Below are 72,089 nucleotides of genomic sequence, written 5' to 3' on the forward strand. Positions count from 1 at the left end.
CATTATAAAACGGACTGCCCTATGAAATATAAGGATCAAAGAAAAGATTCACCAAAAGGGTACAACAAACAAAGAAGAGCATATATTGCATGGGAAAGTGATAGTGATTCATCAAGCACACAAAGCTCAAGTGATGGTGATGAAGCTGCAAATCTGTGCCTTATGGCTCACACAAAAAATCTGTCCTACCACAAGAAGAAAAACAATGACAAAAAGGATGAGTGCCTTGCCTCCGCAGACAGAAGATGGTTTCTTGACAGCGGCTGCTCGAGGCACATGACCGGTGACATATCGCTCTTTATAGACTTTAAGGCAAAGAAGAAGGGATATGTCACTTATGGAGACAACAACAAAGGAGATATACTCAGCAAAGGTAGTGTAGGTAATCCCTCCACCACTACTATTTCAAATGTCCATCTAGTAGAGGGACTTAAACACAATTTGTTAAGTATAAGTCAACTATGCGACATGGGCTATAAAGTTTCGTTTACAAAAACTTGCTGCATAATTGAACATGCTGAACAAAACATTGTGTTTAAGGGTGTAAGAGTAAACAATATCTATATGCTTGACCTGTTTGATGTACCTCTAACAAGTACTAAATGTCTAGTCACCTTGAATGATGATTCTTGGCTTTGGCATAGACGTTTAGCGCATGTTAACTTCGATTTGCTAAATAAGGTTGTATCTAAGGATCTAGTAGTCGGTCTACCAAAAATAAAATTTTCAAAAGACCACCTATGTGACGCGTGCCAAATGGGAAAGCAAACGAGGGTGTCTTTTAAATCTAAAAATGTAATTTCAACTTCACGACCCCTTGAGCTTCTCCATATGGACCTCTTTGGACCTTCTAGGACAAAGAGCCTAGGTGGAAATTACTATGGCTTTGTAATAGTTGATGACTACTCTAGATTCACTTGGACTATATTCCTTCATAGCAAAGATGAAACTTTTTCTGCTTTTAAAAATTTTGCAAATCTGTCCCAAAACAAAATGAATTCCAAAATAGTTACAATTCGTAGCGATCATGGTGGTGAGTTTCAAAATTATCACTTTGAGAAGTTTTGTGACAAGTATGGTATTGAGCATAACTTTTCAGCCCCTCGCACTCCACAACAAAATGGCGTTGTGGAGCGTAAAAATCGTGTTTTAGAGGAGTTGGCAAGAACAATGCTTAATGAGGGTGGATTACCAAAATACTTTTGGGCTGATGCTGTCAGCACAGCCTGTTATGTTCTAAACAGAATCTTAATTCGCCCTATTTTAAATAAAACTCCTTATGAACTTTTGAAAGGAAGAAAACCAAACTTGTCACATCTTCACGTATTCGGTTGTAAATGTTTTGTTTTGAATAACGGTAAGGAAAACATTGGGAAGTTTGATGCAAAAGCGGATGAAGGTATCTTTCTTGGCTACTCACTGTCAAGTAAAGCATATAGAGTGTATAATAAGCGTTTACTTACTGTTGAAGAATCTGTTCATGTTTCTTTTGATGAGTCTTATCCGAAAAATGTCGGAAAAGGTATTTCTTTTGATGACGCAGGTGTATCTACAGAAGACATACTCAAGGAAGCTGTTGAGGAAACTGATCAGTCCAAAACAGCTGCCCATGAGAAGGAGGAAGATACTAGTCATGAAGAAATTGAGGAAGAAAAGACAGCTGAAGTGAATGATCTTCCAACAACTTGGAGATCCTCAAAAGACCATCCCATTGACAACATCTTGGGAGACATTTCAAAGGGAGTAATGACTCGTTCTAAGATAAGTAATTTTTGTTCTCACTTCGCGTTTGTTTCACAAGTAGAACCTAAGAACGCCAAAGAGGCCTTGATTGATGAATTTTGGCTAATGGCCATGCAAGAAGAGCTTAATCAATTTAAAAGAAATGACGTTTGGGAACTTGTCCCTCGTCCGCGAGATCATCATATCATAGGCACTAAGTGGGTTTTTAGAAACAAGCTTGATGAAAACGGAGTGATTACTAGGAACAAGGCACGTTTAGTAGCACAAGGGTATAACCAAGAGGAGGGCATAGACTATGAGGAAACTTATGCTCCAGTTGCTCGCCTTGAAGCTATACGTCTTTTGCTTGCCTATGCGTGTTCTAAGGATTTTAAGCTTTACCAAATGGACGTAAAGAGTGCCTTTCTTAATGGTGTCATAAATGAAGAAGTATATGTTTCACAACCTCCTGGTTTTGAAAATGCTGAAAATCCAGATCATGTTTACAAATTAAAACGAGCTTTGTATGGTCTTAAACAAGCCCCTCGGGTTTGGTATGAAAGGCTTAGCAAATTCCTAATTGATCATGGATATTCAAGAGGTAAAGTGGACAATACTCTCTTTATTAAACACAAAGGGAAGCACATTCTTTTAGTTCAAGTTTATGTCGACGATATCATATTTGGTTCAACTAACATACACTTGGTCAAAGAATTTTCTAAGGTTATGCAGGGTGAATTTGAGATGAGTCTAATGGGGGAGTTGAACTACTTCTTAGGACTGCAAATAAAGCAACTTGATGAGGGTACAACAGTATGTCAAACAAAATACTGCAGAGAACTACTCAAGCGCTTTGGAACGAATGACTCAAAATCAATCGACACCCCAATGCCTTCCAACGGAAATCTAGATAAGGATGAGCACGGTAAGTGTGTAGATGTCAAAAGGTTCAGAGGTATGATTGGATCTCTCTTGTATCTTTCTGCTTCTAGACCTGACATCATGTTTAGTGTTTGTATGTGTGCACGCTATCAACCAAATCCTAAGGAATCGCACCTAAAAACGGTGAAGCGCATATTTAGATATCTTCTCGGAACACCTAAATATGGGCTTTGGTATTCCAAAGGAAGTGATTGTAGCTTAGTAGGGTACTCCGATTCTGATTTTGCTGGCTGCAAATCAGATAGGAAAAGCACAAGTGGTACATGTCACCTATTTTCAAACTCCTTGGTCAGTTGGCATAGCAAAAAGCAAGTTTCTGTGGCTTTGTCAACTGCAGAGGCAGAATACGTTGCAGCCGGTAGTTGTTACGCTCAGATTTTATGGCTGAAGCAGCAACTACAAGACTTCAACATTCAACTCAAACGTATTCCTATCAAATGTGACAACACTAGTGCCATAAACCTTACTAAAAACCCTGTTTTACACTCACGCACTAAACACATAGAGATTAGACATCATTTCCTTCGTGATCATGTTGAAAAAGAAGACGTTGTCTTTGAGCACGTTGATTCCAAAAATCAGCTTGCTGATATTTTCACTAAACCGTTGGCAACGGAACCTTTCTTCAACATTCGTCGCGAATTAGGGATCTTAGATCTTTCTCAATTGATGTCATAAGCATGTTACCTCTTAATTATATTATGCCTCACCATTGTTGATAAGAGCTGTTTTAGATGTCAATTATCCATCACAAGATTTCTCCAACAGAGGTAATATCAATCCTTTCTACAATTTTCTTATTGCTAAGTGATTGTGTATGTTAGAACAAATGATCTTACTCTAGTTGATATAAAATTTGATTGCATATATTCCTTGTCTATATTGTGTGCACATTAACAATCTGACTTCTGAATCTTTCTTAAGCATAATCATCATGACATAGTGCATAATGCATATCCATACTGCATCAAAAGTCATCAAAATCTGCTTTGGCCTCAGTATGCATCGACACAAAACATGTATGCATCGATACATATATTCAGAATTTCAATTTTTTTCAAAAATGGTTCAGGATGCATCGATGCATCCATCGCACGTATCGATACACAGGCCAAATGTGAATAATAGGCATCGATGCATGACCATTTGCATCGACACATACTGATGCTATTTGAATTAAATGCATTTTTTTTCTCTCTCTTGCATCGACACATCAGCCAATCCTATCTCAAGACTTCATATCATCTGTTCTCAAAAACCCCAAAACCAGTGGCTAACCCTAATCTTTCTCATCTTCACTCTCTCTCTAAAACCCTAAATCACACATCACCATGCCTCCACGCACTATTCCAGCCAGAGCAAAAGGAAAAGGAAAGGGAAAGGAAACAGCCGGTACTTCTCATCAACCACCAGATGTTCCTTCAAATGCCTTAGACCTACTTCATCCTGCTATTGCTGCTGAATTTGAGGAATCCTTCAAGACCAGGTTAGTCATGAAACCCCATATCTTTGATAAAACAGATGCTATTCACCTGCACCTAAATGAGGTGGTTGAACTCCTACATGCACAAAGACTTGGGTCATTTCTGTCCACAAAAGATGACTATCATGAGGATTTCATCCGGGCCTTTTATGTCGGCTTACAAACTGGTAGAGGCTATATGTGTAACACCCCGATTAAAATAAGAGCATTATTTAATTGAGTTAATATTATTTTATTAATTTAATTAAATAAAGTTGGATTATTGGATTATTATTATTATAGATGTTATTTATTTTAATAATAATTAAATAAATAAGTAATTGGAATATGAAGAGTGGAAGGGTAAAAGTGGAAATAGGATAAAAGAGTCCAAAGTGAGAACTTAGGTTGTTTTCACGTGTTTTGCTTCAGAGTCAGAGAAAGGGGGAGAAACGCTGAAGAGAAAGAGAAGGAAGAGGAAAAGGCCAAAGATTACTCGGAGCTTCCTTCAATCTAAAGAGGTAAGGGGTCTGAACCTTATTAAACGATAATATGCGAGCAATTTCATGATATCTGTTGGATTGTTGATGAATTTTGGGGATTTTAGGGAGAATGGGAAAGTTGGGGTTTTGATGGAAAATCCTCCGGTTTGTGAGTTTTGTTGAGTTATATGCACTGTAATCGAAGTATGTTGTGTATATATGACTGTTAAATGTTGATTTTGGGTTATTAGCTGTGGGGTACGGGTTATGGCGAGTAGAGAAGCAAAGCTGCGCTGAATTCTGCAGCAGAGGGTTCTGTTCGCGCGCGATTCGCGGCGCGAAGCCCAGTTCGCGGCGCGAACTGGGCAGAAAAAAGAGGAGTTCTGTAATTCATTGTTCGCGGCGCGAACCCTGCTTCGCGGCGCGTACTGAAGCGAAATAAGTTGTTCGCGACGCGATCCGTCGTTCGCGGCGCGAACTGTGTTGTATTGGAGTAGTTCGCGGCGCGTCCTATGTTGGCGGCGCGAACTGGAGTAATGCAGAAGCTAATATTGGTGGGTTTTGAGTACGTTGAGTTGCGAGACTCTTAGTAAGTCGCTGTAGTTGTATTATAAATAATTAATAGCGATTGTATGATTGTGTATGAGGTGTTTATGATGATGCGATGTTGAATTTACGTGTTAGTTATGAATGTGTTAGGTGACGATGTGATATCGTTATGATGTTGTTGTTGTTTTGTTGAGTTGTATGTCATGCTATTAATGATGATGATAACATGACCATATGATGTTGCTGTTGCTATGTTGATTATGATGCATGTTTGATGTGCATGCATTCATGAAAGGCCGATGCCTAGTGATGAACGGACTGAGTTCCAATGATGTTGTTGACTCCGGGCTTGTTGAGAGGCTTGGTTCCTTGCGGGGAACTCGGATTCTATGGTGATGAATCTGGGAGTGGTGATCCTGTAGTTGGTCACAAAATGGGTATACCGAGTCGTGTTGAGTCATGCATGGGTGTGTGCATTGCATTTGATGTGTTGTTTTGTTGATGTTCATGAGTTGTTGATTATGATGATGATGATGAGCTGTGTTGGCATATGTGAAATATATAATTATGTTTATATTTCTGTCGTTATATTATTATTTAATAATGTAATTCTCACCCCTTCTGCATGTGTTTATGTTCATCTATGATGAGCAATGTGCAGATAAAGAGGAGTAGCTATGGTTGAGGTTCGAAGAATAAGTGTAGAGTTATTCTACAGAGTCGAGTCAAATGCTTTGGTCATGTGACACCAGGGTTATGGGATTCGATAGATAGTTGGTTATTATTTACGTTGTTTATGATGACTAAATGTTGAGACGTTTTGTTGAGATAATGCTGAAATATTATTATGAATTGTTATATGACGAATTATAAAAAAAATTGTGTTGTTGTCCGCTGCGAAGTTTTAAATATTAAATAATATGTTTATGTTGTAATGCAATAAGTGTTATGTTGTAAGAAATGTGAACTCTTCTACATGTTGTACTCTGATAAATTATTTAAATATGTCGTTTGGGTAGGAGGGTGTTACATTAGTGGTATCAGAGCATGGTCAGTCCAGTCGAGTCATAATGTGAGGTTTTCCCTGTTGGTCGATTAGTGTAAATGACACTGTCGATATTTAACGGTTGTGGTTGTGTTGTGCAGAGTATGGCTGGAGAAAATGACCGTGCGATTGCTGAAGCTTTGGCTGCTATGGCGCAGGCTATGCAGGCGCAGCAGAATCCGCCGGTCGACGAGTTTAGGAATTTGGGAAGGTTTCTGAAGAATAACCCTCCTACATTCAAAGGGCGCTATGATCCAGATGGTGCTCAGATTTGGCTGAAGGAAATTGAGAAGATTTTCCGGGTGATGACGTGTACTGAAGCACAGAAGGTGCAGTTTGGTACGCATATGTTATCTGAAGAGGCTGAAAACTGGTGGGATAACACTCGCCAGAGAATTGAAGTACCAGGTGCTGAGATGACTTGGGAAAGGTTTAAGACGGCCTTTCTGGAGAAATATTTTCCTGCTGATGTGCGATGTAAGAAGGAGATGGAATTTCTGGGACTGAAGCAGGGTAACATGTCTGTTGCTGATTACGCTTCGAAATTTGAGGAGCTGGTGCAGTATTGTCCTCATTATAATAATGCTGATGCTGAGGAATCCAAGTGTGTCAAGTTTGAGAACGGGTTGCGTCCCGAGATCAAACAAGGCATTGGTTACCAGGAGATTCGTAGGTTTCCTACACTGGTTAACAAGTGCAGGATATTTGATGAAGATAGCAAGGCTAGGACTGCTCACTACAAGGGTCTTAGTGAGAAGAAGAATAAGGATCGTGGTAGTCCTTATGCATCTCCGAATGGTAAAGGTAAGCAGAAAGTGGTAGATGCGAAGAAGCCAAGTGGGGGAGGATCTCCCATAGCTGGTAAATGTTTCAAGTGTGGCGAGCCAGGCCACCGTGCTGATAGCTGTACCAAGAAAGTGCTGAGATGTTTCCGATGCGGTCAGGCTGGTCATAGAGTTACTGAATGTAAGGATGCTGGTCCGACATGTTTTAATTGTGGCGAGAAAGGCCATATCAGTTCGCAGTGCTCGAAACCGAAGAAGGCGGCTACTGTAGCTCATACTACTGGTAGGGTGTTTGCTCTGAGTGGGACTGAAGCTCCTAAAGAGGATAATCTGATTAAAGGTACTTGCTTGATTAATAATGTTGAATTGCTTGCTATTGTTGACACTGGTGCTACTCATTCGTTTATTTCGTATGAGTGTGCGACCAGGATTGGTGTGATTATGTCGTCCCTAGGCGGAAGTATGGTGATAGATACTCCTGCTAATGGTTCTGTGAAGACTTCTGTTGTCTGTCGAGGTTGTCATTTGACGATCTTTGAGAGAGAGTTCGTGGTTGATTTGGTGTGCTTACCCTTGCACCAAATTGATATTATTCTGGGAATGAATTGGCTAGAATTCTATGGCGTGTTTATCAACTGCTATAGTAAGACGGTGCGGTTTTCTGAAGTTGGTGAGAATGATGAGGCAAGATTTCTATCTGCTAGGCAGGTGGGGGAATTTGTGAAAGATGAAGCTCAGGTATTCGCTTTATTTGCGTCTCTGCAAGCGGACAAGAAAGTGGTGAGTGTAGATTTGCCTGTTGTCTGTGAATTTCAGGATGTGTTTCCGGAGGATGTAAGTGAATTACCTCCAGAACGTGAAGTCGAATTTGCCATTGACTTAGTACCAGGTACGAGTCCAGTGTCGATGTCTCCTTATAGAATGTCGGCAACTGAATTAGTTGAATTGAAGAAGCAACTTGAGGAATTGCTTGAGAAGAAGTTTGTGCGTCCAAGTGTTTCTCCTTGGGGTGCACCAGTATTGTTAGTGAAGAAGAAAGAAGGTACGATGAGGTTGTGTGTCGATTACCGGCAGTTGAATAAGGTGACTATCAAGAATCGGTATCCATTGCCGAGGATTGATGATTTGATGGATCAGTTGGTTGGAGCTCATGTTTTCAGTAAGATTGATTTGCGGTCAGGTTATCATCAGATCCGAGTGAAGCCAGATGATATTGCGAAAACTGCTTTCCGTACGAGGTATGGTCATTATGAATACACTGTGATGCCGTTCGGTGTGTCTAATGCTCCAGGTGTGTTTATGGAATATATGAATCGTATATTTCATCCGTACCTTGATAATTTTGTTGTGGTGTTCATAGATGATATATTGATATATTCTAAGACGGAAGGAGAGCATGCAGGACATCTGAGAATTGTTTTGCAGGTGTTGAGAGAAAAGAAATTATATGCAAAGTTATCTAAATGTGAGTTCTGGTTGAAGGAAGTGAGTTTCCTTGGCCATGTGATTTCGAGCGGTGGGATTTCGGTTGATCCTGCTAAAGTTGTTGCTGTATTACAGTGGGAGACTCCGAAGTCTGCTACTGAGATACGCAGTTTTCTGGGGTTAGCTGGTTATTATCGCAGATTTATTGAGGGCTTCTCTAAGTTGGCATTGCCGTTGACGCAGTTGACTAAGAAGGGTCAGGTGTATGTGTGGGATGCAGCTTGTGAAGCGAGTTTTGTTGAGTTGAAGAGGCGGTTGACCAGTGCTCCAGTGTTGATCTTGCCTAATCCTGGTGAGTCCTTCGTTGTTTATTGTGATGCTTCTTTGATGGGTCTTGGTGGTGTTTTGATGCAGAATGGTAAAGTTGTAGCTTATGCTTCTAGACAGTTGAAAGTTCATGAGAGGAATTATCCTACGCATGATCTAGAACTTGCAGCTGTTGTATTTGTGTTGAAAATGTGGAGGCATTATCTGTATGGTTCCAGATTCGAAGTGTTCAGTGATCACAAGAGTCTGAAGTATCTGTTTGATCAGAAAGAGTTAAATATGAGGCAGAGAAGGTGGTTAGAATTACTTAAGGATTTTGACTTTGAATTGAGTTATCATCCCGGTAAGGCTAATGTAGTTGCAGATGCGCTGAGTAGAAAGTCTCTACATATGTCTATGATGATGGTTCGGGAGCTTGAGTTAATTGAACAGTTCCGTGATATGAGTTTGGGTTGTGAAGTTTCCGCTGATAGTGTAAAGTTGGGTATGCTGAAGTTGACTAGTGGAATTCTGGAAGATATTCGGAATGGTCAGCAAGTTGATGTCGCTCTAGTGGATCATATCACTATGGTTAACCAGGGTAATGGTGGTAATTTTGAGATTGATGAGAATGGCATCCTGCGATTTAAAGGTAGAGTTTGTGTTCCTGAGGTGTCTGAATTGAAAAAGAGTATTCTTGAAGAGGGCCATAGGAGTGGATTGAGTATCCATCCAGGTGCAACTAAAATGTATCAAGATTTGAAGAAGCTGTTTTGGTGGGCTGGTATGAAAAGAGATGTTGCTAAGTTTGTGTATGCCTGTTTGACTTGTCAGAAGTCAAAGATTGAACATCAGAAACCGGCAGGTATGATGCAACCTTTGAAGATTCCTGAATGGAAGTGGGATAGCATTTCCATGGATTTTGTGACGGGATTGCCGAGGACGGTGAAAGGTAACGATTCTATTTGGGTGATTGTGGACCGATTGACTAAGTCGGCGCATTTCTTGCCGATGAAGATTAATCACTCTTTAGAGAAGTTGGCAGAGTTGTATATTGAGGAGATAGTGAGGCTGCATGGTATTCCATCCAGTATTGTGTCTGATAGAGATCCCAGATTTACTTCTAGATTTTGGGAAAGTTTGCAGAAAGCGTTGGGGACTAAGTTGAGGTTGAGTTCAGCTTATCATCCTCAGACTGATGGTCAGACTGAAAGAACTATCCAATCCTTGGAGGATTTGTTGAGAGCTTGTGTGTTGGAGCAGAGTGGTTCTTGGGATAGTTATTTGCCGTTGGTGGAGTTTACTTATAATAATAGTTTTCATGCTAGTATCGGTATGGCTCCATATGAAGCATTGTATGGTGGGAGGTGTAGAACTCCATTGTGTTGGTATGAATCAGGTGAGAGTGTTGTACTCGGACCTGAGATTGTGCAGCAGACGACTGAAAGGGTTAAGATGATTCAGGAGAAAATGAAGATTTCTCAGAGTCGTCAGAAGAGTTATCATGATAACAGGAGAAAGGCACTTGAGTTCCAAGAGGGAGATCATGTGTTCTTGAGAGTTACTCCGACGACAGGGGTGGGTAGAGCTTTAAAGTCCAAAAAGCTTACTCCGAGGTTTGTGGGTCCATATCAGATTTTGAAGAGGGTTGGGGAAGTGGCGTATCGGATAGCTTTACCGCCGTCGCTTTCTAATCTGCATGATGTGTTTCATGTATCTCAGTTGAGAAAATATATTGCGGATCCTGCGCATGTTGTTCAGTTGGATGATATCCAGGTGAGGGATAATTTGACCGTTGAAGTGTTGCCAATTCGGATAGATGACCGAGAAGAGAAGACCCTGAGAGGTAAGAAGATTACTCTAGTGAAAGTGGTTTGGGGAGGTCCAGCTGGTGAGAGCTTGACTTGGGAGCGTGAAGATCAGATGAAGGAATCGTATCCGGCTCTATTTGCTTGAGGTATGTTTTCGAGGACGAAAACTCTTTTAGTGGGGGAGAGTTGTAACACCCCGATTAAAATAAGAGCATTATTTAATTGAGTTAATATTATTTTATTAATTTAATTAAATAAAGTTGGATTATTGGATTATTATTATTATAGATGTTATTTATTTTAATAATAATTAAATAAATAAGTAATTGGAATATGAAGAGTGGAAGGGTAAAAGTGGAAATAGGATAAAAGAGTCCAAAGTGAGAACTTAGGTTGTTTTCACGTGTTTTGCTTCAGAGTCAGAGAAAGGGGGAGAAACGCTGAAGAGAAAGAGAAGGAAGAGGAAAAGGCCAAAGATTACTCGGAGCTTCCTTCAATCTAAAGAGGTAAGGGGTCTGAACCTTATTAAACGATAATATGCGAGCAATTTCATGATATCTGTTGGATTGTTGATGAATTTTGGGGATTTTAGGGAGAATGGGAAAGTTGGGGTTTTGATGGAAAATCCTCCGGTTTGTGAGTTTTGTTGAGTTATATGCACTGTAATCGAAGTATGTTGTGTATATATGACTGTTAAATGTTGATTTTGGGTTATTAGCTGTGGGGTACGGGTTATGGCGAGTAGAGAAGCAAAGCTGCGCTGAATTCTGCAGCAGAGGGTTCTGTTCGCGCGCGATTCGCGGCGCGAAGCCCAGTTCGCGGCGCGAACTGGGCAGAAAAAAGAGGAGTTCTGTAATTCATTGTTCGCGGCGCGAACCCTGCTTCGCGGCGCGTACTGAAGCGAAATAAGTTGTTCGCGACGCGATCCGTCGTTCGCGGCGCGAACTGTGTTGTATTGGAGTAGTTCGCGGCGCGTCCTATGTTGGCGGCGCGAACTGGAGTAATGCAGAAGCTAATATTGGTGGGTTTTGAGTACGTTGAGTTGCGAGACTCTTAGTAAGTCGCTGTAGTTGTATTATAAATAATTAATAGCGATTGTATGATTGTGTATGAGGTGTTTATGATGATGCGATGTTGAATTTACGTGTTAGTTATGAATGTGTTAGGTGACGATGTGATATCGTTATGATGTTGTTGTTGTTTTGTTGAGTTGTATGTCATGCTATTAATGATGATGATAACATGACCATATGATGTTGCTGTTGCTATGTTGATTATGATGCATGTTTGATGTGCATGCATTCATGAAAGGCCGATGCCTAGTGATGAACGGACTGAGTTCCAATGATGTTGTTGACTCCGGGCTTGTTGAGAGGCTTGGTTCCTTGCGGGGAACTCGGATTCTATGGTGATGAATCTGGGAGTGGTGATCCTGTAGTTGGTCACAAAATGGGTATACCGAGTCGTGTTGAGTCATGCATGGGTGTGTGCATTGCATTTGATGTGTTGTTTTGTTGATGTTCATGAGTTGTTGATTATGATGATGATGATGAGCTGTGTTGGCATATGTGAAATATATAATTATGTTTATATTTCTGTCGTTATATTATTATTTAATAATGTAATTCTCACCCCTTCTGCATGTGTTTATGTTCATCTATGATGAGCAATGTGCAGATAAAGAGGAGTAGCTATGGTTGAGGTTCGAAGAATAAGTGTAGAGTTATTCTACAGAGTCGAGTCAAATGCTCTGGTCATGTGACACCGGGGTTATGGGATTCGATAGATAGTTGGTTATTATTTACGTTGTTTATGATGACTAAATGTTGAGACGTTTTGTTGAGATAATGCTGAAATATTATTATGAATTGTTATATGACGAATTATAAAAAAATTTGTGTTGTTGTCCGCTGCGAAGTTTTAAATATTAAATAATATGTTTATGTTGTAATGCAATAAGTGTTATGTTGTAAGAAATGTGAACTCTTCTACATGTTGTACTCTGATAAATTATTTAAATATGTCGTTTGGGTAGGAGGGTGTTACAATATGTTCCGGTGTTCTATCGGTGTCAGAACATATACCTTTGAAGCCTCTGATTGGGAAACGGTATTTCAAATTCCGCATCCGTCGATGACTGTCAAGTCCTGGCATGACCTGCATTTTGATCCTGAATTTGACATGAAGGACTTTACTCCATCTATCCTAAAGATAGATAGACCGTTGAGTGAGGATGAACACGTCACGTCAGGTATGATCAAGCAAACTCCGCGTATTCTTCACTGGATTATCACACATATTCTGCGTCCAACAAACAGTGGACATTCTCGGTTGGATAGGCCTAGCATACATCTTCTCTACATTCTGCAAAATAAGGTTCTCTTAAATTGGGCGAACTACTTTGTAAAACGTCTATTTTTTGTGCGAGACAACTCCAAAAATGTGGCTCTAGGGTATGCTTCTCAAATTATGAAAATTCTTAAGTTTTGGAAAGTTGCAATTCCTATTGTTCCTCTCCTATCTCCATCTGCTGCTCAAGAGTTCGACTCTTCCACTCTATCGCATATGGGATATCGGTGGGACAAAGACCACAAATGCTTCTACTTTTTCGAAAGAAAATCCAAAACCAGAATCTACAACTTTGACGTGCCTTCGGAACGAATCCATGTTGCTGAAGAACAGCCTGATGAAGAAATGCAGGATGCGCCTGAAACAGATGTGCCTCAAGCTGAGGCCAATGCTGGTTGGGGAGATTGGGTGCCACGAAGGTGGTCTCCCACCAACTACGTACCTGAACCTACAGCCCCTCCATTCTCAGGTGGTACTTCATCCTCAACACCAACCGCGGACATCACTCATATGCTTCAACAGATGGAAATTGTCAACAAAGAACGCCATGAAGAAGCACGGTACTGGCATGTTCAACAATCTGAATGGCACAACGAGCATCGTGACTGGCATGATGAGCATACACGGATGTATCAGAATCAACACGCTTGGCACCAAGACTTGGTTAAATGGCATCAGGTTTTCTACAACGAAATGTCCGGCTTTATGGACGACTGCCGTGAAAATCCTGGTATTATGGACAGCTTTAGAAGCATTGAAGTTCAGAACCGATTTAGGCAATACTCCTTCATGGGCCAAAATCCAGACACAATGCCTCCTCCTCCGCCTCCGCTAAGCTACAGAGATCCTGACAGACATGATGAGGAGTCCTGTGGTGGCCACAATCCAAATTAACCCACCATCTTTTCATCTCACTGCATTTCATTTCATATTGCTCAAGTTTTATTTTGTTGCACAATATATGGTTTAGCTTATGTAACTCTTAAACTTGTTCGTATCTTTAAAATGCTTTTCTATTGCTGTTTATCTCTACTGTTTTTACCCTTATTCGTCATTCTTTGTGAATGATTCTTTACCTTGAAGCTTCCTTCTTTGTGAATGATAGCTTTTTATCAATTTTTTGCCATGACCTGCTTCACCATGCTACCATGATAAACCTGTTTCTCTCTCTTTTTGATGTTGACAAAGGGGGAGAAAATGCAGATATGCACAAACTCAGGGGGAGTATCACACATCCTGCCAAGAATTTGCCATCATCAAAAAGGGGGAGTTTGTGAGAGAATTCTTTACTTGAATTAATTTTGAATGATAGCAAATTGTGTGATCATCATACAAATGTTGGTTGTGCATTACATCACTTGATACACTTGTGTTTTTATTGTGTTTCTATCCCATTCTATTGTTGCATAACTTTACATAAAAGACCTACATTGACACATCTCTTAAAATAACACATAAAATCCATTTTATGTCAGTATGCATCAACACATAAGCCTTTGCATCGATACATACTGCATGTGGTATATCACAAAACTTCTTTTGTTCAGTATGCATCGATGCATACGAGTCATGCATCAATACATGAAAGGCAAAAGGCTTCATGTATCGATCCATACGATCCCTGCATCGATACATTATCAATTGAAACAGACTGTGTATCAATGCATACGCATTAGGCATCGATACATGACAAATTGAAACAGCCTGTGTATCAATACATACGCATTAGGCATCGATACATGCTAGTGAAAAAGGAGCATGCATCAATACATACGAATTGTGCATCGATACATGATTAATTCATTTCACCAAATACTCACTTATATTACAGTATGCATCGATGCATACTCTCATGTATCAATGCATAAAGCTGTTTTTGTTTTATAACAGTTCCTGTGGTTGCATATATAAGACAGGTTATGACAGCAGCAAAAAGCACGAATTCATTGAGGAAAAACAATTGAACACAAGATCAAAAAGCAGTGTTGGAGCAATTGTTTGAGAGCACATAGAAACCTGAAAGAGATTTCATCTTCTTCATCTTCTCAATCACTTTTCTTCAAGAACATTTACACATAACCATTCTTGTTCTTTGGATAAAAAGAAGCGTCGAGATAACGTTCAGTGGTACGATCAAGGATCTAGCTGTGGTTTTCAGTGGAACGATCAAGGATCTAGCTGAGTTGAAGATTGAAGGGGGTTTCTAGGAAAAACCTACTGGTTTGTGTCGCATTACGCGAAAAACCGGCGGGAAAACAAGAACAACAGAGCCGCCACCGTGCGTTATTTATCCCAAAAGAGGGAAAGGAAACGCTCAAAGTAAACCTGGAAAAAGCATGGTCTCGCGACCAAAGAGAATGGGATCGGGAGTCGGTTATGCGAAGGGAAGGTATTAGCACCCCTACGCATCCGTCGTACTCAACGGGATCCACGCGCAAAAGGAAGGAAAATGGTTGCTAAAACACTGCTCACAAACATCTATACAGGCTGAAAGAAACACAAGAAAACAGACAAGACTGACTCGGCAGGATATCGCATCCTGGGCCCACTTAGTCTATCAAGCATAGACATCAGAGTCAAAGTAGTTCGGACTGGAGAAACGACACATGCTCGCTAGGATGTCGCATCCTATGCATACGTATCTCCTTTGGACGAAGGAGAATCAGAGCATTCGTAGCTCGGCTAACACGCACACAAACAAACACAGGCAAAGGCAAACGTGGAGCCTGAATGCCAATCACTGGACTTACATCAGCATCCGAACCAAACACACGCACACTGGCAAACGTGGAGCCTGAATGCCAATCACTGGACTTACATCAGCATCCGAACCAAAACTCACGCACACTGGAACCCGAACGCCACTCGATGGACTTACATCGGCTTCCAAGCACACAACAACACAAAACAAAGACACAGGCGCCCGGAGAGATCCGCTCATCTCCTGCCTACGTACCTCATCTGGTATGAGGATCAGGGCGACGTAGTTCCCCTACGAAGGGACACAGGACTAGCCTAACCAGATAACAGAGGGAAACACAACTAGGGAGACTACGACTCGAGCCTAGCTGTTATCATGCAAAGTTGTCCCTAAGTCAAGGTTTCTAGCTAACTTGCACAGGAAGCAAGCCTATCCTATTCAACACAAGCAGTAAATCAAGCATTCACAAGTAGCACACGCTATATGCACACAAAAGGGGCTCAATCAAAGGGTAAGACTGCAAGAGCAAGTCATCTGTACAGGGGTATGGTTAGATCTTAACCTTGCCATTGAGGGGCTAAGGTGAAGCTGATGAAAGGAGAGTGAAGATAAGACTTCACAGCTCTTATCCCTGGTCAGGGAGAGCTTCAGACAAAGGAGTGTGGGTTCAGAAAGGAGGAACCCTTCTACACTCGAGACTCTGACACAACTGTACATTGTACAAGATCTTGGATTTGTGTCCCAATGCATCAACACAGTGGTGTGAGCAGGGGGACGACTCAACAGAATAGCGGGGGATAGATTGCATATCCCTTGGGTTCCGCCAATTGCCTCATAGAGGTCTTTACCTGCTTGGCACAAAAGTAAACAATCACAAACATCGCCTCTTAAGGAGGACTTCAGACAGGTGCCTGGCCAAGTAACAGGCCAGGTCTTCCAGACTACATGGAGACAAGAATGTTATACCTCAGTGCAAATTGCTTATCAAGCAAAGCAAAGCAATATTAGCAACTTAATGTACCTGAAATCAATCAAATATCATCAGTATACCAATCACAGCATTAAACAGCAAATGGTTCACAATTAACTATACACAGACAAACACAATCCAATGCACCAATGTGCAAGCAACTCAAAAGCCAAACATCCTACAAAACAAAACAAGTTAGTGTACAATGTCAAATGACATCCCAATCAAATGTGAATCCACCTCCTTACGGTATTTTGCCCTTTAACCTGAAAATCACATTCAAACATGAGATACAAGACCAATAGGACAAGCCTAGGGTCAAAAAGGAGAAAAAAAGTCAAAACAGCAAGTGAAACATGATCAACATCATCATTAATCACATACAAAGAGAATCCGATTGGTCTCATGTCTAAACCATACACCAAATTAATTTCATGCACAATTTAAGTCAAGCTAGGCAACTATGAGTCATATAAGAGCAAACAGAATGATCTCACTCAAACAAATACCTAAACAGCTCAATAAATTCCACAAAAATTCCAGCCTAAACAGGACATATTCAATGAGCTACATATCAATTTTCATGCCATTTGGACAACAGGAAGTAGGTCAATGAAAATCATAAAGTCAGCAGACATTCAAACAAGTCAACACATGGTAACAAAATAAGCATCAACTTCAATCTCATGCCAAACAGTGAAAACAATTAAGAAATGGATGGGACCAAAGCCAAACTACACCTAAACATGTTATGAATCACTCCATCAAATTTCACATTCATATGATATAGCATGAGCATTTCATGAGACATGGAAGTCAAGTAGTCAAGCAAAGACCAAAAAATGTTAAACAGCAATCAAAAATCTCAATTAAATGGAAAATGAATCAACAATTCATGCAAAAATTCATGGTGAAACTAGACATATACAAGACACAGCATGCAAAATTTGAGATCAATTGTAAAAGCCTAGGCATGTCAAATAAATCCATGAAATTGACCTAACCTAGTGTGACACAAATTGTCACACTCAACTTGCACACATCATATCTACCAAACCAGAGATCCAAAATTCACAAACTATACATCAAAATAACCAGCAAGGAGTCAAGAATTAGCATGTGAAATTTTATTCAATTTGGATAAGGTATGAGTATTTCATGTTAAAAATGGTGAAACATACAAAAAATGCACACATGGCAAAGATCCCTAGACAAAAGCAAAAAATCTCCATGCACAACTTGAGTTATCATACCTATATGTTTCTAGACAAAATTATGAAGCTAACAAAAAAACTCCCACTAATTTTGATTAAAAATGGATTTTATGTGATTTTTAGAAGTTTTGTAATATTTATGAAATAATTATTTAGTGTTATATGAATTAAATGGATTTTAATTAAGCCACGAGTGGCAGTTTTGTAATTAACTACCAGCCAGGCTAAACGCGGTACTGTAGCACGTGAAATTTTTCCAGAATCATCACGTTCATCCCGCGCTCATCATCTTCATCAATGCCAGCTGCGGCTTCGAACTTTTTTCAACGAAAATTAACGAGCCTTATACCGTTGTCTTCGTCTTCCAACGTAGATTAACAATATGCAAACGAAATTGTCTAAATCCTACTGTGTTGGACGAATCGAGCACAAAAAGATTTGACATCAAAAGTTCAAAACGAGATTTCTCTCTCAAATCTTGACGAAACTTAATTCTACAAATTGTACTACATTCTACAATCAACGATCTACACATATCATATCTCAATTTGGCAAACGGTTAGATTCGAATTCCAACCTTGTTCGATGGCAGTTGATGAATTTGTGCTTGTTTCGCTTCAATTCTCGAAAACAGGTGAAGTATGTTGATTAGGAAGATGATTGGTACAGCTTTGGTAGCTCAATAATACTCCAGGTGCTCGAATTCTTGATTTGCCATTGATGAACGATCTTGGACAGTTGGAGTTTTTGATGGTTTTGAGTTCCAATTGATGCAAACAGCTCTTGATTAACACCTGCAAATGAGAACTACACCACGAATTTGCAAGAAAATTGATGAATTATTGATGAATTTGGAAAAAAAAGTGAAAGCTCAAAGTGAAAAAAGTGAGAGAATTAAGAGAGTTTTTTTGTGATTTTCTGTTTGGATCTTGCAGAATGATTAGTGCTTAATGATTACAGTTACAATTAGCCTTATATACCAATCCATTAATCCAAAATTAATCATGATTAAGCATAATGGAAAGATTAGTGTTAAGTGTATTTTTCAAGTGTGTGGCCAAAATGCCCTTCCTCAATGCAGCTCATTTTCTGTCCAAATTTTGTTCAAACAAGTCACAAATGATATTTAGAAAGTGTCACAAAAAGCCCCATGCCAAAATTCCAAGTATTTCTCAAATTGGACCATTTTGCCCTTGGATTTTAATTAGTGCACTTGAAAAATGGCCTTTTTATGTGAAGGCTTTTGGCAAAATGTGATGATGGATTATGAAAGTACACATCAAATCTGGTTTGCTCAAAGAAAAACCATCCAATTTGGCCACTCCATGTGAGAGTTATGCCACTTTGATTTCGGGCATTTTTGGAAAATGACTGAACCATATCTTGCCAACCACAAATGGGAATTTAAAGTTCTTGGACTTTTTGGAATGGTGAGATCAAGATATTCAACTTTCATGTTGGACAAAATTCCATTTGAAGCTTGTATGATGAAGTAATTTTGAGGAGAAAAACTTTCCATTTTGGGCAGCTGAAATTATAGGTCACCTGCCATTTTAGGAAACTTCTTGTCTGACCTCCAAATCTTCAACCTTGGTCTTTGATATGCCAAATGAAACTTATATGGACATGAATTAGGCCTTTCAAACCATCTCCCACCTTCCAATCCATAAAATCAGGCACAGTTGACCACAGTTGACCACAGTTGACTTTCTATGGTTCCAGCTGAAATCCAGCTTGACTGATGAGCTTTGATCATCCAATCTTTGTCCAAATCACTTCACAATGATCCTTAGACCATATGAACTTGATAAATCAATCCTAGGGCTTTGTCTCAATGAAAATGGCACTTGCTTGCTTGATTGACTGATTCTCCTTATCAGTTTGACCCAATTGGTCAGCTGAGCTTGCACTTGGGCAAATGGACAATGCAATGTTATGCAATGGACCATGTTATGTTAATGACCTAATATGAGAATGTATGTATCAAAGGTAGGGTGCAAATTTGAGGTGCTACAGCTGCCCCTATTCAATCAACTGGGAACCCGAACGGATGAGAGCAACGGCTGTCAGACTTTCAGGGTAAACAGGGATTGAATACCAAGAACCGTAGAAATTTGCACACTGCTGGGTATTATTTGTTTTCTTCTTCTTCAGGATACAACCGCATCCAGACATCGACACACGATGACTGGGATCAGAAATCTCAACTAGATGCCAGCGGACAACTAGGAAAAACTCAACGTTTACCAAGACCAACGGAGAGGTAAATCAACTCTACTAGGGATAACCAGGAAAGGATACAACCATATGTCAGCGGACATAGTGGGAAAAACTCGACGTTTACCAAAACCAACGGAGAGGTGGATCAGCTGGGACGACCAGGAAAAACTCGACGTTTACCAAGACCAACAGAGAGGTAGCCAGACATCATCGGATGAATGGGAAGACTCGACCAGACGTCATAGGACGAAAGGGAGAAGCTCGACGTTTATCGACACCAACGGAGAAGGAGACCAGACATCATCGGATGAATGGGAAGACTCGACCAGACGTCATAGGACGAAAGGGAGAAGCTCGACGTTTATCGACACCAACGGAGAAGGAGACCAGACATCATCGGATGAATGGGAAGACTCAACCAGACGTCATAGGACGAAAGGGAGAAGCTCGACGTTTATCGACACCAACGGAGAAGGAGACCAGACATCATCGGATGAATGGGAAGACTCGACCAGACGTCATAGGACGAAAGAGAGAAGCTCGACGTTTATCGACACCAACGGAGAAGGAGACCAGACATCATCGGATGAATGGGAAGACTCGACCAGACGTCATAGGACGAAAGGGAGAAGCTCGACGTTTATCGACACCAACGGAGAAGGAGAAAGCCATTTCACGAGGGAAAGGCACCACAATCAGAAACCGAATAGGACGTCTACTGGGGATTCTGGCTGGGAATCAACCAGACATTAATGAATGACTGGAGAATAGGGTATACAATCAGACGTCATCGGACGAATGAGAAAAACTCGACGTTTATCGAAACCAACGGGGAGGTAAATCCGCATGGGGAAAGGTACAACTAGACATCATAGGATGAATAGGAAAAACTCGACGTTTATCGACACCAACGGAGAGGAGGAAACTCTGAGGGGAATCATATGGTATTACCAAATGACCTGTAGGGAATAAGCAACTATACGTCAACGGACGCATAGGAAAAACTCGACGTTTATCGACACCAACGGAGAGGAGGAAACTTCTGAGGGGAATCAACAGTCATTAATGAATGATCTATGAGGGATAAGCAACTAGACGTCATCGGACGACTAGGAAAAACTCGACGTTTATCGACACCAACGGAGAGGAGGAATCTTCTAGGGACGACCCTGTGGGGAAAGATATCAACTATACGCCAACGGACGCATAGGAAAAACTCGACGTTTATCGACACCAACGGAGAGGAGGAAACTCTTCTGGGGAGAGAGAACACAACCAAATCATCAACGGATAATTGGGAAAAACTCGACGTTTATCGACACCAACGGAGAGGAGGAAACTTCACTAGGGAAGGGACGACGTTATGAACATCGAAAGAGGATGTTTACAGACATCAAAGGCAGACCAGACACTACGCATGACTGGGAAAGCACCGAAAGATGGTGTTTACCGACACCAAAGAAGACCAGACACTACGCATGACTGGAAATCACCGAAAAATGGTGTTTACCGACACCAAAGAAGACCGGACACTACGCATGACTGGAAATCACCGAAAGATGGTGTTTACCGACACCAAAGAAATAACACACGCGGGTGTTACCGGGATACTGACATCTACATGTCTGGGCAAGGCTAAACACTTGCAGGGGATCTCACTGGGGAACAAGGTCACTACAGCGAGCAAACAGGAAGGAACACCACGGATACCGGGTTGTAGGTATGAAACGGGTGACCGACCAAACATGAATTGGTTTGTGTTCCAAAACACTCAACATCCTGAAGAGGGCTAGAAAAGCGATCTTGTTAAAGGATGGACATTCGATTCCACAGGGAATACGAATCTTACTCTGCTGGAGAAAGCAATCAAAAGACTGACCAGAGAGCGCATGAGATATATTATCTATAGCCGTCAAAACGTAGATAATAGACTCGCATGGAAGATTATCCATAACCGGATTGGAGGTTGAATGGATAAACGACCGACATCATCCTGAAGAGAGCAAAGGCAAACTTGTTAAAGGATGGACATTCGATTCCGAACAAAGGAATACGAATCTTACTCAACTGGGGAGGACGACTTCGACCCAAGAGCGCATGAGATATATTATCTATAGCCGTCAAAACGTAGATAACATACTCGCATGGAAGATTATCCATAACCGGGTTGTAGGTTGTTAGATGGATAAACGACCGAAAAGAAAGGCATCGGGGTACCAGACTAGGTATGCAAAAGATGACCAATCAAAAGAGGATAAAGTTGCTAACTCGGAGCAAATACCCAAAAGGAAGGGGAAGACCCACTGGGGACAATACTGCTTGATTAAGGCAAATATCCGAAAGGAAAGGAATATCAATATCGAAAACTGGATAATGATAACCACAAAGAGGGGATTACATCCACCGGTTAGTAGGTAGAAAACCACCAAACAGAATGAACCACAAAGGCTACCTCTGCTAGGGGATGAAAGTGGGATTTTACAACTACCGGCTTGTAGGTAGAAAACCACGACGATAGGACTTACAGCTACCGGTTCGTAGGTAGAAGCCACAAACAGTCTACTGAGAGACAGAGTGAGAAAAAAGGATTTACAACTACCGGGTAGTGGGTAGAAGATCGCGAAATCCGCCAACAATCAGAATGAACCACAAAGGTTACCTCTGCTAGAGGATGAAAGTGGGATTTTACAACTACCGGCTTGTAGGTAGAAAACCACGACGATAGGACTTACAGCTACCGATTTGTAGGTAGAAGCCAACAAATTCCGCTGAGGATAAGATGAATGAGTGTCGGTTAGTGAGCAACTATTCATTTATGCCCCAGGGAAAAACAGGAGACAGCCCAAATAGGCCAATTCAGGATCGATCCGAAAAGGCAGACTGAATCAAGACTCATCCTAATGAGGAAAGAACTCAATAGGGAAAACCCATCCCGAGGGGGAGGGAACGGAAACAACCGTCATCCACGAGGGTATAACTCAATGGGGAGCGCAGAAGGAAATGACAGACACTTTCTGCTTAAGGGGTCAACTCTACATGGAGAGATCAGACACACCCACACCTGCTAGGGGAATTAATCCAGGCTTGCAAGATGCTACCAATCGGGGAGTAACAACGCTGGGGATACCCACTCACTTGCGGAGTCACTTGTTGGGGAAACACCTCTCTCAACCCCGTTGGGGAACCCAATTCTGAAATCGATCCAAGCGATGCTAAACTCTTTCCAACGATCCATTCTTGATCAATTCACCACGGCTTCGGGTTAATGAATGCGTTTGCAATGCTGATGCATGAGCTTTTTTTTTTTAGCGCAATGCCCCATGATCATGGAAATGCTACGCACTAGTGACGCAATATGCTATGCTTATCTAAATGATGAATGCATAAACACACGTCTCCTCCAGAGACAACACCGGGGAGCTCCCATAACTGCGCTGAAGATCTCGTTATCACGTCAATTTCCACCCTGCTGGGGGAAGACAAACCTCGCTGGGGATGACCTCCATCGACCCGAACTGCATGGAGATTACTCTGCTAGAAGAGGCAACCAACCCTTACCTCTACTAGGGATGATTTCACCGGACTCGATCCGCTTGGGGACCTTGCTGGGGGAGAACCATCAACACAAACTCTGCTGGGAAGACAGCTTCAGAATCACAACTCCGCTGGGGATACGGTAACCTTCAGGATTGCTGAGGAGGCACTGATCTCGAATCTGCTAGGGAGATGACACTCTCAAACCCATTGGGGAAATACGGCCTATTGGGCACGGAACACCTGTCGAGTTGTCGAACAGCGGCTTCATCGTCCACCCACAATATCAGCTTTCCACTTTTGAGAACTCCCAGACCCACCTGGACTTTCTGATCCATCCCTCGAAGATCAAATTCCTGGGATTCATACAACTTTCCAGTCTTTAGGCTTTGAAGAGTCTTCTTGATTAACCCTCCAGGATCGTCGTCGTAATCCTTCACCGTCCTTTCATTGTTCGTCTATCCCTTGCCCCTGGTTGGACTCTGTGGGGATCTTTTGTCAAAAGGCTTCATATCACTACTTGCAGCGAATGAAGATATCTAACAGCACCTGCACAAGAGATTGTTAGATAAAAGCGTGCCCCAGGCGTGCCAACACTTCAACATCTAGGTCACTCCAACTTCCGAATAAGATTTCCAGATTTCAATCTTATAAGCATGCATCGGAAGGGACCTCTATGTTTCAAAATGCAAATATTCTTATCAAAATAAACAGATGTTTTCGTAATCAAAGCGGTAATGAAAACAAAAACAAAACTATTTGACTGAATACGCATTTTATTGACTGAAACAAAAAAGTGGCTCAGAATTGAGCAACACACCGGAAGCAAACCCTGGAACGAGGTGATTGCGCATAAAAGGAAAAATCTACCCTAATGGCAATGTGAAACTGTGATCTCGTCGAGTTCCAACTCGGTTACACCCCATATGTCCTCTAGACTTTCCGCACTTTCGGCCTTCTGAACCAGACGCTTCCGATCGATCTCTGTCGGAGATTAGCCGAGTCATCTAAAGCTCAAACGATCATGCTAGACGCAGTTGTTCGTTTCATTCCCTCTTTTGCCTGGACCGTCCTTTCAGGTTTCAGTCCACCGGGATACCCTTTTTTGCCCAAGTCGCCCTTGTGGGGTTTTCGACTTGTCGGGTGTACAGTTCTTTTCTTTTATTATCCCTAACTTTTGCCCGAACCTTTCTCTTTTTCTCTTGGTTCGCCAGGATGCCCTTTTTTGCCTGGACTCTTTTATTCTTTTTGTCCAGCGGGTCTCTTTTTCACGAAGTATCTTCTAACTGCGTCCACATTCACATGGGATGGAAAATCTTCATCATTCGTGGTCGTCAACAACAAAGCTCTGTCAGAGGAGACTTTTTTTTTTACCACGAACGAACCTTCATAACTGTTTATCCACTTGTCCCACGATCGTCTTGAGGAGGAAGGATCCTTTTCAACATCACATCTCTTCCATACTACCCACGAGGTCCCACTTCTCGGTTAACAACACACTTCATTTATTGGGTACAACTACCCCATGACAAGTAACTGTCAGCCCTCTTCCTCAGCCAGGCTCCATGCGTCGTACCGAGTCCTTATCCGCTCAGCCTTTTTCAATTCTATATCCCACCAAGACTCTCCACGACGAAACCTGGGTCTCAAATGGTAGTACAACTCTCATCCCATACCTGAGTGAGAAAGGCGTTGCCCCAGTGGATGCACGCACCGAAGTACGACACTCAGGATATCAACTTCGTACTCGGCCACCATCGTTGGTGCGTTCAAATGTTATCGGGGAAGCACTAGCTTATTCACTTTTAAACTCTCCCCATCAGACATCAGAATCCGTTCGGATTCAGGGTCAGGCCCCTCCTCCGGGATCGGTCACTCTCAATCTTTCAATTTGAGTACCTCGAGATGTCCTCATCAGGGACTTCAGACTTCCTTAGTTGAGAATCATCAATGGGTTATTGGGCGAGATAACCATACAATACCCTCCTCTTGATTGCTTTCTGGGAGGTATACCGAATATCGTATTCAGTCGACACCATTTGCCCTCTCGCAACCCGTCCGTTCAACGCTATCTCCTCAAGCACATACTTGATCAGATCCATTTTGGACATCCACAAGGTGGTATGAACCAGCATACTGTCTCAGTCGGCGAGCAGCCTATGCCAAAGTACATCAAGTTTTCTCGAACAGTGAGTGTATTGTTTCACAGTCGATAAACTTTTTGCTTAGGTAAATTGCATGCTCTTTTCGACAAGATTCGTCATGCTGACCCAAACACCTCATAGACCCCTTGAGGGCTGTCAAGCACCAGATTAACATTTATTCCTTCCACGGGAGGCATTAGAATCGGAGGTTCCTGCAACTTATTCTTTCATCTTTCCCTGCCCCTTGGCAGCCATCATTCCACCTGACCATTTGATTTCTTTTCTCTCTTTTTTTTGTTTGTTTTTGGTTCAGGCGTTTCTTGCACTGTTCTTTTTTTTTTTTTTTTTTTTTTGCAGGATCGACCTCGATTCCTCTTATTTGCTCACAACCAGCCTCGAACAGCACTCCACAAGTGCACTGATTTGGACTCAATAGTCTGGGTTGTCTCAACCTGGTCAAACAACTTGATCAAGTCCACCGGATGCCCCTCTCTTGCTCGGGACTTTGTCATCATGTCCTCGACATGGCGTTTGCTTTCACGATGAATCATATCATGAAACAAAGTCACCGTAGCCCTTTGATCCGCGGCACCGGCCTTCTTCTTCACTAGAGGATAGTCTCCTCTCGATGGTAGCTCGTGCCCCACAACATGGGTATTCCACCCTGGTGTACCTTGATGCAACCAGGTGAAGATATCAACCTGCTCTTTCAACAGGGCTACCATTCTGCTCTCGACTCGCCTCTGACCTCGGCGGTACCCGGAGTAATAATCTTGACTCACTCCTCGTGCGGTTGAATCACCTTCTCCTCTTGTTTCAACAACCTAGCTAATTCCAGCAGATCACAATCTTCTTCGCCTTTTTCTTCGGCATGATAGCTTGGATTGTCGAAGTCATATAGAGGTGTAACCAAATTGTTATCGATGAGATCAGGAGGGTAATCACTTTTGTGGTTGGAACGAGATGAATCAAAAGGAAAGAGAATAAAAACATTGCCATTTTTATTTTAATTTTTTTTAAAACTGCAAAAAGTGAAAAACAGGGAACACCGCTTTTAATCACAAAAACATCCATTTATTACTGATGCAAAATGTTGCACAATGAAACACATGAGATGGCCCTTACAATGGACCATTACGTTTCGGGCAAAACGTATGGCTTTCATGCAAACAACATTAACACAGAAAAACTACTCTTCCGGATGAGCGACAGTGATGCTTCTGGAGGCCTTCCAATTGCCTGGTACGCACGACTTTATCCACAGCTCTAGCTCGCGGTCGCGGTCGATCTCTTCACTCACTGAACAAGCATGATCAGAATTCAGCATTCCTGCACTGACGAAGATGTACGGTGGACGAGGTCCTCTGTTTGGTCTAGACGATTCTTGATCAGGATAACCGATCCCAAACATGTCTGCCTTCACCACTATGTCAATGATCCTTCCCCAACCTCGGGCCTCTTTGTTCTTCACCACCTCTAGAGCTTGCTTATACGAAGAAATGGACAGCGTCTTCTCTTTCCCAATGACAACAGCATTCTCTACCTTGATGGTTTCAATTGCTTGACTGGGTGTTTCAACTTTTCCACTGTCCATTTCTACTTCCTTCATCCTCTGGGTCGGATCTCTCATCAATGCACACCCCTCCGTGGCAACGGCCGCACAACAATTATCAACAACAGGGAAAGCTCCATCCTGCATCAGAGGTTTCGGGACCACAGCCATGGGAACCTTTAACTGATCTTCCTCAGTCATCTTTATTCCTTTCTTGACCTTTTTCACCATCTTCATCTTTACAGGACCCTTCCTGGGTACAGGGTTGACATCCCCATCCATGATCTGTGCCAAGCTGATGATCTTTGAGTCCACCATGTCCTGGACGACATGTTTGGAAGCCCTACAACCCTCAACACTGTGCCCGGGTGCCTCAGAATGGAACTCGCACCTGGCATTCTCATCATAGTGTGCAGGCCTCTTCTGTTGTGCTATGGGAATCAAAATCCTTGGCCGGACTAACCCCAAATCCCTCAATCTCCTGAACAAAAGGGTGTAGGTCACAGGCGGTTCCTCGAACTGACGCTCCTCCTTTTTCTTCTTCATCTGGCTCCTAACTCTCGGCGTCTTCTGTTGAGGTAGTGGTTTATGCTGTGGTATAGGTGGATTACCAACAGGAGCGGTTACAGTGGCAGCATAAGGATGATAACGATCCTTACTGCGTTCTTTCTTTGCTGGCACACCACTTGACTCAACCTCTTTTTTGAGCGGACCACTACCAGAGATTTTCTTTGCTACAGAGTCAGAGGGATTCGTCACTTCGGACAATGGAGCTTTTCCTTGAACTTTCTCCTTGATCATCCAGCCCTCAGTCCTTTCCAATCTCTCGGCCACGACCCTCTGCCCCAAGGCAAGCCCTTGCACAACACTGAACAAATCCCTCACCATCTCTTTCAGTTCGAGGATGTCGGCGTTGGGAGGATCCATCAGTTCGGATTTGTTGCCCCTAGCAGGATGTCTGATCAAACAAGCTATGCGCACCGGTTGACACCTACAAAACAGTAAACAGGTTAGTATGACTCACACATGCAATGTCTGTCCGTACTAGGAATATTCTGTCCTTTGATTCCGGTTTCATCGAGACAGATAAAATTTCATCAACAACATTCTGACATCTGGATGTCTCTCAACCTGAGTCTCTGTTAAAAATAATGGACCCTGAGTACGGGCAGACATGAGTTGAATGCAGATGAATGCGAAATGGGACGATGCAAATGCCTGAATGCAGGTCACTGTGCCACCAAGTCATCTGAAGACCCATTCTCAGAACCAGTCACAGTCAACTGAGTCACCATAAATCCGACTTGGGGAGTTCCGAAATAAACGGAACTGGAGATTACATCACTATCTTCACAGGAACATCCACTGAACGGATGACAATCAGATCCTCTGAACAAGTACTCTCAACTCAACCCGGGGATCCGAAATAAACGGAACCCGCTGATAAACCATGGACAGAATTCCGGCGTCCCAGAAATAAATGTCCATACTTCACCATCATCATCAGTACCAAGAGTCACCAACCAGTCACCAACAAGTCAGCAACTGTACCTGTAATAATTGTTCCCTCCCCACTCACGGGTGTCATCTAGGTCAGGGTAAGGCTGAGAGAAACGCAGGATAAACAACCCTTTCAAGAATATCATCCTGTGCACACCAGATGTATGCACCGATGATACCCCATCAGAGTCTGAACTGCTCGTGATATCAATGTTCCGCTAAGTGGCGTACACCACCCGTTTCCCATGAATCACTCTATTCCTAGGTTTCCTAGATTGCACTCATAGCCTGGGTATTGGGCCTTTTACCTCATAGAACTCCCACCCCAAACAAGGAAACACAGCACACCCAGCAGATGAATATGAATGAATGCAAACATAAATGCAAACAATAAATGCAAACAGTAAATGAATGAATGCAATAAATAACAGCAAATAGCAACCAAAGCCCTAACCAGAGATTCTGGGTTCGATCCCCAGCAGAGTCGCCAGCTGTCGCATTACGCGAAAAACCGGCGGGAAAACAAGAACAACAGAGCCGCCACCGTGCGTTATTTATCCCAAAAGAGGGAAAGGAAACGCTCAGAGTAAACCTGGAAAAAGCATGGTCTCGCGACCAAAGAGAATGGGATCGGGAGTCGGTTATGCGAAGGGAAGGTATTAGCACCCCTACGCATCCGTTGTACTCGACGGGATCCACGCGCAAAAGGAAGGAAAATGGTTGCTAAAACACTGCTCACAAACATCTATACAGGCTGAAAGAAACACAAGAAAACAGACAAGACTGACTCGGCAGGATATCGCATCCTGGGCCCACTTAGTCTATCAAGCATAGACATCAGAGTCAAAGTAGTTCGGACTGGAGAAACGACACATGCTCGCTAGGATGTCGCATCCTATGCATACGTATCTCCTTTGGACGAAGGAGAATCAGAGCATTCGTAGCTCGGCTAACACGCACACAAACAAACACAGGCAAAGGCAAACGTGGAGCCTGAATGCCAATCACTGGACTTACATCAGCATCCGAACCAAACACACGCACACTGGCAAACGTGGAGCCTGAATGCCAATCACTGGACTTACATCAGCATCCGAACCAAAACTCACGCACACTGGAACCCGAACGCCACTCGATGGACTTACATCGGCTTCCAAGCACACAACAACACAAAACAAAGACACAGGCGCCCGGAGAGATCTGCTCATCTCCTGCCTACGTACCTCATCTGGTATGAGGATCAGGGCGACGTAGTTCCCCTACGAAGGGACACAGGACTAGCCTAACCAGATAACAGAGGGAAACACAACTAGGGAGACTACGACTCGAGCCTAGCTGTTATCATGCAAAGTTGTCCCTAAGTCAAGGTTTCTAGCTAACTTGCACAAGAAGCAAGCCTATCCTATTCAATACAAGCAGTAAATCAAGCATTCACAAGTAGCACACGCTATATGCACACAAAAGAGGCTCAATCAAAGGGTAAGACTGCAAGAGCAAGTCATCTGTACAGGGGTATGGTTAGCTCTTAACCTTGCCATTGAGGGGCTAAGGTGAAGCTGATGAAAGGAGAGTGAAGATAAGACTTCACAGCTCTTATCCCTGGTCAGGGAGAGCTTCAGACAAAGGAGTGTGGGTTCAGAAAGGAGGAACCCTTCTACACTCGAGACTCTGACACAACTGTACATTGTACAAGATCTTGGATTTGTGTCCCAATGCATCAACACAGTGGTGTGAGCAGGGGGACGACTCAACAGAATAGCGGGGGATAGATTGCATATCCCTTGGGTTCCGCCAATTGCCTCATAGAGGTCTTTACCTGCTTGGCACAAAAGTAAACAATCACAAACATCGCCTCTTAAGGAGGACTTCAGACAGGTGCCTGGCCAAGTAACAGGCCAGGTCTTCCAGACTACATGGAGACAAGAATGTTATACCTCAGTGCAAATTGCTTATCAAGCAAAGCAAAGCAATATTAGCAACTTAATGTACCTGAAATCAATCAAATATCATCAGTATACCAATCACAGCATTAAACAGCAAATGGTTCACAATTAACTATACACAGACAAACACAATCCAATGCACCAATGTGCAAGCAACTCAAAAGCCAAACATCCTACAAAACAAAACAAGTTAGTGTACAATGTCAAATGACATCCCAATCAAATGTGAATCCACCTCCTTACGGTATTTTGCCCTTTAACCTGAAAATCACATTCAAACATGAGATACAAGACCAATAGGACAAGCCTAGGGTCAAAAAGGAGGAAAAAAGTCAAAACAGCAAGTGAAACATGATCAACATCATCATTAATCACATACAAAGAGAATCCGATTGGTCTCATGTCTAAACCATACACCAAATTAATTTCATGCACAATTTAAGTCAAGCTAGGCAACTATGAGTCATATAAGAGCAAACAGAATGATCTCACTCAAACAAATACCTAAACAGCTCAATAAATTCCACAAAAATTCCAGCCTAAACAGGACATATTCAATGAGCTACATATCAATTTTCATGCCATTTGGACAACAGGAAGTAGGTCAATGAAAATCATAAAGTCAGCAGACATTCAAACAAGTCAACACATGGTAACAAAATGAGCATCAACTTCAATCTCATGCCAAACAGTGAAAACAATTAAGAAATGGATGGGACCAAAGCCAAACTACACCTAAACATGTTATGAATCACTCCATCAAATTTCACATTCATATGATATAGCATGAGCATTTCATGAGACATGGAAGTCAAGTAGTCAAGCAAAGACCAAAAAATGTTAAACAGCAATCAAAAATCTCAATTAAATGGAAAATGAATCAACAATTCATGCAAAAATTCATGGTGAAACTAGACATATACAAGACACAGCATGCAAAATTTGAGATCAATTGTAAAAGCCTAGGCATGTCAAATAAATCCATGAAATTGACCTAACCTAGTGTGACACAAATTGTCACACTCAACTTGCACACATCATATCTACCAAACCAGAGATCCAAAATTCACAAACTATACATCAAAATAACCAGCAAGGAGTCAAGAATTAGCATGTGAAATTTTATTCAATTTGGATAAGGTATGAGTATTTCATGTTAAAAATGGTGAAACATACAAAAAATGCACACATGGCAAAGATCCCTAGACAAAAGCAAAAAATCTCCATGCACAACTTGAGTTATCATACCTATATGTTTCTAGACAAAATTATGAAGCTAACAAAAAAACTCCCACTAATTTTGGATTAAAAATGGATTTTATGTGATTTTTAGAAGTTTTGTAATATTTATGAAATAATTATTTAGTGTTATATGAATTAAATGGATTTTAATTAAGCCACGAGTGGCAGTTTTGTAATTAACTACCAGCCAGGCTAAACGCGGTACTGTAGCACGTGAAATTTTTCCAGAATCATCACGTTCATCCCGCGCTCATCATCTTCATCAATGCCAGCTGCGGCTTCGAACTTTTTTCAACGAAAATTAACGAGCCTTATACCGTTGTCTTCGTCTTCCAACGTAGATTAACAATATGCAAACGAAATTGTCTAAATCCTACTGTGTTGGACGAATCGAGCACAAAAAGATTTGACATCAAAAGTTCAAAACGAGATTTCTCTCTCAAATCTTGACGAAACTTAATTCTACAAATTGTACTACATTCTACAATCAACGATCTACACATATCATATCTCAATTTGGCAAACGGTTAGATTCGAATTCCAACCTTGTTCGATGGCAGTTGATGAATTTGTGCTTGTTTCGCTTCAATTCTCGAAAACAGGTGAAGTATGTTGATTAGGAAGATGATTGGTACAGCTTTGGTAGCTCAATAATACTCCAGGTGCTCGAATTCTTGATTTGCCATTGATGAACGATCTTGGACAGTTGGAGTTTTTGATGGTTTTGAGTTCCAATTGATGCAAACAGCTCTTGATTAACACCTGCAAATGAGAACTACACCACGAATTTGCAAGAAAATTGATGAATTATTGATGAATTTGGAAAAAAAAGTGAAAGCTCAAAGTGAAAAAAGTGAGAGAATTAAGAGAGTTTTTTTGTGATTTTCTGTTTGGATCTTGCAGAATGATTAGTGCTTAATGATTACAGTTACAATTAGCCTTATATACCAATCCATTAATCCAAAATTAATCATGATTAAGCATAATGGAAAGATTAGTGTTAAGTGTATTTTTCAAGTGTGTGGCCAAAATGCCCTTCCTCAATGCAGCTCATTTTCTGTCCAAATTTTGTTCAAACAAGTCACAAATGATATTTAGAAAGTGTCATAAAAAGCCCCATGCCAAAATTCCAAGTATTTCTCAAATTGGACCATTTTGCCCTTGGATTTTAATTAGTGCACTTGAAAAATGGCCTTTTTATGTGAAGGCTTTTGGCAAAATGTGATGATGGATTATGAAAGTACACATCAAATGTGGTTTTCTCAAAGAAAAACCATCCAATTTGGCCACTCCATGTGAGAGTTATGCCACTTTGATTTCGGGCATTTTTGGAAAATGACTGAACCATATCTTGCCAACCACAAATGGGAATTTAAAGTTCTTGGACTTTTTGGAATGGTGAGATCAAGATATTCAACTTTCATGTTGGACAAAATTCCATTTGAAGCTTGTATGATGAAGTAATTTTGAGGAGAAAAACTTTCCATTTTGGGCAGCTGAAATTACAGGTCACATGCCATTTTAGGAAACTTCTTGTCTGACCTCCAAATCTTCAACCTTGGTCTTTGATATGCCAAATGAAACTTATATGGACATGAATGAGGCCTTTCAAACCATCTCCCACCTTCCAATCCATAAAATCAGGCACAGTTGACCATAATTGACTTTCTATGGTTCCAGCTGAAATCCAGCTTGACTGATGAGCTTTGATCATCCAATCTTTGTCCAAATCACTTCACAATGATCCTTAGACCATATGAACTTGATAAATCAATCCTAGGGCTTTGTCTCAATGAAAATGGCACTTACTTGCTTGATTGACTGATTCTCCTGATCAGTTTGACCCAATTGGTCAGCTGAGCTTGCACTTGGGCAAATGGACAATGCAATGTTATGCAATGGACCATGTTATGTTAATGACCTAATATGAGAATGTATGTATCAAAGGTAGGGTGCAAATTTGAGGTGCTACAGTTTGTCCTTCAAGAACTAGAGTGTTCTTGAGGGTTTGGGAGTCACGTTTGCAGAACATATTCAGCCGCAGCGTTGCGTTTGGAGATCGGGGGATTTCGCAAGCAGGTCGTGGAACCGGTGAATTGTTTGCAATTTCGTGCAGGAAAATCTTGATCGTGCTCAGATCAAGTGAAGGTTCATACAAGAAGAGGTTCTTAGAGTTTAGAATTCTGTCTTTGTATCATAACCTTGTATCAACGGATTCGACAATAATTGATAATCAAAGTTCTCAATTTCATTTGAAATTGAGAGGGAGACGTACCCACACGCGAGGACGACGTGGGGAACTTCCTTACCAAATCTCTGCGTATCGTATTCTTACCTTATTCCTCTTTACGTTTTAAAACTGTTTTAGCAATTCCAGTTAGTGTGTTGTGATTCTTCCTTTTGCAAGACAGCAGTGGCAAGAAAACTTTTAAGCAAACTTCATTGCTGTCTATCATTGATCACACACACATCAACTGTTTGACAAAACGGTTAGCTAGATTTTATTCATTGGAAATAGACTTTAATGAAAAGTGCATTCAATTAGCTAAAATTCTGGTGTGGATTATTTCTGTCATTCTTATTCAAATCCAGCATTAAGCTTGTGTGTCCGGTTTTCTAGTAGCGGTTCAGAATAGACGGAAGTCGATTCGGGACTGATTTTTTCCGCCAATTTTAAAAACTCTGATAAAACTTAAATCCGTTAAAATTCAAAGAGGTGATCTATTCACCCCCCTCTCGATCACTAGCCACACCGTCTAACAAAGGTCGTTGATGAATCAATTAGCATTTAAACATTAGAGAAATCATTGGTCAATGATGGATTGGGGAAGAATATGGATGAAGATGAAGAGGGAAGGGAAGGTAGAAACCCAAATTGATCATAGGAGGAATTTCATCTGATCAATATTATCCATTTATTTTGTGAGATGAAATGTACATTTCATCAATCCCCTAAATCCAATGGTATTGATCAAATAAAAGTCAAATCAACCATGATCGAGGCCAAACAGAAAATCAAACATCACAAGACCATACAAATGGCTCAACATAACTTTTAGATAATTATTCAATTAAAAATCAAATTAAAAATGCATTAAAATGCATTTTAAAATGGACAAAATCTCAACTCACTTCAAAACACCAAATAAATGGTCAAGGGATTTATCCTAGGTCAAAAAAGGTCAAAGGACCTTAGACAAAAAACTTCATAATTTTTGGAAAGTCATAAGTAGTAAAAAATATTTAAAAATAAGTTTAAAATCATTTAATTCATGAAAAATATCAAAATTAATCCAAAAAATGATTTTAATTCAAAATATGGAAGAGAAAAATATTTAAAGATTTTTGGTGAAAGTCTCATATTTTTGGATTAAAAATGAAATTAATATGAATTAAACAAAATAACTGGATTAAATGAAAAATCAGAATTAAAAAAGAAAATAGAAAAAATGAGGATCATTAGATCTCCCTCGTTAATTGAGGTGGTAGATCTGATGGGCAAGCGCGCGTGTTCCACCAAAGTCCTTAGTCAATGCGCTGCAGGCTTGGTAATCGAAACAGATGGCTAAGATTAAAACAATTCAAATGGATCGGATGGCCAGGATGCACGTCAGCACATCACCGGAGCCTTAGCTCTGGTTGTCTTCTCCGGTGGATCTCACCGGACTGGTCCACCACCAACCATCACCAAAATAAAAAGTGAGTATACTAATTTGAAGAGAAAAAGCCCACTTAAGTGTATTTTGGCTCATATCTTATAATATGCCCAAAATCACTTAAGCCCATGGTACCTTACCATATTTCGTATTCTACTCAAGTACACCGTACCTTACGATGTTCTATAATTCACTTAAGGGCACCGTACCTTACGGTATTCCTTAGTTACTCTATCTCTCATCAATCCGTCCTTTGTGTGTGACCCTGTAGGTTTTCGTGACGTTGGCAATTATATTAAATCACGCATTTAACATAATAAACAGTGAGCGGTATCTAGCAACACATCACTGCTACCCGAGACACGAAAATGTCATGTGATCTGACAAAATCTTCTGTGATAATACTTATGTGTATAATTACCCTTTTGCCCTTATGTCTATATTGAACACAGGGCATAGACCGTGTCATCCTTGTCCAGTTCAATATTGGGCCCATAGACATTTATCCTGTTATGCAGGATGGGCAAATTCCATCTAGGTCACTCATGTCCCTCAGCATGCTTCGTGGAGTACCCATCAACTGTCTTTATGGTTATCCAGTTACAGACAATGCTGGATCAGCAATAAAGCACTCGACTCTACATCTAGGGTCCATAGTGGTTTCAGGTCGAAGAGTGGTATACACCATTATCACCATGAGAATAACTTATGACACTTTGCATAACTTTCTATATAGTATTCTCATAGCGGGTCAATCCGGTATAAATATTACTCCTAATATTCATACCTATGTTTAAGACTTGATAACTCTTTATCCATGATCCATGAGATGTGATCATCAGTCTACAAACATAATAGTCTTAATGCTTTAATGTTATCCCACTTCACACTAAAGCTCGACTACGGATACTTTAAGAATAGTGTCCTTATGTTTAATGTGTTCTCATGATTAAGTCACACTTAATACATTAAACGGATTAGCTATTCTAGGGACTTTATTAAACAAACGTAATAAAGAAAAAGCCTTTTATTATTCGATACAAGTACCAAAAGTATTGGCCTCTAGGGCTTACACCAACAGTGAGCTTGATGAGGCACATGTGGACACACATACTACCTACAAAAGAGACAAAGCTACACTAGACATATTTTTGGTATTTTGGTTAATATACAAAAGAAAATAAATAATGATATAATCAAATGTGCTTGGTGATCTCTCCCAATGCAAACCCAATGAATGAGGGGTAAGGAGGATGTCAAGGTGTGATCCCAAAGCCAATGCAAATGATGAGATAGTATGAGGGATCTTAGGGTCAAAATTGGGGTCTTACAGAAACACCAATCCAAATAAAATAGATGTTAAACATATCGTCGAGTTTTCACACAACAAAAAACATAACAAACCATAAGCCCAAAGTTATCCATGTTGATCAAATTGTGCTCCGATACCACCAAATGTAAGACCCTTATTTTCCCTATATTGTGAAATATAGTCTTATGTCTTAATTATTTACGTTTACAAAAAAATAGTAATATAGTTTCACTAAGATCTAATTAAGATAATTCAAGCTGATTCAATAATTAAAGTATTTTTTAATGATGGAAATCAAGCAAATACCAGCATATATTATATATTAGATTATGGCATACATAAGTGCTAATTATTCTTCCCGTAGGTTTGCATATTCTACAAACACCAAACATAGATAATTATTTTACAGTACCTATAATTTAAATATCTTATTTAGCTCCAACATAATCATAGCTAATATTCACATGTCAACATAACACTAGTATCCATTTGGGAGATCCCTGTTAGCACCATCATCTCTGAAGTATTCAGACGGATCCTCCTTTGATGCAACTTACACATTCTCTTCAAGTTCATGCTCTCTTACACTTATGTTATTATGATAAGGAACGCGGGGACTACAAACTCTAACGCGAGGAGGATGAATGTTATAAGGTATATGCCTTTTAGGTAGAGCACAAGTATAACTCTCTTCAACATTATCTATACTAAGTTATCTTATCATTCTTTCCATATGTTGTACCAATTTTAAAGTGACAAGGTATATAATTGAAGATCCTCCGATATCATTTGTATTGTAAGGGGTGAAATACTCATACATAAGTTTACATCATCATGATGTCGCAAGGCTACACATAATATTATACAATTACATACCATATTTTTTTAGATAGAATACCATATCCCAAATTATTTAATTCAACATGTAGTAACAAATAAAAATAAAGTAGTAACATAGACTCGTCTAATCATAAAAGCATTTACCAATCAAGAATACAAGATAATCCTATCAATATTTCTAAGACAAAAGTTAGTCATGATAAAAATGATAATCCCTAATTTTTATCATCAACTAATAGAGTAAATAGTCAAACTTTCTTAATAATATATTTTATTTAATTCTACTCCATGGAGACATCTATTCAACATGAGCATAAGGTCGTTTCAACTGCCATATCATGATTGTTTGCAATGAGCAAATATTTAGTTTCCACTTAAACCATTTTGGCATGAGTGTTGCACCTGATTTTACATACTCCTGTATAGTAATGTTTCACTGTGTCGGGTATTATGATTTCCTCGAGACATAGTGGCTATCAAGTGACTATTGGTAGAAGTTCAAAACACGGGTAACCCCCAAAATATATGTAGTCGACCCAACTGAACATATCCTCGGTCTTATATACTTTATCGTACTATAAGAAACAAAAAATTTTCTCTTAAATCAAGTGGTTAATAAAAATTTTATATAGTTAAAACACATATTTATATATAATTTTAAATTTTAAATTTCACGAGTTCCTAATTTCATGAGTTCACAACTAAAATATTCACACATGTGTTATATCTTATTTTTATAAAAAATTGGGGAGTTTTCATATTATTTTTTGTATTTTAAGTTAATAAGTGTTTATGATAAATGATTAAATTAGACATTTATTATGTAGACATTCAATCCATTGGTTTCTCTCATTGTGTTTCCTAGTTTGTGTTTTGTAAAACTTGGGTGTAGAATGGTCTAAAAAGGGGGGACGGAGGTGAATAGACCATTCCAAAAAAAAATCAAGATGTTTTATTCAAAATCAAAGTTTTACAAAAAAAAAGTAGGCCATCATAATTTTTACAAAAAAAAATATGTTTTGATTGATTTTGCAGTTTGCTTTAAATATCAGAAAATACAATGAATATGAGAATACGGAGATGTTAAACAATCCATGCATCAATTAGCCTAATTCAATTTATACGAAATGTTTCAATTGAAATTTATTAAATGAGATATAAATGTAATATTACAAGTTATATAACTATAATTTGCAAAAAGATTGCTTGACTGACTTAATAAATTACATATTTACACTTAGTACACAAATTACTATGAGCGATAAAACTAGCCACATACAACGCTAGAAATCAGATAAACCATAAGATCATGCAAATTTATACATGAGTTTAAAGAGAGACGGAGAAAAATGCACTAGTATTTATACTGGTTCAACGCGTTTGTCCTTACTTTCACCTAACCTAGTCTTCAGTGGAGTGTTGAGATATTAGATATAACTCAAGTTGAGTTGTGTTGCTCAAGCCCAAAGCTAATTAGGGTTTATGGTTTGTTACTTAGTTTTTTATTTTAATTAGTATACAAGTCACTTAGGTGTATATAAATAGACACTTTATAATTCAGTATCATAATTCAATTCAATAATACAATCCTTATTTCCTTATTCTCTCTTTCTCTCCTCACTAATAGTGCCTCGAGTACTAACAAATTGGTATCTAGAGCTCCGATTAGATTCTTGATTAAGTTTTAAATAACCACACGTTAGAGATAGTGTTTTCGAGATCATAGATTGTTGTTGATCAATCGCGGCAAAGATGAATGATAACGGAAATTTACCAAACTCCCTTTCAACTCTTGACGACAAGAATTGGCTTCAATGGAGAAAATAGATGTAATCTTTATTTGGATTTCATGAAACCTTAGAAGTGATTACTAATGATTTTCCTACGGTTGGTGAAGATTTAACTGACGCATGGAGAACCGCTCACAAGAATGTCAAGAAGAAGGATTGCAAGGCGACATTTTACATCCAATTGGCGGTTGATGCGGCTAATTTCGACTGAATCGTTCATGCTGAATCGACGAAGGAGGCATGGGATATTCTTATCAAGTACCATGAAGGAAAATAGAAAGTCAAGGTTTTCAAGTTGCAAACTTTGCGATTACAAAATGAATTGTTGTCAATGGGAGAAGATGAAAAGATTATAGGTTATGCGTCGAATGTGCAGAAACTTGTCCATCTCATGAAGGGTTGTAGTGAAACCCTAACTGATAAGATGATAGTTTATAAGTTAATGTGTATGTTGACCTCTCACTTTAATCACATTATCATATCTATTCAAGAATCCTAAAATCTTGAAACCCTAAAATTGGAAGATTTGGTTGGTTCGTCGGAGGCGCATGAGATTAGGATTGTCGAAAGGAAAGGAGTTCAAGACTCGATACAAGTACTACATGTTCAATCATGGAAGAAGAATGGTGGTTCCAGCAAGTTCAAAGGAAAAATCGACAAGACTGAGAGCAAGAAGTCTTGGTCGAATCCTCACAAGAATATGGTCAATGATAGAGCTTTTGAATCATTGAAAAGAGGAGAAGCAAATTCCTATCAGAAATACAAAGCAGAGAAAAAATGTGTGAAATTCTATAACTGTGAAAAATGGGGTCACTTGGCCTAGAATTGTTGGTACATGAAAGATAAGGGATAGACACAAGGCAAGGATGAAGGAGCGAATCTTGGACGTAAAGATTCAGAAGATTGTGATGATATGGTGGTTATGGCTGCAGTTGTAGATGACCATGTCAAATCCAAGATTTGGTTCCTCGACTCAGGTTGTTCGAATCACATTATTGGTCTAAAAGTATGGTTAGTAAATTTTGACGAGTCGAAGAAGAGCAAGGTCAAACTTACTGATAATAGCTCGTTGAAAGCTGAAGGTACTGGCAACATAGCTATTCAAAGGAATAATGGAGCAAAAGTCTTGATCAAAGATGTACTTTATGTCCCTGGAATGAAGTGAAATCTGCTAAGTGTTGGACAACTGGTCAAAAAGGGGTTCTTAGTGGTTATGAAAGATGGAGCCTTAGAACTTTTTAACATCCTGAATAACTTGGTCTTGAAATCTCCTATGTCGAAGAATAGAACATTTAAGACCATGATTAATTTGACTGAGTTAGAACGTTTGAAAATAGTTTTCGACCACAAAAGTAGTTATTTATGGCATATGAGGTTTGGCCATCTGAATTTTAGGTCGCTCAATCAACTGATCACTCAAGATATGGTAACTGGTATACCAAGTCTTGAGATTCCCGACAAACTCTTTGAAGGTTTTCTAGTCGGAAAGCAATCCAAGAAGTCTTTTGTTTCGACAACGACAACGAGATCCTCTTGGTTACTCAAAGTTGTACATTCAGATGTATGTAGTTCTTTTAAGGAGCATACGATTGGTGGAAACATGTATTTTATTTCGTTTGTCGATGAGTTTAGTCAAAAGCTATGGATCTATGTGATCAAGAGAAAGGACGAATTATTTGAAATCTTTAAGAGATTCAAGATGCTTGTCGAAAACCATAGTGAAAAGAAGATCAAGGTTCTGCGAACAAATGGAGGTGGCGAATAAACATCCAAGATATTTGAAGCACTCTGTGCAGAACATGGTGTTGATCATGAGGTAATTGCTCCTTATACTCCTCAACATAATGAAATAGCATAAAGAAGAAACAAAACCATATTGGACATAACGAGATGCATGCTGAAGCAGAAGAGTTTTCCAAAATCCTTATGGGGTGAAGTTGTTTCAACTGCTGTTTATATACTGAATAGGTGCCCTACCAAAAAGCTGAAGAATAAGGTTCCTGAAGAAGTGTGGAGTGGTAATTGACCATCAGGGAGTCATTTGAAGGTGTTTGGTTATATGTATTACAAGCATGTTCCTGATGCAAGAAGAATGAAGCTTGATGACAAGAGTGAACTTATGATTCTAGTAGGATATCATAAGACAAGAGCATACAGTTTATTCAATCAAATTAATCAGAAGGTTATGATTAGTCAAGATATTATGATTCATGAAAGTTTTCCCTGGGATTGGAATTCTAGTAATGCAATTGACAGACCACTGTTGAGCTATGATTTCGACAAAGCAAGTAATGATGTCGAAGTCGAAGATATTGTCGATATTACAGTTGAAGTTGGAGTTATTATTGTCATGACCGACACATTCGAAGTTGGAGAGGTTATGGCTAGCACAAGTCAGAGACTTCAAAGTACTAAAGCTCGTCCGACAAGAGTTCAAGACTATGAAGTGGTTGGTGATGATGAACTCATAACAGATGGAGAACTAGTTCATTTTTCCTTACTTGCAGGTGCTGAACCAATCGAATATAACGAGGCTTTAAAGAATATGAAGTGGAAGTCTTCTAAGGTCTAAGATTTACAAGCAATCAAAAGAAACAACACATGGGAGTTGGTCGAATTGCGAGCATATACAAAAGCTATCATAGTGAAGTGGGTGTTCAAGTTGAAGCACAACGTTGATGGGTCGATAGCAATACATAAGGCGATATTGGTAGCTCGAGGATTTCTTCAGCGAGCAGGACTCAACTACTCTGAAGTCTTTGATGTCGCAAGATTGGAGACAGTTTGACTAGTGATAGCCTTAATATGTAAGCAAGGTTGGTCGATATTTCACTTAGATGTGAAATCAGAATTTCTGAATGGACCTTTAGATGAACAGGTGTATGCCACACAACCTTATGGGTTTGTGATTTAGGAGGAAGCAAGTAAAGTATACAAGTTGCACAAAGCGCTATATGGTCTCAATCGGGCATTTAGGGCATGGAACAAGAAGATCGAGTGTTACTTAGTCGAATTGGGATCGTCAAATACAAACATGAGTATGGTGTCTATGTTTAGGTTGTAGCACAAGATATAACAATCATCTACTTATATGTCGATGACTTTCTAGTAATTTGAAATAGCTTGAATAACTTGTCAAAGTTCAAAGAGCTGATGAAGAATGAATTTGAAATGTCGGATATGGGAAAGTTGTCATACTTCCTAGGCATGGAGTTTCAAATGTCGGAGCAAGGTACGATGCTACATCAAAGAAAGTATGTCAATGAGATACTTAAGAGATTCAATATGGATGATTTGACTCTTGCATCTTCGCCTATCGAACCAAATTTGAAGTTGGAGAAGCATGGAGAGGAAGACAAATTCGATGCAACTTTGTTCAAACAAATTGTTGGATCTCTAAGATATGTGTGCAACAGTCGACCTGATATATGTTTCTCAGTCGGATTAGTGAGCAGATATATGAGTGAACCAAGGGTTTCAAACATGAAGGTTGCCAGAAGAATCTTGAGATACTTAAAATGATCAACAAACTATGAAATTTTATTTCGACGAGACTCTGAAAGCAAAGAAGCTATGGTTACTTGTTATTCATATGTTGATTGGTGTAGAGATAAGGAAGATCGAAGAAGCACTACTGGTTATTCGACATGTTCTTAACATTGAGAAAGAAGTTAAGAATAGTTCATATCGATAATGATTAGTGTGTTTCGACAACTTGGATTATATGGGGTGTGTTGAGATAGTAGATATAATACAAGTTGAGTTGTGTGGCCCAAACCGATAGCTAATTAGGGTTTAGGGTTTGTTACTTAGTTTGATATTTTATTTAGTATTCAAGTCACTTAGGTGTATATAAATAGACATTTTATAATTCAATATCATTATTCAATTCAATAATACAATCCTTATTCTCTCTTTCTCTCCTCACTAAAAGTGCCTCAAGCACTAACATGGATAACCATTGAAATTAGTTTGTCTTCTACTATATGACAATTTTACAATGTATCTTTTAGTACAACTAGATAATCTTAGATAATGTTATAACTTAAATCAACAAGTAAGCAACTTCAATTTGAATATTCTTCTTCAATTATATACAACTCACGAGGTTGGATTCCATAATTTTTTCACTCGACCATGAATTGGTTCACCTTCGTAGATCCAAAGATTTTCTCCAAGCCTCCGTCTACAACAGCTTTCACTCAATCCTACCGAAAGTCCCTTGTCCGAGCCTTAAATCTCACTAAAGGAACCAAAAACTCCAACTTCATCCGTAACAACCTTCACTTTGTCCTTCCTAAGTTTTCTTTGAAGAGGAAAACCCTCATTTTTCCATTGTTGGACTTTGAAACTCATCTATAGAGTCGCAACTTGATTCTTCGATCTGAAACTCAAACTTCACAAAATATTAACACCCAATAACCCCCCCCCCCCCCCCCCCCCCCTTTAACTATATTCACATTCCCTCAGAGTTGAGAAGCACACAAGCAAGAATGGTAATTTGCTAGAGGTTGAAGATGAATGATTTCATATGCAATCATCTCACACAACAATGCTCAACAACTCACAAAATCAAAGCAAGAACAAGTTATTCTTCAAGATTGATTTGAGAAAGAAAGACTTTGTGTGATTCAAAATAAACTCAAAAATGGTGTCAAAAGTTGTGATATTATGTTGTTAGGCTAGAGAGGAAATTTTTTGATTATATATATATATATATATATATATATATATATATATATATATATATATATATATATATATATATATATATATATATATATATATATATATATATATATATATATATATATATATATATATATATTGTGTGTGTGGAGGTAATGCACTAAAAATAGTAAAGTGACCCTTATAGTTCAAGTCATGAGCAAATATTATGATTTGAGTCAAATTAGAGAATGATTTGAATCAAAACATAAAATCTAGATTTTGCACATTTGATTCTAGTCAAAGAAGTCCTTGATTTGAATTACACAATAATAGAGGAACTCCAAATTCGGAAACCCGTCCATGATTGGGTTTAGACTTTCATGTGATTCGGGTTGAGTTCTCACCTTATTTGAATAAGGGATCTTGTAATTGGAATCACACTTTTATAAGAAAATCTTTATTTACACATTCATGGCCTGACTCAAATCACACATAATTCTAATTCGAAGCACACTTACAAAATGTTTATGATTGAATCAATAATTTGTCTGACTTGAATTATGCATTCATGAGTTTCTTGATTAACATTTTAGACTTATTGACATGAACTATTTTACATAGACTTTTAGATAAATATCTAATTTATACATACAAAATACGTTTTAATGAAAAACATTCAATTCTAAGAGATGCACAATGATCTAATTGAGATGAGACTTATTTACTAAAATGATAAGATAAATGATAACCAATAAAACAAACACCAAAATCATAAACAACAAAACCCTAAGATAGCCTAACAACTTCAATTTGTGCTCAAATCTAAGTTTTATTCTCGAAAATCCTACATGTACCCTTATTCATTAGAAACTTTTGTTTGTGTCTCGGCTTACTAAAGAAATTCATGTTATCTTTAAATTTCATACTAAGAAGTGATATGTCAAATGGGTTTCTAGATTCTAATGATTTATAATATTTTTTTCATCTCAAACTAAAATCTTTATGTCATTCTCATTCTTTTTTATGGTACAGTAAATTTTCTTTTAATGCATAAAATTTAAAATTCTAGAAAATTTCAATGAAGAAATTGAAAATGAGTTTTTGTTTTGTAGCGAACCTTCGATTATAAACTTTGTGCTTATGACTTTCAATTTAAATATATGAGTTTGTGATTTTCAGTTATGGGTTTGATTCTGAAATTAAATGTGATTTGAACGTTTAGATTTATCCACTTATTTTAGGATTTAAAATCTTTAGTCTCCAGTGATTTGGGAATTTCATTTTTTTTTAACTTTTACTCTTTAGTAGTTCATTTCATTGATTGTACAACTAAAGAAAAAGGAATGGGATCCGAATATTATAAAAGAAAATTGAGTTTTAGCAAGTTAGCAATGACAGATATGGATAGCAAAAAATCTACATACCCAAGTTATAAACGTGGATACCAACTTTTATAGTTGCGAATTTTATAGATATCTAAATATTCATAATTATTTGTCTTTATTTTTAATAAAAAATTAGATCAATTATAATTTATCACATAATTTTAAGTTTTTAATAATATTAAAAAAAATTAGTCTATTATATATTATTGAGTTAAGAAATAAACCAGGACTTATATTAAAATATATAAAAATTTAATAATAATATATTTAACAAAATTAATAGACATTTGTGTGTGTATATATTAAAAAACAAAAATATATAAATATATGAGATTAATTACTATGTACTGTCCGTGTAAAATATTTTACACAATCGATTCATCACCATCACCTGTTTGCATTACTTTATACATTTTTAAAATAAAAGTCAAATTTGTTTCAACATCCAACGATTATGATTAAGTGACAGTGTAAAATCATTTTACACTGTCAATGTATTTCAATTAAATCCTAAATATATATTGTGTTAAGGATAGGCCGGATAGATACTAAAGTATTCGTATATATTTTATATCTGTTTATTTTAGTGTGTAATTGTTTATGTTCATTTTGCAAATTTTTATCATATTTGTTATAAGTAAATTTAACGTTTACTTATCCAATTGCCATCATTGATAGGTTTGGTTCATTAATTACTGTTAGATTTACTTAACTTGAGTTCAATTATCAGCAGTTTTATTCGTTTATAAAACTCTTTAATTTGAAAAATGATGGTTAGAATGATTTGACTTAGTTCGGTTCGATTCGATGTTGGTCCGGGTCTATGGTATTATTGAACAGTTCTATATGTAAGTACTTGAGAAACGTTGGTTGGACACATTAACTAAAATGAATGGTTTGATTTATTTAACAAAAATTCTAAGGTTCGGTTGTATGGTTCTTTTAATATTAGTGACTATCATCAAATACTTCAAAATCTGATGAATAATTATGCAATAAAAATCCAGATATATATATGAAACGTGCATGAATGTCATTTTTATTTAGTTGTGAGGATAGTGGATTACCCTTAACTTGGATGATTGCATCCAACAAAAAGTCAAGCATTGATATAGTGGACTATAGAGGGTGGGTCTGGAAATTGAATGCATGTGTGTTTTGGTCAAAAAAATTGAATCTCTTGAAGCACTAATAAACAGCTTTAGCATTAATCATGGATGGTTGACGTACCTCGTGGGTCCATATTCTTCACAAGTGCATCAATTACATAAGCAGGTCACTGCAGTGCCGATAGTATTGGTAGAACATTTAAAGACACTATTTTTTCGGTTCAAAGTTATATAAAATTCAAGAAACTATTTATTCGGTTCAAAATAATACGAAATTAATAGTTATGCCTTTTTATAAGTGTATTCAACGAACTTATACGGGAGGAAAAAGTCACTTTTTAGATTAATTAATAAAAAGCTTTTTACAAATATTTTGAGTGTGTAAAAAAATTTACAAGTTATGTAAAATCTAGAATCGAAGAAAAATTATGGTCATTGATAAATAACAAATTAGAAAATTATATCATGTAAAAATTGTTACAATATATTGATTATTATCGGTCATAATTAATCGTCTCATCACTTTCAATACATTTTGTGTGTGTGTGCGTGTGCGTGTGTGTGGGTCATGCATTATTTGTTGAATTGGAATACGAGAGTTTACCTCTTTTTTTACCACTGTTAGAAGTTGAAAGGCAAGAATGTTGAGAAGCCACTAATTAAAGAATCTACAAGATACACACCTAAAAAGCCTAAATATACTATAAAAGTTAATGATAATGTGAAGAAACATAGAGAATGATGAATATTTAAATATCACAGTGAATGACATAGTGAATGATGACTCTGTATATTTGAATAACGCAAGAAATCATACTATTGAGAATGACATAGAGAATGATGACTTTGTTGTGGCCATTCAGCAAGAGAATAAGGTTAATGCTAATAAGAAGCACTTATCATATGTAAGCTCTTTGGATGAAGAAAAAATAGTAGTAGAAAATGATAATGATTTGAATGAGAATTTGGTGATTGAGGAAGAGATGAATGATGATAAAAAGGAGCAGCATGCTCTTGATTTTAGTGTTATGGAAAATAGCGATAAAAATTCAGTGAGTGATCCATGTTATAGTTTTCATTTGGAGAATAATAATAATCTTTAGGGTGGTGAATATAATCCTCCTGGACCACATCAGGAAGAATTTACTCTGGTCAAGATAAAGGATAAGGGAAGACATAAACTTACTCAGTCTAGAATGGAAATTAACACTCGACCCATGTCAATTAAACACAATATCTCTCAATGAAAGCAATTTATTGGAATGCTAGAGGAGAAGGAAACCTTAATTTAGGTTGGCTATTAAAAACATTTGTGATCAACAAAAGTCTGACTTGCTTTTGATTGCTGAACCAATTAACTTATGTTAATTTCCTTGATATATGTCTTAAACAAATTATAATTAAGAGTTTTGCTTTAAATTTTAGACAAAATCATGATTTAAACCAATGGACTTTATGCAATAGATATGAATCCAACTGTGTTGAGTTTGTTTGAACAACATGTAACTTTTTCCATAGAATCATATCAAACTAAATTCTTTATTGCAACGGTATATGCAATTAAATATCATGTGATTCGAAGAAAGTTACAGAATGAACTTACCAATCTTCAACATACAAATCTTTACCCTTAGTGCATACTAGGTGATTTCAATTCACTTACTGGTTCCGATGAGAAATTTGGTAGATTCCCTTCAAATATAAATTTCACTAATGGGTTTTTTATTTGAACAAATAAAAATGAGCTTATGCATCTTAATAATAATGATAGATATTACACTTGGACCAATGGGATGAAATGTGGTGCTTACTTTTCTGCTTGACTTGACATAGCCATTTGTAATCAGAATTGGTTAGAAAATTGGAACACATTCAATTTCTCCACTTTGATAAAGAATCACTCAGACCATTACCATATTCTTCTCCATTGTGACAAAGGTATGTTTGATTCAGGTAGGCCATTTAAATTTAGGAAGATTTGGACTCTAGATGATACATGCAGATAACTAATTGCTGATAATCAAACTTTGTTTTATCTGCTCAGTTGAAATTTCTTAAACTTATTCTTAAAAAAAAATGAATAAAGCGATATTTAGAAATATTCATCTTAATGTCGCTTAACCTATTGATGAAGTTAACAGGATACAAAGTTTGCTTAATGATGCAGGTTACATTGTCGATCATGGGTTGGAGGAAAAAATATTTAACTTATGTTAGATAAGATATTGCATATGGAGGAACAAGGTAAAGAATAAGTGGTTTAAGTATGGAGATAGGAATATAATGTTTTTCACAATGCAATTAAATTAAGATATGCTAGTAACAAAGTTACTAGACTAAGACAGGACAATATTTTTTAGAGGAGGAAATTGGTTTAGATAATCATGTTATTAACTTCTACAAAAATTTGTTTAGCTCAGAAAATAGTTGTAGTTACACTGATCTGGTTGAGTGAACCATCCCACAACTTATAACTCGTGTGAATAATGAATATCTCACTAGAACGTCTCAGTTAGAGAAAATTAAAAATGTAGTGCATAATATGGATGATAATTCTGCTCTAGGCCCTAATGGCTTTGGGGGGATGTTTTCCAAGCCTATTGGTATATATAGGGACTAGTGTGATCAATTAAGTGAATAAATTTTTTGAACAAGGTTGAACTCTTCCTAATCTCATTTCAATCAATATGACTTTGATACCTAAATAACATGGAGCATATCCTATAGAGAAGTATAGAGATTTTGCACCTGTAAGTTTTCAGTTCAAAATCATCATTAAGATCATTGCAGGCAAGTTGGTCATCTTAGCTTTTAATATTGTTTCAGAACACCAAATAGGTTTCATTAGGGGAATAAATATTTATGAGTGCATTAGGATTACTTCAAAATCCATTAATATGTTGGACAAGAAATCCTTTGGAATTCGTATGACTTTGAAGATAGACATTAGAAAAGACTTTAGATTGATAATATCTTATTAAAGTTCTTATTCAATTTGGTTTTGATAAAAAACAATTTGATTGGATACTTATTATTCCAAACTCGCACAAACTATCAATCATGATAAATAGAAAAACTGAAGAATTTTTTCTTTCTCTAGAGGAGTGAGGTAAAAAGATCATTTGTCTCCCTTATTCTTCTGCATTACTGAAGAGGAACTTGGTAGGTAGTTAACTATGTTACTAGATCAAGGTAAGTTGACATGCATATCAGGTGTTAAGACAAATATTCCTAACCACATTTTTCTGCATATGACCTTATAATTTTTTACAAAGCTACCATGAAAATGTTTAAATTATTAACCATCTCCTTCAAGAATATGGTTAGAATTATGGCCAATGCATCACTCCAACTAAATATAAGATTTATGGCGGAGGTCGTTCTGGATCTAGGTTGAAGCATATCGTAGATATGCTTGGATTCACTATGGGACATACATCATTTAACTATATTTGAGTTTCTATATTCAAAGGCAAGCCTATAACTCACCATATTCATAACATATCAAATATATTATTGCCCAAGCTAGCTACTTGGAAGAGTCATCTTCTTTCTACAATGGGTAGGGTTCGATGGTCAAGTCAATCATACAAGACATGTTTTTATATAGTCTTATAATTTATGAATTTCTAACCAATCTTCTTAGTAAACTAGATTCTTGCATTAAAACTTGTGTACATACAGGAAGAGTAGACAATAGAAACCTGATTACTACATCTTGAAAGGTTATTTGCTCATTTTTTTTCTAAACTATGTCTTGGTCCTAAAGATATTAAGAAAATAAACAAATTTGGTTATTTATCTCTTTGTTGGAAGTTGTTGACTATCGATAATCAATTGTCTTTTATGCTTATTAGTAGATACTCCGGGTACAAAAAAACTAACCACGCATCATATTTCTTCTTCAATATGGCATGACATTAAACATTTATTTTCCTTTCCAGAGGAACATAGTATATCGCATATTGGTAATAGGAAGAACATTGATTTATAGATTGACAATTGATTGGGATACAAAATTAAAGATTTACCCCTAGTATTACCATTGGATATTCAATTTATGAAAACTACTAAGGTCAATTCAATTATCAAAGACATCAATTGGAACATTTCTGATTGTTTATCCATGTTTCCTTCTCAATTGTTAAAAATGTTTTGAAGATTAATTTATCATTAGATAATACAACTGCCGATAAGATCTGCAAATTGCGATCTATCTTTTAAAGTGCCTACAATTATATTAGGAGGGTTCTCATTGTTCTTATTAGACAAAATTCATTTGGCATCCCTACATACCATCTGCTAGGTCATTAATGATTTAGAAACTAATGCATAATATTATTGCAATAGAAGAAAATCTCACTCAAAGAGAAATGCAAATGGTTTTGTGGTACTATCTATGCAATCATAATATGGAAACTGCATACCTCTTACTATTTCTTAGATATAAATACACTTTATTTTTTTTTACATTGAATAAAGCGGTTGTTTAACATAAACATTAAGGGCCCGTTTGGTGCGCTGGATAAGGAGACTACTCTAATATGTTGTTTGGTGCAACTATAGAAAAGGATAATTTAAACCTATTACTAATCATATCCTATTACCCGTTTGTTATTCTAATCCTTATTTTAAGTTGAGTTAGCAAAATGATAGGATAATTAAAACAAAAATACTAGCTTATGCTAACTTTTCTTTTCTTTCTCTCACGCTCCCTCTCATCTCCACCGTTCCATCATCTCCGCCATCACCAACCCAAACCTATTTTTTGGGTAATATTTTTCCGTTCCAATTTCTCTCTAATAACACTTTCTTCTTCATCAATATTGATTTTTCTCAAAACCCTAATTTGTTCCTTATTTATTTTTACTGTTTTCTTCTTTTTGTGTTTCGTTTGTTGTTTTTATTTATGTTCCTACTATTTTGATGCCAATTGTGTAAAAAAGTTTTTTTTCTTCAGATACTCATGGTTTTCTTTTTCTGCTATTCACTATATCTTTTGTTGTTCATTATTTTTCTGGTTTCCACTGTTTTAGATCTATTATATGGTTATATTAGTGTCCTGATACTAATTGTTCAGGTTAATATGGATTCAGAGATGAAGATACGAAAGCACAATTAGACATAGATATGGAAGCACAAATACATAATGAAGATATCACAAATATTTTTCTAGTTGTTTTGTTGCTACTTTTGTATATGATAATTTAAATTTGATAATTTTAATGATATTTTTATTTATAATTATTTACTTATTTTAGTACTACTTATGTGTATGAAAATTTTAGTTTAATATTAATTTTAGTATTATTTTTTATATAATTATATGAAAATATATATTATTATGCCACTGTCAAGTGCGTCCAAATATATGATAGAATAAAATAATATTATTTAATTTCTTATCTTGTGTGCACTAAACACATGACAAAATAAATATATATCATTTCATTATTTTATCTGGGTTCTATGCATCTCTCTATCATATCATGTCTATATCCTTTCCTTTGCACCAAATCGATCCTACTAGATTTAGTTGACAAATCTTATTCAAAGTATAGAAAAAGATTAAGATAAAAAAATATTAATTACTCATATGAAACTTTAACATGAGCAATCTCTCAATAACATAAGAAAAAATTAAGATGGAAACTGTAATTAAGTCTTACAATTTTTATTCATGTGAAAATTATGTTAAAATTGATCTCTATACACACAAATTTTAACATGAGCAAGTTTACTTGAGTAGAAGTAATAACAAGGAACATAACAATTTTTTTTTATATTTGTAAGTATATATATATATATATATATATATATATATATATATATATATATATATATATATATATATATATATATATATATATATATATATATATATATATATATATAATATTTGGCCTACTTCAATAACATTAACATTATATTTTTACTTTTTCGTGACATTTTTTTTTGAAAAACTCATCCATATATAAAATTATGTCAATTGACGTATTTAATTCAAAATTAATTCAAGTATGTTAATTTTTATTGATTCAACTTTTTTTAATACACTTTCTGTTTTTACTTTTTAAGTGTTATTATTAAAATGTACATTATTATCTGAACAGCTGGACTGTGTTTTGTTTTTCACTGAGACATGACAAATAATCGGTACCACACATGTTTTCTAGTTTCTGTTTTTGCAGAAAAAACACGAGCACACTCGTTTACTGTAACAACACAAACTACATAGTACACAGACATATTAACCATATATTTTCCTATGAAAATTCTCAATTAGAGTTAATTGAAAAGAAAACATTTATTTTCATTTTTCCAATTGACTAGCCAACACAATAAAACGCCACCTCGGTGTTCTCCTACTACCAAAGTTTTGTCTTTACCCCTTGTCTTTCATCGTCACAAGCCTATTTTTATTTTCAGGTATGCTATTCATACACCATTTTCTACACCTAATCCATACACCGTATATACTGTTCACCGTATTTATATGGTGAACAGTGTTTTTATTAATTAAAAAATAATAATTATGAACAATAAATGAATAGTAAATGAACAGTGCATGAACAGTACCCCATGAACAGTGCATGGACAGAACCCATAAACAGGAATCGTGAACAGTGTCTTTAAAGTAATAAAATAAAGTTGGTTAATGAAATATAAAAAATTGGTTAATAAAATGACGAAGTTGGTTAATACACGTCCAGATATTAAAGTTGATTACTAGTACGTCAAAGTTTGAGCAGTACGTCAAAGTTGGTTAATAAAAAGTAAAAGATTGGTTAATAAAATTATGAAGTTGGTTAATAAACGTTCAGTTGTCCAAATAAATTTTGAGCAGTCATCAAAATTGGTTAATACAATGTAAAAAGTTGGTTAATAAAATTATAAAATTGGTTAATCATAAAATTTTATATCAATATCATTTAATTTAAAAATTTAAAAAATAATAAAATAATATTTTTTAATATTTAATTTTTAAAAATATATATTATTATAATATTTCACTGTTCACCGTATTGATGAACAGTGAAATACGGGTGTAAGTGTAGGTTATGGTGTAGAAATATCATTTCTCTTTTATTTTATAGTAGCTCTAGCCTTAACCTTAGTTATAGCAATAATCTTATCTCTATTCAGTGATTTTTTTTTAAAATAATCAATTTTATCAAAAATAATTCTAAAATAATATATATTTTAAAATATTTTCTAAAATAACCACATTTAAAAGAGGATGTGTCAGATGAACCTGCGCACCCTTAATAGATGAAGAAGAGGCGTCCAAGGCATTGGCGCCTGCATTGGTAGCCTCATGAGGAGACGCCTGCATTGGTAGTCTCATGAGAAGGCGCCAATGACATTGACACCTGCATTGACCCCTATGAGGAGGCGTCAATGCCCTTGGTGCCTGCATTGACCCTCACGAGGAGGCGCCAATGTCTCTGACGCCTACGTGGTGCCTTAAGAGGAGACGTCAATGCCTCTGGCGCCTGCATGTGTTGACATGTTGGCGCCTAGCCTCTTGGCACATGCATTTTATACCTCCTCTCTATAAATACCTCGCCTTGGATGCAATATTTTTCACACAAAATTTTCCCCTACTACCATATTTTCTCTCATTCAACTCCACTTTCCTTCAAGTTTTTGTGTTTTAACCATGTCTACATACATTCACAAGCGAAATGCCGATGTAGTATTTTCCGCCGTTGCATCTCCCATAAAGATTTGTCTCTGGAATACATATTCGTTTGAATGTCTTAATCGGACGTTGAACTGTTGGTTAGATGGAGAAATTGGAGATGGGAAAGGATTAAAAGAATAGAATGGCTTGTGTCCACGTTCAACCAAAATGGAGAAGTGCGTAAATGGGTGAATATTAAGACCGACCAAGATGTTCGTAGGATGATGCATTACATGTTCAAAATTGTTTTGATGATTGTAATCGCATAGTTCTTGTATTCTAGTTTATTTAATTGTTTGTGTTATTGTTTATGTAATGGTATTTTCGTCACAGACGTATAATATGAAATAAATTTAGTTTTTCATATATTGCAACAGAGGTACATGTGAATTTATCTGGTTGTGCTCGTTCCAACACTATGACAGTTATTACAATTGTGACCTGGCTGAAGGCATGAACTACATAATCTAACCATTTTGTTCGTCGTATCCATTTCGGTTCGAACGTGGTGCTGTTTGGGCGACCCTTTTTCTTCCTTCGCATAACTTCGTTGTGTCAGACGATGTCCCCTTGATATTCTGCCCAGTAATCCTCTTTTTCTACTACGAAAAAACTAATTTTATAAATATTTGATAGGCTGATGACTTTGTAAATGTCAGATAGCAAGTAGATGAATCCATTCGAACCTTTGAACATGCCGTAATGACATGGGAGCAGGGTGTATGAAAGGCTTGAAACTTTCCGCAGTCGCACCAACCTCTATCTAGTTCGACTTTGTATTGTCCCATCGGCATGCCCTCATTGTGATCCATGGACTCGGCAACACTAACCAACCTTTAGTGCGGTCAAACACTGTGATTACATGTGTGTTTGCTTTGACAGCTTCATGTCTAATGAATTTCATTGAAGCATCAATGAACAACTGTCCAGATTGCAACACTGAACTCCATTTGGAACTTATGCTCTCAAATAGCGCCCCTAGCATGAAATATGTTGCCTGCACCAAAGCGGTTCTAGGTAGGTTACGGATGCCTTTAAAGACAGAGTTCATTGATTCCACAATATTTATTGTCATGTGGCCCCAACATTGACCGTTGTCGTATGCCCTAGTTCATTTCTCCAATGGAATATTGTCGATCCACCATACTGCATCCGTGTTTGTCAATCTTATTTCTTCGCAGTAGTGTTTAAAAGAAGGTTCTGATAATGTGTAACTTGCATTAACAACCTTCTTTCGCAACGTCTTGTCTTTGATTTCCCGCATGAAATTCTGAGCAATGTGTCTAATACAGAAGACATGCGTCGAAGGAGGATCTTGTCAGCCATTATCAATGTTATTATATGCATCGATGATTGAAGGGTGTCTATCGGAGATCAAACATAAGTTAGGTTGCGATGCAACGTGCAATCAGAGATTTTTTAGGAAAAAACTTCATCCCTCAGCAGTCCCCCCTTTAACAAGCGCAAAGGCGATTGGAAAAATGTTGTTGTTGCCATCGTGTGCCACTGCCATCAGTAACGTTCCTTTGTATTTCCTGTACAACCATGTACCATCAATTTGTATAATAGGTTTACAGAAAGAAAAACTCATGATGCATGGTTGATACACCCAGAAGTGTAACACTTTACCATTTAATTAATTATATTTTATATTACAATTAACTGTAAATAATAGTTTTCAATTTTTTTATCTAAGGTGGTCAGCAAAGGGGATGAACTACAATAGGTGTCTGAAACACGCTATTATAGTCTATCGCAATCTATTGGACCATATTGGACCTGACGATGTAATACTCTTACGCAACTATATTTTAATCTAAAAATACTTATCAAATTATTTATCATCTAATCGTTTCGTATTGTTTTACAGTTTATCTGGAAACCATATATGGATCTTCATCATGATGTAAACCATGACGATGTTGTAGTTTGGACAACAAAGACACCGATTATACGGTTCACTACTGTGGAAATGCACCAGAGTGACCGGGTCAAACTGCAGTTCGGCATGCAACAACAGATTCCAGAACCTCCCACGTGTTTGGGGAATTGGCATCAAAAAAGAGTTGATGCCCAATGAGATTATTCAGACTGGAGAGACTTTGCAAAAGAGATGTATTGTCAATGGAGGAATCGACGACAACACATCTAAAACGAACTAGTCATCCATGGTCCAAGACCAACTCAACAATATATGACATGGTTTAGGTCGGTAACAACTCAACAATTTGTGTATGAGCCGCGGTATTTGATGGATCCACGCCAACTAGCTTCATCATCGTACGTCCCACAATAATTCCCCGCCCAACACCAATGTCAAACCACCCAAACCTAACAACCAACCTCACAACATCAACCTACCACATACACACAACAATCAAACACCCAACCTCGGAACCCGTTCATGCAATCCACCCAACAACCAAGCACCCGACGTCGTAATCCATCCATGCCACCCACCCAACCACAAACCAAGAATCAAACCCTACCCACCAACAATCATACACTTCAACCACAACCGTCTATAGCCCATATGATTCATATGAGTCACTTCATCGTAGCCCCCCACCAATGACCACTCAAACATCCCATCACCAAAACACATAACCATTGTTTAACTATAGTACACCCCAGAAACCATTGCTTCGTTTCCAAAACGATTCAATGTCCAAATTTGGGCAACTATATCGTCCGCAATCCACCCAACCCCATCGACCTAACTATGATGACATGAGCACCAAACTCCATTACGGAAGCGTCGTTGGCCAGAGCCCCTCCGGATATTGGAAATAAATGATGACACATCTGTCAAATACCGCTGGAACTTCCGCCGGACCTTCACATCAGTCATCATTCGATCAGGTCAACACACAAAGACCCCAAACACCTTAGGAAAATCGTGGGAGACCTCGGAGACAAACTAACGCACCTAGATGTGGAACAGGGGGACGTTTCGATCGGGCCGATCATTAAATTTTTGTCAATCCCATGTAATATTTATTATATAATGAATAAATTATTTTTTTACATTATTTTTTATTATTTGACAAATAAATAAATAAATAACCATTAAAAATTAAAAATATAAAAAACACAAGGGTGTATGCGCCAAATGAATTGACGCATACACCACAAGCATCATGCAGGCGCCAGAGGCATTGGCGCCTCCTCATGAGGGCCAATGTAGGCGCCAAGGATATTGGCGCCTCCTCATGAGGCTACCAATGCAGGCATCAATGCCTTTGGCGCCTCCTCTTGGTCTATTAGGGGTGCGCCAGTTCATCTGGCGCATCCTCTTTTAAATGTGGTTATTTTGAAATTATTTTTGAAAAAGTTGGTTATTTAAAAAAAATCATTCTTTGTTTTATAGACTAAGCTATTTTTTTAAATGAAAATCTCTACTACTAAAATATTTTAGTGTGTAAGATATATTTAGTGTATAAATATTTCATTAGTATTATCATTTTTTAAAGTCAAAAGAGAATTTATTAATTAAATAAAAAGAAATACAAAATATATTGAAAGACAAAATACTATTCATGCTAAATAAATTAAGACTCCTCTAACTTAAAAATTGTGATGTTATTCTTTTAGAAATTGTTTTCTTTATTTTATTTTTTTCTTCCTATTCACACTTTAGTGATATAGATGAAAAATTATAGTGAAATTATGATTGCAAAAAGGGTGATTGAAAAGGTGATGAAGATAATGATTCCTTATTTTGATCATGTGATAGTTGATATAAAAGAATCTAGAACCTTGACAAATATGAAGATAGAAAATCTTATAGGATTTCTAGAAGCACATGAGTCGAGGATTCTTGAAAGAAAGAGAGTCCAAGAGTCAGTTCAAGTTCTGTAGGCTCAAACTTTCAAGAAAAATGGTGGTTTCGAAAGGGACAAAGGCAAGAAGATTCAAGACAGACTCAAGAAGTATATAGATTCAAGCTCTCAGAAGACTAAGCTTGACGGTAAACATGAATCCTTAAAAAAAATGATGAGAGACATCAAACTTCAACCCATAAAAGACTTAAAGCAAGGACAATAAGCAACTCAGTGTTATAATTGTGAAAAATAGGATCTGTCATACCCCGATTTTGGTCCTGAAATTTTTTCATTTTTTTGGCACTTGGCCTAAAGTTCATTTGCATACATTCATGACCAAAGGCAACCATCCATTCCCAAATCCATTTTTTTTATTTATATAAACATTGGTTATTCCTATACATTTTATGTTACATACATCAAACTTCATGGCATACATCATGAGCAATTCAAATGAAAAAGTTTATCTCAGTCCCGCAACAAAACAGCAACACTCAATTCATGAATTCAGTATTCACTCAGGACCTCCAACTGTCCGTCGTCTTTTTCCGACTCCGGCGCCGGTGTTAATCTCCAATACAATCTGTCTCAAACCAGGAGGAAGAAGCAAAATGGGTTTAGCAGGCCTGTTATCATAAAAAAAACAAGAAGGGTTTGACTTTAAAAGAACTTCTTCAGCACACATCTCATCATAATGCAAAAGTTCGAAGAGATGCATTGATGGGTATTAAGGACTTATTCAGTAAACATCCAGAAGAACTGACGTCGCACAAGTACCGTGTTGTAGAAAAACTCCGAGAGCGTATTAGTGATGATGATAAAGTGGTTCGGAAATTATTATATTTTTTAAACTAGTGATTTTTACCTAGTTGTAAAGAGGATAATCAAGAGCCGATCACTTCTCTAATGATGGCTTACATATTTAATGCAATGACTCATTTGGCAGTTGACATTCGGTTCATGGCATTTGATTTCTTAGACCTTACTCTTGAGTATTATCCTCCTTCCTTTTCTTCTTATACAGAAAAGATTTTTCGGAATTATGAGGATATCCTAAGGAAGAACCAATACCATTTACAAGACAAAGAAAAACTAAAGGATACTTTTGCCGGGTTGGTTCGCTGCCTTTCACTTTTGCCATGGAATAAAGAAGAAACTGATTTGCAAAATAAGGATGATATTGCACAAAGGGTTAATCAAGATGTGAAAATTGCGGATGTGCCAGATGTAGTTAACACTAGTCAATCAACTCCAGAGCATCTTTTGGAAGCAATGGTGGCCAACATTTGTCATAGTAGTAATAATGATATTAATAGTGAATCATCATTTTATAGATCAAAACAATCTGCAATAAGTTCTGGCAAAAAACCTGAAGTTTCTATTCAAAATGTGTACACTGTTAATCCAAAAAGCTAACACAAATAATCTTAAATCTAGCAACTTTGCCGCCTACCAAATTCAGAGTTTCTAAACCAAGCACTGAAGCCAACACTAGTAGATGCCCCTAAGCTCATGGTAGCCAGCAGCTGGCACCTTTGTCAAACTAGCTGATGCGAGGGATTGCATGCTAATTGTGATGCCATTGGTTAAAAGGATGGTACCAGATCATCATTCTCATGTCGTTGGAACTTATTTGGATGCTGTGAGGATTGCATTCTATGCCGAGATTGTTGAATCTGCCGATGCGTACTTGTTGGCTGGTCCCATTTTAATGACTATGATTCTGTTCCTCTCAAGAAAGAAAATGCGATTATTGCACGGTCGGATCAAGTTATGATGACTAATGGACCTGCGTTGCATGAACATCCATAACATGACAACAGACCGACAATATCACCTCACAATTCACTAGTGAACCATGTCAAACCAATAGTTAGCATAATAGTAGCGTACTTGTAAGAAGAGAACTGTATCGGGAAGAAGATAACCAAGTGCATCGTTGCCGATGATTCAAAAGTCATCGACGGTGTTTCTCACTCCGAATTTGAAGCTTCCGTCATCGGCAAAACCATTGTCGCAGCTCGCCGGAAGGGCAAGAACATGTGGCTTCAGCTCGATTCTCCGCCGTTTCCTTCCTTCCAATTCGGTATGGCTGGTGCGATATACATCAAGGGAGTTGCAGTAATAAAGTACAAAAGGTCTGCTGTAAATGATGAGGATGAATGGCCTTCCAAATATTCAAAGTTTTTTATTCAGCAAGATGATGGTTTGGAGATATCTTTCACTGACAAAAGAAGCAAGCACCATTTGTTCACCTGCAACAAACATTTCAACTAACATTAACGCACACAACTGACCTAATGGTTCCCGTTGAGTACAACGGACGTGAGGGGTGCTAATACCTTCCCCTTGCGTAATCGACTCCCGAACCCTGATATTGGTTGCGATGACCATATCTTATCCTTTCTTTTGTCTTGGGTTTTATCGATATTTCCCCTTTCCTTTTTAGGAATAAATAAAGTTCGGTGGCAACTCTGTTCAGTCCATCATTGCGAGCGTGCGATTGCGCTTCGCTTTGAAGTCGTATCCCCATTTTTTTCGAGGTGCGACAGATGGCGACTCTGCTGGGGACAACAAATCCCTAAGTGAGTCAAGCCTAGTTAGGACGTTTGTGTGCCTTTGTTTGTTTAATTGTGTGGCTTTTCCTTATTTATTGCTTTTAATATCTTTATTGTTATATTGATATCTGTTGTATATTGGTTCTATTGTGATTGTTGGTACTTGGGTATTTGATTGCAAACCATGTGGGAAAGACTCTACACCCGAGTCTAGAGTGAAAAAACATAAGATAGGACGATGGTTGAGTAGTACAGACTCCCGAGGTGTATTCTTCGTAAGAGTCGGTACGAGAACCTCACTTAGAGTAGATTCTTTTGCAAATATTGTCGCCCGAGGTGTATACCTCGTAAGCGTCGATGTTTCAAAGGGGTCCATGTAACACCCTTCTAAAATACCCCAATAATTTAATTAAATACTAAAATATAACATCAGAGTAATTATGCCCATTAAGGGTGTCACACAATCTTCCACACTTTTCAACAATATAGAGGTCATGCTCTTTTATTAATTTCAAACTTAAACGATTGCATAAAACACAGCGGATATAATTTCATCAATCATGTAAAACATTACATGGAAAATGGTTCTCAACCAACGATAAAGCATTCAAAACAAGTTAAGACAACCCATCCCGATGTTACATCTATCAGAGCACGACCCACTACGGAGACTACACTAGACTCCAATAATTAGCTTCTACTCAACTCATTTCTCGTTACCTGAAAAAGAATTGTAAGGGTGAGTTCCTCAATCAATATAATGAGTATTATAAAATATCATGTTATGTTAAGTGACTCAACACACTTCATCACCCTAATCAAAACACACATTCAGGAACAGCATATTAATTCAACATCATACTCAATAACAACACAACAATACCAACAGAGATACACGTGTAATATTGGAATACATCCATTCATATTACACGCCATACATATATTATGCAATGAGACTCCATGCATGCGGTACCGACTATTTTGTGAACATATAGTTCAACCTCACCGTCCAATCCCGGCACGGCTACCAAGCTCACTAGTCCCACTCATTTGAGACATAGTGACTCACTCACTAATTCCTCACCATGGGAATTAGCTACCACCCCAAATGGGCCATGCTATGCACGCTAATCACCTAGCATGCAAACATCAACAACAATCAAAATGATTTACTCACTAATTCCTCACCATGGGAATTAGCTACCACCCCAAATGGGCCATAATATGCATGCCAATCACCTAGCAATGCAACCACAACAACAACTCAAGAATAGACATATGCTCACACTCTAAGCCACACAACAGTCTATTCACAAATGCATACATAACTGATACATTCACAGCATCATGCATACCATCACACATCATCAACACATTTTATCACAAAAGCATATCATATCATGCCGCATACTCAAACATAGTATTAGCACACTCTACTAATACCTATACTATCCAAAACAACGGGAAATGATCCCTACAACATCATACCTCAGCTAAGTACATCACTCAGCCTAAACAACCAAAAACTGCACAACCATTGTTCAGGAAAACCACAAGTCTGCCCATACGCGTATCGCCTATGCCCATACGCGTATGGCGCATTTCCTCGCCCATCCCATACGCGTATCGCCCACGCCCATACGCGTATGCTACGCGTACCACATCCTCATACGCGTACCAACAGAGACGCTTTCACGTTCGAAACATCATCTCTTTCACTCATACGCGTATAGCATACACCATACGCGTACCACTCCAGGGATTACGCGTATCACACGCGTATGGCGCGTACCAGCGCCAGAACCCCCATTTTCAAGCCATCCCATACGCGTATCGCCTAGTGCCATACGCGTATGACCAGAATCCAGTTTTCCAGGTCTGCTATGGGTTTTCTCTGCTACGAGATCCTTCAGATCCAACCTCTCACAGTCCAATTTTCATACACGTTCGTTCGTTTTATCAATTACAACTCAGATACCTTCAACTTCTCAAATCGCTAACCTTACTACATCTAGTTCCTACAATTTCATCAATTATCATCCAATTTCGTTTCATCAATATTTCACAATTTCATCACATATCATTTCAATCAGAGTCAAATTCAGAGGTTCATCACTACCCATTACATGCTATCCCATAAGACCCATCAAACGATGATAAACCCCCCTTACCTGAGTAAATCCGGCAGTCTCTGCGCTCCAAGCTTTCCCTTCCTTCAACCTTCGTTCTTTTGCTTTTTGCCCTTTCTGCCTCTTTTCCCTTTTCACGTGAAAAATAACTTTTTACCAAAAAATGGGATTTTTCTAACTTCCAACTTATATATTTTCCAAATTATATTATTATTCCAATAATAATAATAATTCAATAATCCCAAAATAATATTAATAATCCAATAATTTTCTAATTATTCAATTAAATTAATAAATAAAATATTAACTTAATTTAAACAATTATCTTAATTTCATCGGGGTGTTACAACTCTCCCCCACTAAAAGAGTTTTCGTCCTCGAAAACATACCTCAAGCGAACAACTCTGGGTAAGACTCCTTCATCTTACTCTCCAGTTCCCAAGTCACATTGCCACCTGCTGGTCCTCCCCAAGCTACCTTCACCAAGGCGATCTCTTTACCCCGCAACTGCTTCAACTCTCGATCCTCGATCCTCATAGGTGATGTTTCAACAGTCAGGTTATCTCTCACCTGTACATCATCTATTTGGACTACGTGCGACGGATCATGAATGTACCTCCTCAACTGAGACACATGAAAAACCTCATGCAAATTCGCAAGCGACGGCGGTAAAGCGATACGATAGGCTACCTCTCCTATCCTCTCCAAAATCTGATAAGGACCAATAAAACGAGGTGTCAACTTCTTCGACTTCAAAGCTCGACCAACACCAGTTATCGGAGTAACACGAAGAAACACATGATCTCCCTCTTGGAACTCAAGTGACTTCCTCCTCTTATCATGATAACTCTTCTGACGACTCTGAGCAATTCTCATCTTCTCCTGAATCATCTTAATCTTTCCCGTAGTTTGTTGAACAATCTCAGGTCCAACCACAGCACTCTCACCGGACTCATACCAACATAAAGGTGTCCGACATCTCCTACCATACAAAGCTTCAAACGGTGCCATACCAATGCTCGAATGAAAACTATTGTTGTAGGTAAACTCAATCAAAGGCAAATAACAATCCCAAGCACCTCCCTTTTCCAAAACACAAGCTCTCAAAAGATCCTCTAATGACTGAATCGTCCTCTCAGTCTGACCATCAGTCTGCGGATGATATGCAGAACTCAATCTCAGCTTAGTTCCCAAAGCTCTCTGCAAACCTTCCCAAAAATTCGATGTAAATCTAGGATCTCTGTCCGAAACAATACTCGACGGAATACCATGCAAACTTACAATCTTCTCAATATACAACTCGGCTAATCTCTCTAACGGATAATCCATTCTGATCGGAATGAAATGAGCCGACTTCGTCAATCTATCAACAATTACCCATATAGCCTCAAAATTCTTACTTGTCCTCGGCAAACCAGAAACAAAATCCATACTGATACTATCCCACTTCCACTCTGGAATAGCCAACGGCTGCATTAGCCCAGACGGCTTCTGATGCTCAATCTTTGACTTCTGACAAGTCAAACAGGAATAAACAAAACTCGCAATTTCTTTCTTCATTCCCGGCCACCAAAATAACTTTTTCAAATCATGATACATCTTCGTAGCTCCAGGATGAATACTCAAACCACTACGATGTCCTTCTTCAAGAATGCTCTTCTTAAGCTCAGTAACATCCGGAATACACACCCGATTACCAAATCTCAAAACACCATTCTCATCAACTCTGAATTCACCACCTTGACCTTGATTCACTAGAGTCAACTTATCAACCAAAAGCATATCGGATTTCTGACCCTCTCTGATCTCATCCAAAATATTACTCGTCAACTTCAGCATTCCCAATTTAACACTATTGTGAGTACTCTCACACACCAAACTCAAATCTCTAAACTGCTCAATTAACTCCAACTCTTTAACCATTAACATAGACATATGCAATGATTTCCGACTCAATGCATCAGCTACTACGTTTGCTTTACCCGGATGGTAATTCAACCCAAAATCATAATCCTTCAGAAATTCTAACCATCTCCTCTGTCTCATATTTAGCTCTTTCTGGTCAAACAAATACTTCAAACTTTTATGATCACTGAAAACCTCAAATCTTGATCCGTACAAATAATGCCTCCACAACTTCAGAACAAAAACCACAGCTGCCAACTCTAAATCATGTGTCGGATAGTTCCTTTCATGAACTCTCAGTTGCCTCGAAGCATAAGCTATAACCTGCTTGTTCTGCATCAACACACCACCCAAACCCAACAATGAAGCATCACAGTAAACCTCAAATGATTCCGACGAACTCGGTAATATCAGAATAGGGGCAGTAGTCAACCTTCTCTTTAACTCTTGGAAACCCTCTTCACATTTTGAGTCCCAAACAAACGCTTGCCCCTTTCTAGTCAACATCGTCAACGGCAACGCCAACTTAGAAAATCCCTCAATGAACTTCCTATAATAACCAGCCAAACCAAGAAAACTTCGAATCTCAGCAACAGACTTCGGAGCTTCCCACTTAGATACCGCTTCTATCTTAGAAGGATCAACAGCAACACCACCTCTTGAAATCACATGACCAAGAAAACTAACCTCTTCTAACCAAAATTCACATTTGGACAGTTTAGCAAATAACTTCTTTTCTCGGAGAACTTCTAAAACCACTCTCAAATGCTCAGCATGCTCTTCTTCAGATTTTGAATACACCAAAATATCGTCAATAAACACCACAACAAACTGGTCTAGATACGGATGGAAAATCCTATTCATATACTCCATAAATACACCAGGCGCATTAGTCACACCAAAAGGCATCACAGAATACTCATAATGTCCATACCTTGTTCTGAAAGCAGTCTTCTGAATATCCTCAGTTTTCACACGTATCTGATGATACCCAGATCTTAAATCTATCTTGCTGAACACACTCGCACCAACCAACTGATCCATCAAATCATCAATCCTCGGCAAAGGATACCGATTCTTGATCGTCACTTTATTCAGTTGCCTATAGTCCACACACAACCTCATAGTACCTTCTTTCTTCTTAACCAACAACACTGGTGCACCCCACGGTGACACACTCGGACGAATAAATTTCTTATCCAACAGATCTTCCAGCTGACTCTTCAATTCAGCTAACTCAACAGCAGACATACGGTACGGAGCCATCGATATCGGTCTAGTACCAAGTACCAAATCAATCGAGAACTCAACTTCACGCTCTGGCGGCAATTCATTCACCTCTTCCGGAAACACATCAGGAAAATCACACACCACGGCTAGATCACCAATCGCCAGTTTATCTTTAGCCTCCAAAGTCGCTAATAGCATAAACAACTCTGCCCCATCTGCCACTTCCTCATTCACCTGCCTCGCTGATAGAAACAAATCCTTTCCTTCCTCAATCTCAGGAAAAATCACAGTCTTATCAAAACAGTTGATATAGACTCGGTTAAACACCAACCAGTTCATACCCAGAATAACATCAACCTGTACTAGTGGAAGACACACAAGGTCCATCCCAAAGTCTCTACCAAAAATACTCAAAGGACAATTCAAACAAACTGAAGTAGTAGTCACTGAACCCTTCGCAGGAGTATCAATCACCATACTACCAAGCATCTCAGATATCTCTAACTTAAGTTTCACAGCACAATCCAAAGATATAAAGGAATGAGTAGCACCTGTGTCAATAATAGCTATAAGAGGAAAGCCATTAATATAACACGTACCTCGGATCAAACGATCATCTGCAGAGGTCTCGGAACCTGATAAAGCAAAGACCTTGCCTCCGGACTGATTCTCTTTCTTCGGCTTAGGACACTGTGGACTGATATGACCCAACTCTCCACAGTTGAAACAAGTCACAGTCTTCAACCGGCAGTCTGCAGCCAAGTGACCACCTTTTCCACACTTGAAACACTTCTTCTCAGCACTGGTACACTCATGGATACGATGTCCAGCCTGACCACATCTGTAACACTTAGCAGGAGCACTAGAGTCTCCCCCACTAGGCCTCTTCATCCCACTCTGCCGCTGGAAACCTTTGCCAGCTGCATACTGTTTTCCACGATCAATCTGATTCTTACCTTTCCTATCAACCCTTTGCTGATAGCTCTCTGCTCTAGCCTTGGAATCCTGTTCGAAAATCCTGCAACAGTCAACCAAATCAGAAAACACCCTGATCCGCTGATATCCAATCGCCTGCTTGATCTCGGGACGCAACCCGTTCTCAAACTTCACACATTTGGAAAATTCCCCAGTAGCCTCACTATAGGGAGTATAATACTTTGACAGCTCTGTGAACTTAGCAGCATACTCAGTAACAGACCGGTTACCCTGCTTCAATTCCAAGAATTCTATTTCTTTCTTTCCTCTGACATCCTCTGGAAAGTACTTCCTCAGAAATCTCTCTCTGAACACAGCCCAAGTGATCTCAGCATTTCCAGCAGATTCCAACTCAGTGCGGGTAGCAACCCACCAATCATCAGCTTCCTCTGACAGCATATGCGTACCGAACCTGACCTTCTGGTTATCGGCACACTCAGTTACTCGGAAGATTCTCTCGATCTCCTTCAACCACTTCTGAGCGCCATCTGGATCGTATGCTCCCTTAAACATTGGAGGATTGTTCTTCTGGAACTCACTCAGTTGACGAGCAGCTCCCATTCCCACAACATTCGGATTTCCTCCAAGTACTCCAGCTAGCATACCCAGAGCCTCAGCAATTGCAGCATCATCTCTACCTCTTCCAGCCATCTCTATTCTGAAAACCCAAACAAACTAAAACAATGAGTACTGATAGGTTACACAACACCTATACCGTACAGGGGAAACAGAATAATTACGACTCGACTCGACCGACTATGCTCTGATACCACTAATGTAACACCCTTCTAAAATACCCCAATAATTTAATTAAATATTAAAATATAACATCAGAGTAATTATGCCCATTAAGGGTGTCACACAATCTTCCACACTTTTCAACAATATAGAGGTCATGCTCTTTTATTAATTTCAAACTTAAACGATTGCATAAAACACAGCGGATATAATTTCATCAATCATGTAAAACATTACATGGAAAATGGTTCTCAACCAACGATAAAGCATTCAAAACAAGTTAAGACAACCCATCCCGATGTTACATCTATCAGAGCACGACCCACTACGGAGACTACACTAGACTCCAATAATTAGCTTCTACTCAACTCATTTCTCGTTACCTGAAAAAGAATTGTAAGGGTGAGTTCCTCAATCAATATAATGAGTATTATAAAATATCATGTTATGTTAAGTGACTCAACACACTTCATCACCCTAATCAAAACACACATTCAGGAACAGCATATTAATTCAACATCATACTCAATAACAACACAACAATACCAACAGAGATACACGTGTAATATTGGAATACATCCATTCATATTACACGCCATACATATATTATGCAATGAGACTCCATGCATGCGGTACCGACTATTTTGTGAACATATAGTTCAACCTCACCGTCCAATCCCGGCACGGCTACCAAGCTCACTAGTCCCACTCATTTGAGACATAGTGACTCACTCACTAATTCCTCACCATGGGAATTAGCTACCACCCCAAATGGGCCATGCTATGCACGCTAATCACCTAGCATGCAAACATCAACAACAATCAAAATGATTTACTCACTAATTCCTCACCATGGGAATTAGCTACCACCCCAAATGGGCCATAATATGCATGCCAATCACCTAGCAATGCAACCACAACAACAACTCAAGAATAGACATATGCTCACACTCTAAGCCACACAACAGTCTATTCACAAATGCATACATAACTTATACATTCACAGCATCATGCATACCATCACACATCATCAACACATTTTATCACAAAAGCATATCATATCATGCCGCATACTCAAACATAGTATTAGCACACTCTACTAATACCTATACTATCCAAAACAACGGGAAATGATCCCTACAACATCATACCTCAGCTAAGTACATCACTCAGCCTAAACAACCAAAAACTGCACAACCATTGTTCAGGAAAACCACAAGTCTGCCCATACGCGTATCGCCTATGCCCATACGCGTATGGCGCATTTCCTCGCCCATCCCATACGCGTATCGCCCACGCCCATACGCGTATGCTACGCGTACCACATCCTCATACGCGTACCAACAGAGACGCTTTCACGTTCGAAACATCATCTCTTTCACTCATACGCGTATAGCATACACCATACGCGTACCACTCCAGGGATTACGCGTATCACACGCGTATGGCGCGTACCAGCGCCAGAACCCCCATTTTCAAGCCATCCCATACGCGTATCGCCTAGTGCCATACGCGTATGACCAGAATCCAGTTTTCCAGGTCTGCTATGGGTTTTCTCTGCTACGAGATCCTTCAGATCCAACCTCTCACAGTCCAATTTTCATACACGTTCGTTCGTTTTATCAATTACAACTCAGATACCTTCAACTTCTCAAATCGCTAACCTTACTACATCTAGTTCCTACAATTTCATCAATTATCATCCAATTTCGTTTCATCAATATTTCACAATTTCATCACATATCATTTCAATCAGAGTCAAATTCAGAGGTTCATCACTACCCATTACATGCTATCCCATAAGACCCATCAAACGATGATAAACCCCCCTTACCTGAGTAAATCCGGCAGTCTCTGCGCTCCAAGCTTTCCCTTCCTTCAACCTTCGTTCTTTTGCTTTTTGCCCTTTCTGCCTCTTTTCCCTTTTCACGTGAAAAATAACTTTTTACCAAAAAATGGGATTTTTCTAACTTCCAACTTATATATTTTCCAAATTATATTATTATTCCAATAATAATAATAATTCAATAATCCCAAAATAATATTAATAATCCAATAATTTTCTAATTATTCAATTAAATTAATAAATAAAATATTAACTTAATTTAAACAATTATCTTAATTTCATCGGGGTGTTACAGTCCATGACTCTAAGGACCTTTTAGAACATTAAACCTTTGGCCAACTAGAAATGATGGTTGTGTAGTATGGGTTCCCGAGGTGAATACTTCGTAAGGATCGATACGAGAACCTCGCTCAGAATAGATTCCCTAGATGGAGTTAACGACCGGAAAGTATTTTCCGTAAGCGTCAAACAGTCTTTTGAATCCATGACTCTGAGTACCCCGTCTAGAACCCATTCGATAGTTGCGTAGTACGGACTCCCGAGGTGAATACTTCGTAAGGGTCGGTACGAGAACCTCACCCAGAATAGATTCCCTTGATGGAGTTGACGACCGGAAAGTATTTCCCGTAAGCGTCAAACATTCTTGTGAATCAATGACTCTGGGAATACTTTGTAACCAAACCTTAGATCATACCCGGTGAGAACCCCGTTTTGGAAAAGCAATCAGATTCATCAGTACCTCAGACTTTTGAACCCGTGTATGAAAAAAAAACAAATGTGCATGGCTTGCATTGCATTCATTCGCATTCCCTTGCATTTGCATCGCATCATAATGCATGTCATTCTCCAGACAAAATACAAAAAAAAAACTCATCCATCTTTTGTCCGTGAAGCAAAGTGATTCTCAACACGCGTTTAGAACAAAGAACCATGTCTCACGAGATGATGGACGAGCTAAGGAAAAGCCAAGAAGCACTGAAGGAGGAACTTAATCTTTTGAAGAGCCAAATGAGATGGGTCTTGGAAACCCTGCAGGTCTTGTTAAGAAAAGAGGGTCATCCCATACCCCTTGCGGTAACGAAAAGAGCTACTACTCCACATCCATCTAGTGTTACCTCAAGTCAAGGGAAATTCCATGTGGAAGTTCCTCATATACCGGCATATGGCCCTCCCTCAAGACGTCATCATCAACATCCTCTGGCTATTCCTCCTCAAAATCACCGAAGTCAGGTTCAGAACAAAAATCACAATGACCCAATTCCGGTGCCATATAGCAAGCTCTACCCACAGCTGATCCAGAATGCTTTGGTGACCCCTCGAGCTCTCACACCTGTGTCACCATACCTGTCATGGTACAATCCAAATGCAACATGTGAATTCCATAAAGGAGCATTGGGACATGACCTGGATTCTTGCTTAGCGCTGAAAGCCTTGGTGCGAGGGTTGATTAACAAAAAGAGCTTAATCTTTGAAGAAGATCATCCCAAGGTCAAGTGCGAATACCATACTGGGACAATGGGACACTTCATCGAGGAATGCAAGAGTTTTAAGCTCAAGTTGCAAGGATTGATTGACATAAGGTCACCAATACTCAAGGAGGAAGGCTCAGGTACATATACTTTGATTTCTGGGCCAGGTAATGAGAAAGGGAAAGGACCCTTGACACCCCTCAAGGTTTTGTACCACAAGGAAGATGTCAGGGATGTGGCTAATGAGCTATCATTGTTTCCTGGTAAGAGCATTGAGATACCGTCTTGGATTTCCAATGTCACGACCCCTACCAATGAAAGAAAAGGAGAAGTGAGTAGTGGATCCAAGAAGGTTGCGTTCAACGATGAGAATGAAGGAAAAGAATTTGAAGATCATCATGCCAATGTCAAAAAGCTTGTTGATCCAAACCTTCAAATTTGAAGAAGTCAATTCCCTAGAGCTGGCAATCATTTGGTTGTTTCAACACTGCTTTTGTAGTTTCTTTGCATGTTGGTTGTTATTTGCTTTTAAACATTGTTGTTTTATTTGAATTGGTAAGATTAATGAAATGTTTATGCATCTTTTGAATTAATCCATTCGTATTCACTCGTTTTTCATTTATGTTAAAAAACAAAAACAAAAATACTCCTCTCATTCATTTTTGTTTATCAAACCGTTGTGTTAACAAAGATTGGAGGGAGGATGATGAAAACGAAACACCTGAAATTGTTGTGGTATGCTTTTGAGTAAAACCTTGTCGATGATGTAAGGCATTGTTTCAAATCCCCAAACACTGGAGTGATAAGGAGTTAATCCCTAGTCAACCACTTTGAGCCTAGAAGTTGGTGTTTATTTCGGATCTAAAACCCTTAATCTTAACCTGGGGCAGGGTAGTTGTGTTCAGATAGTTTGATCATGCATTTGATCTTTCAAAAATCGTCCATATGTACACCCTCCAATTAGGTTCAACCACATGTTATCCTTCGCGCACATGTTGAAGTGTCGAAGAAGTTGAGAAAAGCTAAAATTAGTGTCGGTTGATCCTCATCCACCAATAATGTGGCAC

This window comes from Lathyrus oleraceus, chromosome 4 (assembly GCF_024323335.1).
Source record: "Lathyrus oleraceus cultivar Zhongwan6 chromosome 4, CAAS_Psat_ZW6_1.0, whole genome shotgun sequence".
NCBI classification, from domain to species: Eukaryota; Viridiplantae; Streptophyta; class Magnoliopsida; order Fabales; family Fabaceae; genus Lathyrus; species Lathyrus oleraceus.